The sequence below is a fragment of the Adiantum capillus-veneris genome, chromosome 14, assembly GCF_014529385.1.
Source record: "Adiantum capillus-veneris isolate H3 chromosome 14, ASM1452938v2, whole genome shotgun sequence".
NCBI classification, from domain to species: Eukaryota; Viridiplantae; Streptophyta; class Polypodiopsida; order Polypodiales; family Pteridaceae; genus Adiantum; species Adiantum capillus-veneris.
The window spans coordinates 31,958,496-32,030,584 of record NC_140944.1 but is presented as its reverse complement, the minus strand read 5'-3'; the positions used below and the strand labels follow the sequence as shown (position 1 = coordinate 32,030,584).

Here is a 72,089-nt window from a genome sequence, read left to right as displayed (position 1 = left end):
CCACGCATTACATACCATGCTTTACTACATACCTTCTTTCCATCAAAAGTAAACTCAAAGCATTCCTCTTCTTGATCTTTTCTATGAGCCATGCTCATACAATCCAATAAAAATGTGCATCGGCTAGTGTAGCTTTGTCCCCAAAATTCTTCCCTCTCTTGCATGATTTTGGATCTGTTTCCAATCTGCCAGCATCGCATCTCACAACAATCAATTGTTGCAACTTTGTGAATGTTTGTAGCATCACATTGTTTGTTGAAAGCATGATCATTACCTTTTTTTTCCTAGGACTAACTCTATGTACATAACTCCTTTTCTTACCTGTCCCATCTCTTATATCATAGTCACCGCCAATGGCATCTTGCTCTCTATCATTTTGAGTATGAAGAAGAAGACCTAGTTCTGTACTGGTGATACCTTCTTCAAAACTAGTTTCAGTGTTGTTATCTATGCCATCATCCTCATAGTCATCACTGGAAGCATATAAGCTATCAATGGAATCTCCCGTTTCTTCCATGAGGAAATCTTGAATACCCTCAATGGCAGAAGAAGATTCAGTGTCTTTGATCAAGGGCTCACCATTCTCAAATGTGAGCTGCCTAATAGGCCAGCTTACCAAATTCAAACTTGAAATAGCACTTTCATGTGGATGCATCGGCCCTTCCACAATGACACCCAAGCTACTCTCACCTAGTTCAGTACAGTTTATAGCCTCATATGGGTGGACCAACAATACCACTCCATTACCAAGTTTTGTAGATCTATTGTCAGCCCAAAGGATGAATCTTTTCTCTTTCCAACTCACTCTATCTATCAAGCCATCTTCTTGACCAACAAGAAAATCCTCATCTATTGTGTGAGATTTTCCTCTGTCTCATAACAATATTATGCAATGGCCATTTGATGATGCTTCCAACTGCTTGAGACATGGTTCTTGCATCCATTGTGATGAATGGAATCAAGAAGGTGTCATCAAAACTTTCTAGTACATGTATCACCACACATGTTGTGCCAATCAATGCAAAACCACAACGTTGAGATGCATCAGTGGAATGAATAACCCCACGAGCTTTCCTCATGGAACCATCAACAAGAAACACTGAATCACCTTGTTTTGGACCCTGCAATTTTTGAGAAAATCAAGAGATATCAATAAAATTGTATGTCTGAACATATAACTCAAAATTTAATGCATTCCCAAGATACACTCACAATTTTGGCAAAATCTTGCATCCCATTCAATTAAGAAAATCTACACTGGGTCAATCCATGGAGGATGGTAGGAGGCTCGAGCTCAAGTTTGAACCTGTATGTACATCCAAGTGCTAGAAATCTAAAGCTGACAAGAGTTTCAAGATAGGGACTATGTTACATTGTAGAGGCACCCACGGAATTTGATAGGAGGATGGAGCCTTTATGCACATCCAAGTGCTAGAAATATATAGCTCACAAGAGTTACAAGATGGATCTCGATTTATATTGAATCAACCCATTGGGGATGGTAGGAGGCTCGAGCTCAAGTTTGAGCCTAAATGTACATCTAAGTGCTAGAAATCTAAAGCTGAAAATAGGTCCAAGATGGTGCCCGAGTTACAATGCCGGAGCATAGATGGAGCCTAAATGTAGGTCTAAGCACTAGAAATCTATAGTTTAAAATAGTTACAAGATGGATCTCAAGCTATATTGAGTCAACCCACGCAGGACGGTAGGAGGCTCAAGCTCAAGTTTGATCGTAGATGTACATATAAGTGCTATAAATACCTAGATAAAAAGAGTTTCACAAAGCCAAAGTTTCATAGAGTCAAGCATGGAATTTTGTAGGTGGCTCGATCTCAAGTTTGAGCCTAAATGTACATCCAAGTGTTAGAAATCTATACTTGTCACACAGGTTGCAAGATGTAGCCCAAGTTACATGGAGGCACCCATGGAATTTGGTAGAAGGCTCAAACTCAAGTTTGAGCATAGATGCACATTCAAGTGTTAGAAATCTACAAGCAACAAGAGGTGTGAGAAAAAACCCAAGCTATGTTGAAGTAGCCTTGAATTTGGAAGGAGACTCAAATTGAAGTTTGAGCTACATTATATATTTAAAGAGTTGTAAGGTGGAGCCAAGGTAATGATAAGCTTTACATCAAACCTAAGTTTCCTTGAATGACCTACCAAAAGAGCCGGAGCTTACAAGAAGGTGAGGCATCAAATTAGTTGCATGAGTGGCTCAAACTTAAGTTCGAGCCTAGTTAGTCATATAGTTTTCTTTTAGGCTAGAACATTAGTTCGAGTATAGGTGGCCTTGGAGATTATTCTATGAAAATTAAGCCTTGATGGACATTCAAAATAGAATGAGGTTTTTTTCTCAATTGTTTATGTGTAAATTGATTCTTGGTGATTATAGTCCTGGTGTTTTACGTGTTGTAGCAGGACAATTTTACATGCAAAAAGGTGCAATGAAATCAGTTAAGCAAGAGGGTTGGTGGCGGCGGGTCCCTCACTCATTGATCCTAAGAGGTTTTAGCCAAGGGAAGTCAAAACTATGTCCAACTTGTGAGTATTATTTTCCCAAAACTCTCAAAAAACTAGTTCTAGACACCCCTAACTTTGTCGAATTTTTTGACCCCTTAAACGTCATTTTTTTGAAAACCGTTCATAAAACCTGTTGCATACCAACAAGTTTTCTAAACAGGGTTTGTTTAGAAAAGTGTAGAGCCGCTCTCAAGCTACAGGCTCATAAAAAAAGTTTTGCAATCGGACTCCCTATGTGAAAGTTATGCTGATTTTTGTGAAAAGTTTTTTTTTTCACTTCTTTTAACCATCATGAAAAGCATTAGTTTTGGTCCACGCATGTGAGTTTGCTAATGTAACCTTGGTAGGGTTGGTGGGAAAAGCTATTAGAGACTTTTTAATGCTTTTAAAACCTTCTATATTATAATAGGTTTGGATTTTTCTACAGACTGTGACGAATTCGACGACGGCGCGATAGGTGAAATTCTTTACTCCCGCATCTCCTTGCCCTCTGCGAATATGCTCGTGGCCCCACAAGGCTCTTTTTCACAACTCTAAATTAATTCTCTATCGCTCTCTCTCTCTCTCTCTCTCTCTCTTCTACATTAAAACAGGGTTTGGATTTTTGTGCAGACTGTGAAGAAACCGATGACAACGTAACATGCATGGTTCTTTACTTTCCCATCTCCCTCTCCTCTATGAATCTATTTGCAGTCCCAAAACTCTCTACTTTAACACTCTCTCTCTCTCTCTCTCTCTCTCTCTCTCTCTCTCTCTCTCTCTGTGCATGTATTTCTCTTTTTGATTGCAGGTGAAGATCTGATATATTAGTGGAGTTCAGTTTTGAAATTTGAATTTCAAATTCGAAAGGCTTATCTAGGTGCACTTCTTTGTCTCTGTCTCGTGTGTGTGTGTGTGTGTAATATCTTCTTCTAATCTTTCTATGTAATTACCCTCAGCTCCTCTTAATCACTCCCTAATCTCTCTGTGTAATCTCCCTTGCCTCCTCTTAATCACTCCCTCCCTTCCTCTTAATCTCTCCTAAACATGCATCTCAAAATTCAATCTTCAATATCATTCTATTAATTTCTAATCTCTATTTAATCTACTTCTAATGACTACATATACTCATTATTGTTTGCTACCGTCTCCTTGATACACCTTTTAAATTCTATCATTAAGTTAATCAAACTACAACCACGTCTAAAATCACCCTCTATAAATTGAAAGTAAGTGGCTATTCTCTAATTAGAGTACTTAAACAATAAGTACTTTAATTAACTTTTTTTAAAACTGTAATGAAGTAATTAATCTACTTAAAGAAAAAGATGGATAACAACACTTAATTGGTTGGGTACTGAGAGTGACATTTCCACTTGACATAGATTCTTTGATTTTGATATTTAGCTCATTTTTGGTGCCTTGTTTCCTTGTTGAGAAACTAGAACAATGAACTAATGTAGCTTAAATCTCACCTTCTAATGCTCTCAAAGCACTAGCATATTCCACTCTAGTGTGGCCTCATGAGCTTATTGTGGATATTTTAGCATGATAGTGTTGCCTCATGCAAGTGCCTGAGACTTAACCAGGGCCAGAGCATAATATATCCAGGGAAAGCGGCTCAAATTTAAGTTGGAACCTCTCCTACATATGCTATTGTAGCAAGTCCTGGCTTAATGGCATCCTTGTGGCTACTTAGGGAAAGAGGCTTGAGATTAAGTTCGAACCTTGCCTACATATGCTAATATAGCAAGTCTGCCTTCAACTTAAGTTTGAGCCTCAACTGTATATGCTACTTTAGCACTAGGGTGTACGGTTAGCCTCATGAAATCTATGTGGATACCAATGCTAGTAGGCTCAAACTTAAGTTCGATCCTCACTTGCATATAGTAGAGTAGCACCATCATGTAGGGCTTGTTGCTACCAAGGGCATACAAGAACACCTTTAGGCTCGATCTTAAGTTCGAGCCTCAAGTGCATATTCTTTAGAACTAGGATGTAAGGCTTGCCTCCTAACATCCTTGTAGCTACCGATGGAAAGAGCCTTGCTTGCAGTGTAGCCCTACTATGCAGCGACACAACCTCATGACATCCTTGTGGCTATAAAGGACATGGAAAAATATCTTTAGACTCAAGCTAAAGTTTGAGTATTTCATACTGTAGCGCTAAGGGGAAAGGTTAATCTTGTGAAATACTTATATCTACTAAGGTCATAGAATAGCATCCTTGTGGCAAACAATGAGAAAAAGCTTGCACTTAAGTGTATACCTTGCCTACAAATGTCAGTATAGCACTATGATGCATGTATAGCTTCATGACATCCATGTGGATACCAAAGGAAAAGAAAAACACTTTGAGGCTCGAGCTTAAGTTCGAGCCTCAATTGTATAAGCTATTGTAGCACTAGGGAGTATGTCTAGACTCATACTTTAGAGATACTAATTCCAAGAGGCTCAAACTTAAGTTTGATCCTCACTTGCATAGGCTAGTGTAGCACTAGAATGCAAGCCTAATTCCATCCTTGTGGCTACCATGGGTATAGAATAGCACCTTAATTTCAAGCCTCATTTTCATATGCTAGTGTAGCACTAGGATGCAAGGATTTCCTCATGACATCCTTGTGTCTACTAAGGGCAAGAGGCTTGAACTTAAGTTTGAGCCTTGCCTACATATGCTAGTATAGCACTAGCATGAAAGTCTAGCTTCATGACATCCTTGTGGATACCAAGGGAACAGAACAACACCTTTAGGTTCAAACTTAAGTTTAAGCCTCAATTGCATATGATATTGTAGCACCAGTGTGTAAGGCTAGCCGAGGGATATCCTTGTGGCTACTTAGGGAAAGAGGCTCGAACTTAAGTTCGAACCTCGCCTACATATGCTAGTATAGCAAGTATAACCTAATGACATCCTACTTAGGGAAAGCGGCTCAAATTTAAGTTCGAACCTTGCCTACATATGCTATTGTAGGCTACCTTAATGACATCCTTGTGGCTACTTAGGGAAAGAGGCTCAAACTTAAGTTTGAACCTTGCCTACTTATGCTAGTATAGCAAGTCTAACTTAATGACATCCTTGTGTCTACTTAGGGAAAGTGGCTCAAATTTAAGTTTGAACCTTGCCTACATATGCTATTGTAGCAAGTCTGGCTTAATGAAATCCTTGTGGATACTTAGGAAAAGAGGCTCGAGCTTAAGTTCGAACCTTGCCTACATATGCTAATATACCAAGTCTGCCTTGAACTTAAGTTTGAGTATCAATTGTATATGTTACTTTAGCACTAGGGTGTAAGGTTAGCCTCATGACATCTATGTGGCTACCAATGCCAGTAGGCTCAAACTTAAGTTCCATCCTCACTTGCATATACTAGAGTAGCACCAGCATGTAGGGCTTGTTGCTACCATGGGCATAAAAGAACACCTTTAGGCTCGATCTTAAGTTCGAGCCTCAAGTGCATATTCTTATACACTAGGATGCAGGGCTTGCCTCATGACATCCTTGTGGCTAGCCTTATTTGCATATGCTATTGTAGCACTAGGGTGTAAGGCTAGCCGATGGACATCCTTGTGGCTACCAGAGACAAGAGTCAAGAGGCTTGAGCTTAAGTTCGAGCCTCACCTAGATATGTTAGTATAGCACTATCACAAAAATCTAGATTCACTAAGTCCTTTTAGGATTCATGCAAGAATAGAAAAACACTTAGGATTGATAGCCTCATGGCATCCTTCTGGTTACCAATGACAAGAGGCTCAAACTTAAGTTTGATCCCCACTTGCATATTCAAGTGTAGCACTAGCATGGAAGGCTAGCTTGATGACATATTTGTGGCTATCAAGGGCATATAATAGAACCTTTAGGCTCGATCTTAAGTTCGAGTCTCAAGTACATCAGGGAATAAAAATTCACTTTTAGGCTCAAGCTTCCTCTCCATATGCTAATGTAGCACTAGGGTGCATGCCTAGCCTCATGACATCCTTCTAGCTAGAAAAATCATAGAGCTTCACTTTTAGGCTCAAATTTAATGTAGCACTAACTTGCAAGACTACTCTCATGACATCCCTGTGGCTAGCAAGGGTACAAAACATCTTTTTGGCTCAAACTTAAGTTCAAGCCTCATCTACACATGCTAGTGTTTTTTTTTAATGTACTATTTAACTTAAACATATGCTCCTTGTTTAGGTTCTAATATTGTTCTTTTTGGTTGTTTCAGGAATGGAGGCTTCCAATGTACCAAGTATACCAGAGCAGGGTGCACAAGTCTTCACACTCGATGTTCTTGGAATGTCCACTCACACCAAAACTACTGCTCCAAGAATAAAGGTTGACAAGACCTTTGAGTTAACAAAAGAAGAAGGAGTGAAGTGGTTTGTGGATACCTACGATACACATGCAAACTACAAAGGTGACATCCATCTATATGTTTCACAAGGTGATATGAAATATGGAGACATGGGGATTGTTGTGGGTGTCAAAGATGATGTGGATGCAACACCAATGCCATGCTTTGCATGTAATGTGCTACCTATTGGAAAGACCACAAAGGCAAACAAGTTTTGCTTATCATTGGGAACTTTTCATGTAGTAGACATGAATGGTAGCAAACTAGGAAAAGAAAATTCTATTGTAAAATTAGGATTGAAGATCTTCAGCTTCACTAATCAAGAAGACTCAGGTGTGGACTGTGTGGAAGAACTAGTGAAGGCAGTGAAACATGCAAAGCAAGTCTTGAGCTTACCAAAGAAGATTGTACCTACAAAGAAACCAATAGGGGCACTATCTAAGAAAGTTGTGGAGAAGACAGGGAAAGACATAGTTAGGAGTGCACTTGGAGCATCAAGAGGTGCCCGTGTAAGCGATTCAACACATGTAGAGAAGATCACTGCCACCATTAATTTAGAGGAGCAAGAAGGTTCACAAGGGCAAGATGCACAAGGACTCAGGAGAAAAAGAAAGGCAAAGGATGATTCTCCTCTTGAGGAAGATCAACAAAAACTAGCAAAGAGGAAGATGAAAAAGAGTGCAGAAGAAAAAGAGGTTTCTGAAGAGGAGTTAATGGACATGGAAACTCCATCCGAAGATGAAAAGGCACTGACCTCTTTAGAAATCAAGAAGGGATTCTATCCTTTTGGGATTAATGAATTCTTTAGCATTGATGTGACAAGGTGTTTTCCTGCTTCATCAAACTATGTGTACAGAAAATTAAATCTAGATTGGGTCAAGATTTTTACTTTAGACTTCATTCAAGAACCAAAGAAAGAGGAGATACTAGCAATTTTGATGCCTTGTGATCCTTCCAAAAAACATCCTCTTGACAAAGTTGCCAAAGAGGATGTTCGCAATGTTGATTACTGGATCATCTCTCGACAACACTTCATTAGTGCTGCAAAACGTTTGCAGGATGAAAACGTTGCAAAGGTTACCCCTCAATTGCGTCAACAATTCAAATATAGACAATCAAAGATGATTCTGAATTGCCCACCAAAGATCTCTCGTGAAATCTCCAAAGATGCGAATCTATCTTTTGCAATGTCAATGCAAAAGGAGCCATTCCTTGACCAACTTATGCAAGCATGAGCACAATGGAATGCAAATGGTTGTCCTTCTAAGCCACCACCTAGTGTCAACAAAACCAAGGAGGACTTTGAGGCTTGGAAGGTACTTGTTTGATTCTTTGAAAACATGGATGTGAGTCTTTTTAATCAATATCTATTTGTAAACTAGAGTCTATCATAGGCTCAAGCAAGACCTCCATGTGCTCATTCAGAACTTAAATTGAGGTTTTAACTTAAGATTTAGGTCACTTGCATATGAGGCTATATCACAAACAAGTGAGGCTCGAACTTAAGTTTGAACCCCACTTACATATACCCACATATTTTGGACTTTGCATAGATGTATGCGAGAATATAAAGAAACAATTCAATCTAGCTAGGCTTGAACTTATTAAATATGCGTCTCAATACCACAAGTTAGAGCCTTGTCAATATTGATGTTGGAATTTTCAATTTTGCAGACCTTTGTTGAGACAACAGAGCACACACTTCAAAAGGGATTTGTCAAGACCGACTTGCATTTGCTTCTATGTGATGAGAAGATATGGAAGAATTGGGTCAAGATCATGAGACAATATGCTCGAGGCTTGCTACCAAATACAAAGGGAGAAACAATTGACGAAGGTTCCAACAAAAATCCTAAATTTCTAACTATGAAGGGTCGTCGGATTCCCCAAGCACCTGGCACAACAACACTGGCACCTAAATTGTTCAGGTGCATTTTAGGCCTCGAGAATAAAGAAGTTCTTGAACTACAAAATGCAATCCTGGACAAAACCATCTTGCTAAAGAAGAGCAAGCATACCCCTCAAAGAATGGACATGGATGAGATGGCTTGGAAGCTAAAAACAAATCGAGTGTTGAAAGAAGCAATAATATCATTCTTCTTTGATTTGACAAGGGAAAATTTATCTTGGGAGCAAGTTTGTGAGAAGTACAAGCTAGGAGAGCATGAGTACAATCAAATGAGGAGCTATAGCTAGTACTATGTCAAGGACTCCCTCAACAAAGCAAGGAAGACTCCACCCTCAATTCCAAAAAATGTAAAAACTCTCCTCAATCATCTTTATAGAGCTAATATGGGCATAATATCTCAAGATGCATCTATTCCATGGATAATCAAGGGGGTGGGATTTGATATGGGGAAGATCAAAGACTTTTCCAATATAGAGCACACACCATTTCAATTGGTCGTCTTGGATCTTCATGGTACTAAAGAAAATATCTCTATAGATTTTTTTGCAAATTTGGCACTCAATCTAAACACATTGAATGCACAATACGAATATGTGCTAGTGTGTTTCATTGATTTCATCAATATCGACATGCTTGTTGAAGGGGTTTCTAGCCAGTCAACTAAGGTCCATATTGAATATGGAAATATCCAAGCAACAAGAGATGACTCATGGATAGATGGAACTGTGGACTCTGCAATGGTTGCTCTTTTTGTTAGCAAGGTTGATAGATTTGAGGCTATTCACAAAGCTCATACAAAAAGAGTCTTTTTCTCAGGCTCTTGTGGCAAGGATCATAAATTTATTGATAGAAACTTCATTGATGGCCTTATCACAGGGTTTTGTCCTGAGGAAAGCTATGTTTTGGAAATTTGTTGCGGTGGAGTTGTTTTGGAGCAAAGCTTGTCGAAGAAGAGAAGGGCAATTGCTCTATGTAAAGATGATTTTGAAGCAATGGAGTTCGAATCTCAATGCTCTAGTCTTTTGGAGAGAAATCCGTCCTTGCAGGAGTGGTGTGGTGCAAGTCAAGCATCACTTGCGAGACAAACAGTGGAGCTGGATGATAAAGAAAAAGAAGACCTTAACAGTCTTGACATCGATGAGCAACAAAGCAGTGGAGAGGATGTTGATGGAAATGAAGACAACAATAACGTAGACAACATGGATGATAGTAAAGTTCAAGAAGCTAGAAATTTTGATCATCAAGGGGGGGGAGACAATGTTGGAGAAATGAGTTCAGTTGTGGATGTTGAGTGTGCAAAAGAAAATGATGAAGATAATGAGGATGATGATGCATGCAATGAGGATGCACAAGAGGATGATAGAGCCCCTCAAAACATTGTAGTAGCTGATGAAAAAGGTGCGAATGCTTCTTAGAGTATTTTTGATACTAAGTTTAATGATGCATGCCATTATCATGTACCAATAGACTCCTACAGTATAAAAAGGCAGGATAGTGTATTGAATTGATCAATTGTGATACTTTAGGTCCTTCAAACACTATTTTCTTAATACTATCTTGTGTCTTTATCTAAAAGTATGTCATTTTAATTAGATTTAATTTTTGTTGTTTTAAAAAATGATGGGGGGGATCAAACTTGAGTTTGAGCCATCACAAAGCACATGTCTTTATTTAAAGTGTCAATTCACAAAGCATAGCTAAAATATAGATGTGTATTAAGAGTAAGAAATTTTGGTTTTGGTGAGACAATAATGAAGCATTACCAAACACTAATGAGGATCAAACTTAAGTTCAAGCCTAACAAGGAGAGATAGTGAAACACTTGTGTATGAACTTCAATCAAAAAAGTCCTAGCTGAGTTGTTCTAAGTGAGACTTGAACTTCCATATCCTAGTGTAGCACTTGCATATGTTACATGAAACTCATAATGTCTCTGTACCTAACAAGGCATTGAAATTTAGTTTGTAGGCTCGAACTTAAGTTTGAACCTTGCCTCCACATGTTAGTGTAGCACTACCATGTGAGGACGAGCTCATGAGCACTACCATGTTACACCAACTTCAAGAGAATTGTAGTAATATAATCTTCCAAATAGCAATACTTACGGATCATAAAGTAAAAAGGATCATACCTTGAAAAATTCATAGTTAAGAGGTTTTTTGAATAGACCCTAGATGTGCACAATATAATAATTTTATACATAGTGAATGCGTTGAGACTAGACATGGCTTGAGATTTAAGCCTTACACTTGAAACATAAGCTTAAGGTTAAGACTTAAGCCTTAGGCATGAACTTAAGTTTGAGCCTCACCTCCAAATGTGAAATAGGTAGCATGTTAGGTGAGCATCATGTGATCATATGTATGAGTTTCAAGGACAAAAGTCATTGTCATAGAATCCTACCTCAGTACTTCCAAGTGAAGCTCACAATTTCATATCCTATTGTAGCGATTACATATGTTAAGAAAGAGTCGTAATCTATAACAAGAAACTGAGATTTATTTTGTAGGATTGAACTTAAGTTCAAGCCTTGCCTTTGTATGTTAGTGTAGAACTACCATATGAGTCCAGTCTCATGAGCATTGTAGCAAATTTTTTTTACAAATAACAAAATACTTATAGATTATGAAGAAAATTGGATGATACCTTGAAAAAGACATAGATAAGGGGTTTTATAAATAGGTCTTCAGTGCACATACTATAAAAGGTTTTTACATAGTGAATGATGAAGACTAAAAAGGGCTTAGGACTTACATTTTAAACTTCAAACATAAGCATAAATTTTGAGACTTAAGTTTTAGGCTTGAACAAAAGCCTAAACTTTGAGACTTAAGCCTTAGGCTGGAGCTTAAGATTAAGCCTCACTTTCAAATGTGCTTTAGGTATCATTCTAGGTTAGCATTTTTATGTTAATGTGCTAAATGGAGCCTTTCTAGCATAAAACGTATGGGCTAGATGATGGAAATGAAATGGATTCTATGGTTATTGAAAATCCACTAGACTATTTTCTAAATAGGTAAAAATTTGTCTTTTTTCATCTTTCAGATGAAGACAACAAAATAGAAAACGGAGATAACATATCTCAAGCAACAAAAGTGCTACCCACCATTGTTGGAGAGACCGAGTTCCATAAAGATGATCTTGTAGAGCACAAAAGTGATCTTGTAGAACAAACCTCTCAAAAAAATTCAAATGACATGACTAAAGAGAGCGAGAACATGCTACCTACAATTGGAGAGACCCAAATTCAGGAAAGTGACATTAGGAATAGTGAAGAGGAGATGGTGGTGGTAGAGCATCAAAGTGATTTTGTTGTGCAAAATTCTCCAAAACCTTCACACGACACTAACAACATGCCTCAAAGAGATGAGGATGCAGAGGGTAGTGAGAAGAAGGTTGAAGCCAATGAAGAGCTCCAAGCGACTCTTGCAACCAAGGACATACAAGAAAAAACTGACAAAGGGACAAGGAAAGCGACACCAAATACAAACAAAGTCCAAAGCATTCAAGAAAGGGAGCAAGAGATGAAGTTGGTGAGAAAAACAAAGGTACTTATTTGTCCAATGTGATTAGTATAGATATGGCCCTTTTTGGAAGATAATACAAAATTCTATTATGTTGTCTTTGCAGGTGAAATTGACATTCAAAATCAAGGATCTAGTGTGCCACAAGTAGACATCAACGTTGAGGAGCTACGCCCTGATGCACGAAAACGTAGGCCACTTGGAAGCTTATATTCTTTTGAGAGAGATGGAGATAAACTAGTCTTTCAATCTTCCCACATCAATAGAGAAATGCAATCACTTTTAGGAGACATCATTATAGATGAGTATGGGAGTATGAGACATAAATAAATGTGTGCAATTTACAATTGTGTGCTGCAAATATATGGTCCCTTGTTTTGAGATTTATAAGTGCAAAAACTTAAATTGTTATCATTCTTTTGTATTGTATGCAGAAAATATTGCTCATGCAATCAGCATGAAGAAACATGCACTCATTCTTGATCTTAATGGAGTTTTACTCAGCAAAGAAGACAAGAGGCATCCATGTACAGATTGTGTCAAAATTGACCTTGGTCACACCACAATTGTTGTTCGCCCGGGTTGTTTTGAATTTTTGGATGAGATATGTACTTTCATGTTGGTATTTGGTCCACCATGCTACAAAAGAATGTTTGCACTTATGTGAACACTCTTGAAAAGCATGCACATAAAAAATATCATCTCTTTATGGTATATATGGGGACAAGAAAATTGCTACATCCATAATCTTTGAAAAGTGTATAAACCGGATAAGCCTAATGTTGAGGCTATGTTTAAGCCTTTGTTGAGGGTTTGGTATTAGTGCAGGAATTTATGCAGTACAAAGAATACATTGCTCATTGATGATAGTCCTTTCAAGGGATGTATTAACCCAAAAGATAAGTGCTTATATCCTGAAAGTTTTCAAGGGAGGCCTGACTATCTTCTTTGCAATGAGATTCTACCATACCTTTTAAATCTAAATAACACAGATGACATTCAATCTGTTATTTCACTCAATTGGCTAGGACAATCTCTAATCACAGAGGTTCATGACCTATTTACAAAGTTTCAAGACATTATGGAAGAATGGGGCATGTTCAATGTCCAAATTCTAAGGGAAGAACTTGACAACAATTTAGTTGAAGTGGAAAGCTCATCTTGTGCATCTTCACAGCTACCATTGTGCAATAACAAGTTAAGTTATGTTCAAGAAAGTAGGGGCAAGAAAGTAGTAAACTCCTTAAGCAAGGATCCAGCTATGTTGGCATCCAAGTTTGGTGTGCCACTATTATCTTCAAACCAGCTGAACTTGTTAAAATTGTCTCACAAAACAAAAAATTTGAGTGATCAACATGCTATTGCTTATGCTACTAGCTTGGGGTATGGACGTGGTCATTTCATTAGAGGAGTTGCAGCAAAAGCATACATATCAAAGATACAAAAGGCCTACTTTAGCTTATGGGTAGGACTCACTTTAGATTGATCAAAAAATATAAAAAATAAAATCAAATTTTTATCTAATCTAGCATATTTGTTATTGCAGGTGGAAGAAAAAAACCAGTAAGGGCTTGGCGTGCGCGTTGACTCAATCACCTGGAATGTTCACATACATCTAGAGTGGTGGAAATGTGTTAAGAAGATTTTGACCAAAACAATGTGTTGGGATCTAGTATTCCGGCCAAAACAATGTGTTGGGTCCAATTATTTGAACATGAACCAAATATGTACACTTTTATATTTCATCAACTAGATGTTATTCAACCTTGGAAAAGAAGTCTCTCTTTTATCTTTGTGGTTGGAGCTCTTTGTACAAGATTTCTTTTGTGTATTGAAGAAAAATATTTTCTTTTGTTGTCTTCTCAAGGTTTAAGTCTATATATATCATGGATAAAATAAATAATGTTGGTGCACAGTGTGTTAATTGAAAATAATATCTCTTCCATTGACCATCATGCCTTTTTTTTGGAACATGAGATTCTGAAGCATATAAATTTGATTTCAAATGTACAAAGCATTTACTATTGAGGTGGCACATGTCATTGAGGACTCATAGGCCTAGAAGGAAATTGATTTCACCACCCTCAGATACTATATGGAAACAAAGAAGAGTATTGATCCTTGAACTCAATGGTGTTTTACTTAAGACCATTGAAATGCAACATGGTGATGTATGCCCAGATTGGGGAAAACATATGCATCTCGTTGAAGAGAGTACAAATGTGTGGCATTTTATTCGCAAAAATGCATTATGCAATGGTTTGAGGTGTGGATTTGGAGCACTAATAGATTGCAAAGGACTCGTCCTATTCTTGAGTTATGCTTTCCACAACACCATAAAAAATTTAATGTCATAGAAGGACATGTAGCATGCCAAAAGACAGATCTTCTAATTGGATACCAATTTGTATACCACAAGAACTTGGATGTAGCATGGAGATTTTTTCATGATTTGGATGGAAATAATAGATTAATTTTTTACGAGGCCCTTTACAGTGTAATGTGGAATATGCCCGGAACCTACTTGATTTTTCCAAAAATTTGGAATCAATCAAAAGAAGAGCTTTAAAGTTTTTTGGAGAGAACAATCACTGCATGGTTACTTGGTTGGATCTATGCAAGGGACAAACGAGAGTATACTTGCAATATGTTGGTAAATGAAGCAGCTTGTGATAGAGAAACCTTGTACGTATTGGAGCAATACATGAGAAAACACAAAGTTTAATGATGTATTTATAGTCATTGAGCCTCTTGACATAGTATCATTTCCTGGATGAGTTGTAAAATACTTGGATCCATGTAAATATGTGAATTGGATTTTATTTTTTATCTTGGTGTTTCTAAACACCACACTATTTTGAGGTCCCTTCAATTCTAAAATTTGTTTTTGATTATTGTAGATTCTTTTTATGAGTATTGATATAGCCAATTCTTTAACGTTAATGTCTCAAATCCGAGCTACTAATTCAAAGAACTTTTTCTACATGAATAATGTTGTATAATGCAAATTGAGTTTAGTGCCATGCTTCCCTCATTCTTTTGATGTCATTGTAGTTGATGCATATAAGTATATAATATATAAATACACATATCCATATAGATATGTGTTAAGGGGTATATGAAACATAGAGTGTAACCGTGAATAGATGATAGCTCAAACTACACAAAAATACTAAGTTTTTTAACAGCGTTATAAGAAATGGGACTTGAATAATTCCCAAAATTCCTAAATAGGTCTTTAATGGAGGAGTTTATGCTCCTTACAAGACTTGACCTGCCTTAATCTAGGTTCTAATTAAGAAATCAAACTTCAGTAATGATGGTAATGTTTAGTCCGATGATAACAGTACCAAATAAAATCCTTTGCCTTAATTGGTTTGCCAAACTTGCCTTGATCTTCTTCGTTTTCCCTCTGCTGCTTCAAGGTCGAGAGAGAGTTTGATTTTCTCTTTAGCTATGGCTATGGGAGCTTAGCTTTGGATTCAAATGGCCTTATGATTTTTAATTAGATATGGCTTAGGAGTTTCTATTAGAGATGGCTTAGGATTATGGCTTAGGATTATCGGCTTGTATGAGTAAGAAGAAGAGAGGATTTGAATGGATCAAGAAAGTTTAGCTTAGGATTATTCGAATGGACATGGAGGCATGGAATAAGCGGATTCTAAAGCTTGGTTAAAGAAAGCTAGGATTATAATGCTAAAGAGTGCCAAGAATAACTCAAAAGAGCCGCTCCCTTCCTTCTTATATAGTAGCCCTTTTGGGAGTTTGCATGCTTAAGCACCCTTACTATTTTTGGCCATCCCATTAGCGATATCGTTAATGGGCACGGCCTCTTGGTGACGTGGCACTGCAAAGGTTGACCTGCACCAAAAAAATCGGGAGCGGCTCCAAATAGGAGCGCCTTGGCAAGCTAGATAGTTTTCGTTTCTTCGGCGACTGCATCTGCGCCCACTACTGCCCAACGCGAACTCCTTTACCTCCACCTCCATCCCTGCTCGCTGCCGCCCACCATTCCTTCTTGCCTCTTCACATTAGGTTAAGAAAAAGACCTTTTTTATTTTGGCTAGTGGGCGGCTACACTTTGTAGGTCATAGGCGGCCTTTTTAGTTGGCCCTTGGGCGGTTAGCTTAAGTGCAAGAATAGGTGAATGCATTTAGAAAAAAAAACTTCCATCCGGCAAAACAAGTCAAGCTTTTACTGTGCATACACCATTCGACTTACATGTCCGTCAAAGGAATTATATATAAAAAAATGCTTCCGTATCAGCCCACATTTGGCATAGATATTGGTCAATGCATTGCATTAAGCATGTATTCTGGCCAACTTGAAAATACATCGCTAGTGGAGATGGCCTTCAGTTGCCACCATACTTGGCACATATATTGACCAAGGCATTGCCATGATAAACTCATTGAGATGTTAATGAAGGCATCACATTTGGTAATTACATCACCCAAGGCATAGCATTCTGCTCTGACGGCTCCATTTCCGAGAATCTAGCTGAAGCTCAAAAATTACCAGATGAACTTGACTGATCAAGGCGACCAGAGCAGTATGGAATTGGCCCCCGATGATACTTAAACTGGCCATATCTTGTCAAAACCCCGATTGACGAACTGGAAAGATCAACATGCTCCTGGATTTGAGCACTTCAGGCCCATGCATTTATATCATCTTTGACCCTTTATCAGCAGCTACCCTATCTGGTACGGATTCGCTCTTGACTCAACTTCAAACTAAGATAACTTCCTATCTGCAGCTCCAATTGATGAGCCGTAAAGACAGGCTTGTAGAGCACTTCAAGTACTTCAACTTTGATCAATAAAATCCTAGCTATAACCACTTCAATCATACTCACTGTTAGCATTACCAAGAAATCTTTTGGCCCACTAGAGCCGCATCTGGCATAATTTTAAATAATTGTGGAAGTGTGAACCCTCTCTCTTTTTCTTTGATAAGCAACAAAACAATTATAGAGAATTTATTAGGATCATTTTACCTTTGAGTAAAACTTAAAATTTTCAAACATATCATTTTGATGGCGGTGTCGTCCAGCTCCGCTTTCATGATGGAAGAAAGAGAAAAGAAATGGAAGCTAAGCTTCTTTGAAGCCTACACATTAACTGAGCAGTGATCATGGCTTGTTAAGAGGCCAAGTTTAATGGTTAATGTATACCAAATGCGGCTTAAAAGGGCCAACAGATGTCTTAATGATTCTAAAAAGGAGTATGCTTGAAGTGAACACATATGGGAGATTATGATCTAGAACTGTAGTGCTTGAAGTGCTCTATTGGCTTGTCGATTGGAGCTACGGTGGAGAAGTTATTGCAGTTTGAAGTTTAAGTTGATTGCAGATCCGTACCGGAATATTGGGAAACTGCAGCTGAGGGGACATAATTGAAATGAATGGATGGGCCTGAAGTGCTCACATTGTGGAGCACATCAGTCTTTTCAGATTAGTGATTGGAGTTCCAGTTGCCAAGTTATTGGCCGTTAAAGATTTACTGGGGGCCGATTCCGTACCAATCTGGTCGGCTCGGTTGGTGTGCCATCTAGGAGTTTTTGACTTCAACCAAGTATTGGAATTTCATCTCTTGGAATGCAATGATTGCGGGATAAACCCAACAGAGGGAGTGCTTCAAACGAGAGTGCGGAAAGCCCTGCAAAATACTCGAAATAGCACATAGCAAGCCATAAATCAACAAACAGTATACCTGGCACATCCACGAACTCGTAGTCGAAGCTATACGCGAACATCGACAGACGTAGAGTGGAAGAGAGGGAAAGAGCACACGCAGGTGAACCTCCTAGAGTGGAGTGCTACGCCCGACACGGCGAGAGAGAAGAGGGGAGACAAGATAAGAATAGACACGAGAACTAGGTGCAATATCCCCCCGTGGAAGAGTGACCATTTTCCTCTTGCACGTATTTGTTATATAGATTTCTTGAATGGTCAAGTTGGTTACAAACTGGCCGGCCGGTCATAAATGGTCAAAGCTCATAAAAGAGCACTTGAATAATAAAATGTATAATGTATATATTTTCATTCGCATAGGCCTAGCTTGGTCTAGTCTTTTCCACCTGTCAGCTGCAATAAGTAATAAAATATCAATTCTATAACATACCTCTCCATTGGAAAGCAACTGTCCTGAGTTGCAAAGATAAAAATCTGCAAACATTACTTGTAAAAAAAAATGATTAGAACTTTGTATCAAATAGTAAAAGAAAAATCCATAAAATTAGACAACATTGCTTAATAATATGCCTGCCGTCATCCACATACTACCTATTCTAGTGTCCCATACCACTAGAATAAGCATCATATGTCATACCCTGATGAATCAAGATATCATTGGTCCCACTCATCAGCAATCTCATAATGTCAAGTCTCATCACATAAACACTACTAAATAATCACCAGATACCAAATTCCAATCTGAATCCAATTCTACAATATAAGTCCAAATATAAATCACTTTCATTATGTACCCGGGTAACAAAATCATACGAGTTGCAGTGGTGGCCAGCCATTGCAGCATGATTTTGTGATCGGTGTTGCCTCAACCGACGAGTCTACACCAATAAGACGTGCTGCCTAAATCGGTGAGTCTGCACTAATGCTGCCTAAATTGGCGAATCTGCATTTGACATTATTTAAAAATCATGAATCTGTAATGTTCAATGTGCTGCCAAAATCAACGGATCTACACCAAGATGAGTATCTACACACTGCCTAAATTGGCGAATCTGTGTGTTGGTGGCCAATGGACTAGGCTAGGCATAAAAAAGACAAAAAATGTACTACCTGTGTGACACCACATTGAAGTAAGGTTGAATAACAAAGTAATGACAAATTGTTATGCATTAGCAGAAGCACCTCGGCTCATGTGAGTAGCTGCATAGGTCAATGTGAAATGATCGCAGTAGCAATTTCATTTAATACAAGTATTGGCACAATGCTAGAGAATGTAGATAAGTTAAAAAAAGCCATACTGTCCTGTCAAAAAATAGATGATAATCGAGTTGATAAGTAAGCCATGTGCGTTGAATTTATGTAACTGTGTTGTTCTCTGTGGAATGGTATATGTGGAGGATTATGTGCTTTTTGTAAATCATTAGACTCTGGATGATATATAGCATCTGAAAATATGTATTAGTTTGTTCATGGGGAGAGAGGTACAAGTAGGAGACAACTGTAACTAGCAAACTAACACCAAAGTATAGTTAACAAATTCAAAATGTGCTAATTTGGTGTTAATAATTGGCCATAAAATAAAAGCATATTCAGCCTTATTAGTTTAAAGTTAGGATAGGGAGAGGATGACAACTGAGTAGGAAGAAAAAACTCTGCAATTTTAATTTTAATAGCTTAGATCCACTAGAGTCACAAAGAGACATAAAATATAGGAACAAAATCCGATTTGATTGTATAACGCAATTTAAGAGACAAATTTACACCGATTACTTACAATCATTTATTTTGATTAGCCTTGGATTGATTAAAAAGTGAGGGGGAATTATAAACAACACAAAATTAATACAGTCGTAGTTGCTCTATACTAGAAGCCTTCATTTACGACATGCATTTCTAGTTAGACATAAAATGATGTAAGAGAATGGAGGTTTCTTGTGCATTAAAAAAAATGCCTCGCAAAACCACATAATAAAACTTGTCGATTAAACTTGTAGTGGGTATGATGGGAGTCTACAGCTTGTATAAATTACTTAAAGCAGGCTAAATAATGCCTTGATAGTCAGATAACTCCGACGACATGAGGTATACCTTTGTCATTCAAAATTGGCAAAGTAAAGGTCTACTTAGCTTGAATAGAAGGATAAAGATGCATCAAGCAAGGAATGTCAGTTTGCATATTATCGAGACATTCAAACTGCTACAGCCGGAGGCATGGAGCTCCCTGCAAAATAGCAAAAGAACACGTTGCAGCCATAAAACCCACAAATCTGCATACCTGATGAGTCTCATAGCATATACTCCGAGCTGTACGCAATACGAGAGAGACAAAGAGCGGGAGAGGACAAGAGAGCACGTGCAGGCGCACCTCCTAGAGTGGAGTGCTACGCCAGCACGACGAGAGAGAAGAGAGGATAGGGGAGAAGAATACACAGACACTGGGTGCAATCTCCCCCCGTGCAAGAGTGACCATTTTCCTCTTGCACGTATTTGTTTTATAAATTTCTTAAATGGTCAAATTGGTTACAAACTGGCCGGCCGGTCATATTTCTGGAATGGCCAAATTGGTTACAAACTGGCCGGCCGGTCATAAATGGCCTAAGCTCATAAAAGAGCACTTGAATAATAAAATGTACATTGTATATATTTTCATTTGCATAGGCCTATCTCGGTCAAGTCTTTTCCACCTTTCACTATTGCAATAAATAATAAAATATCAATTCCATAGCATACCACTGTGTTGGAAAGCAACTGTCCTCAGTTGCGAAGATAAAAATCTGCAAACAATACTTGTCAAAAACAATGATTAGTATGTACTATGTTGTGTCAAAAACATCACATAAATAAAAGAAAAATTTATGAAACTAAAAAACATTAGCTTATGCCTGCCGTCATCCACATACTACCTATTCTAGTGTCCCATACCACTAGAATAAGCAATATATGTCATACCCTGATGAATCAAGATATCATTGGTCACACTCATCATTCAATATTCATTTCTCATCAATCTCAAATACTGTCATGAGAGAAAAGCATCGACATATACCAATTCCCAATCCAAATCCAAATCCAAAATATCTTTCATTTTCTATACCCGAGTAAAAAAATCATACCAGTTGCAGTGGTGGCCAGCCACTGCAGCATGATTTTGTGATCGGTGTTGCATCATCCGGCGAGTCTACACCAATAAAGTGTGCTACCTAAATCAGCGAATTTACACTAAGGCTGCCCAAATCGGTGGATCTGCATTGGATATTGTTTAAAAATCATAAATCTGAAGTTTATTAATGTGCTGCCTAAATCGATGGATCTGCACCAAGATGAGTAGCTATACACTACCTAGATCGGCGAATCTGTGTGTGCGTGACCAATGGACTAAATGAGACATAAAAATATAACATTTATCACATGTGTGAGACCAATGTGGAGCATGGTTGAGTAGGAGAGTACTTACAAATTGTTGTTCACTATCCGAGAGCACCTTAGCTCACATGAGTAGCTGCATAACTTATTGACAAACCATCTCAATAAAAATTCTTGCCAATACAATTAGAAGCCATGACCTTAGCAGTGTGTGACTATTCATCTTGGAACACAATGAAGAGAAATAAAATATGGAAAGAGGAACGATGTATGTGATGTACATCCCTAAAGGATATTTTGCATCAAAATATGTACGTACTTGTGTGTGTGATGAGCGTGAGGTTCTAGTAGTATTTTAACTCATGTGTTTAAAAATGTAGCTCTCATACTACTTGAAATCATGTTCTTGTAAACACCATTTACTATCCCATCATTTGTGTCTCAATACATGCTTGAAAATAGAAAGCAAATAGTTCAATTTATTTTCAAAATTGTTTAGAATGAGTGGACGAGTGAAAATACGGCCGCATAAGTAGAGTATATGAAAACATCATCCCTGCACCCTTCTAGGTAACTAAAGAGAGAAGTTTTGATGACTCGTTAGAACACTCGGCATATGTGCCATGTGAGAGTGTCAGAGTTCAAGAAAATAAGCACACAAAATTGCAATATTGTAGTGTGAGGAGAGATTTCATAGTAATGAACCGTACTATCTACTTAGAAAGGAAAAAGAAAATAAGACTATTCAACATTTTAGATATCTGACAGCCACAAATTTTTGCAAAAAAAAAACTGAGTACAACATGAATATAGCATAATGACTAGCAAAATTGTAACATAAAATTGTGGATAAAGTGCCAATATACAGGTGATAACTGAAAGAAAACATGGCCCATCTCTGAAATAAAGGTAGGGTAAGTTGATGATTAGAATTTGTTTATGCTACCACATCTAGAAGATGCCACAACAGAACGCTGAAGTTGACAATCAAAGATACAAGCACATATGCTTACGAAGGACACCATGACTTCCTTAATGTATTAACCGTCTGCAAAAAGCTTATGAGAGAAAATTGATACAATCCTTATGGATCCAATACAATGTCTAAGTACAAAATAAAAGGTAGTACAACAAAAGACTGAAAAAAAATCGTCATCAATGTCGGTGTCAATGCCTGAGGATGCTGTGCATTGGGCATCCTCTGAGAAAGTATTGCAATGGTTACTACAAAGCTTCATCAATGTCTACCACGATAGGTAGTCATTCTCGAAGGGGGAAGACAAATAGAGCGAAACTGAAATGAAATGTTATATTACTCAGCTTCAAAAGTCCAAATTTACATATGAAGCCATTAAAATGATACAATTCGTGTGAATTGAATCCAATGTCTGGATACAAAACAAAATGAGGTACAGAGGAAGATTAAAGTCGGCCTGGCTCTGATGTGTCGTTTGACTCGCAACCTCCTTCGCTTAATTGCTAGCTTCTTTGAAGGCGTGATGAGAGAGAGAGGGAGAGAGAGAGTCTATTGCAGCAGCGTTGAAGAGCTTCAATACTGGTCGCCTCTGTAGGTAGTCGGACTCTGAGGGGGAGAAGAAGATTACGAGGGATGTGGTGTAAACGAGGGGGAGAGAGAGAGAGAGAGAGAGAGAGAGAGAGAGAGAGAGAGAGAGAGAGAGAGAGAGAGAGAGAGAGAGAGAGAGAGAGAGAGAGTATTGATGTGCTCCTCTCTCTACAAGGCACGACAGGACCAATGGAAGGTTGAGGGGTACATGCACCTTGATTGGGTCTGGTTGGGACTCGGGTTTGACGCTATTGCTGGTGGCCATGCTAAGGCGGAAACACATGCAAGACTTGGAGGTTTAGAGGGAGGTGAAAGTTAAAGTTTAACTGCCAGTCTCCCAAAAGTGATGTGGGTGGCGTGGTGGGCACTACAGATGTCACTACTACTCTGTGGAGTGCATGACATGAGATAGGCAAAATTGGCTGCACACAGTTAGGTAGGGAGTTGATGGGCAGGAAAATTTGTGCGGCCTACATGGCAGCAACGCTCTAGACCACTCCAATTTAGGAGGGGAGGTGCGCCGTTGGGACTGAGAGAAACTAAGGGATGGATCCATACTTCCTCCATTACATGCTCTTGTTCAAGCCGTCTTCTCAATCTGCTGCACACAAAGTGCCACTGTGGAGTCCCATAATTTCAAACTTGTATGTAGAGACTTCTCTGGCATGAGCATCAAGTCATGGACAGACTACCAGCAACATGGATGGTTTATAGTCTATTACAAGATCAACACGGGCATTTTTTATTTTTTTTCAACAAGCGTCAACATGAATGTATGTCGTCAGAAACAGAAAAAGGGCTAGAAAGGCCAGGGCAAAACTAAAGTGCAGATACAGAGCTTGCGGATACATGCATTTTAGTTTTCAAGTCTTGAGGTTGGTTGGTAGCCGCCGCAAGGCAGCTGCTGACGCACTAGCCGGTGGTGAGTAATTTAGAATTGAAATAAAAATAAAGTGACGAAGTAGGTGTGGTTGCATGCAACTGAAAAAGTGTGGGCATCGGCAAACAACGAGAGAGAGAGAGTGCCTATTGATGAGGGAGGGAGAGAGTGACATATGATATGGCCAATGTGTGGTGGCTACGCTACACGCAGATAATTCTTGGCCACATGCTCCACATGATGAGTGTGTTCGAGTTTGAAAAAAAATAAAAATAAAATGGGCGCCAGTGTTTTGTTGTTTGGTTGGTGGTCGCTGCCCTGCATGCTCCTCATGACCACTGGCTATGACGACATCGAATGATAGCTAGTAGGGATGATCAAATAGTATGACATTGGCACTTTATGTTGACACAATGACGATGATGATGCACATAGAGAAAAGAAGTTGGTTGGGGCATGTTGCCGATTTTGAGTACATGTAGCAAAGCCATATTGATATCTTCTGTTGTCGAGAGCAGTAGAGTTAGTTGATGAATATATTTATTTATTTCTTCTCCACGTTTGAATTGTTGACCCTTTGTCGGGGTTGATTCCCCCTATGACTTGATGCCAAAGTTAGCTCGAGAGTTTTCAACCTAAGTGTTCATCAAACCACACTCTCGAGCTTCCTCAAGCCCTTGAACTCAATTCCCTTAATATCTCTTTGGACTACTATGATTCTACTAAAATCTCTCTTCTACCTTCTTCTTCAAGCCCTTGAACTCAATTCCCTTAAGATCTCTTTGGACTACTATGATTCTACTAAAATCTCTCTTCTACCTTCTTCTTCTATAAATCCCAGACAAAGCCTATATACATCCTCCTTTCTATATTGTATATCTTCACCTGATTAATTTATTATATAATTCTTAGAAATCATAACACGAAGTACTTTTAAAAATCAAATGCTTCATATGTTTGATTAACATAGATACTCTAATTTTCATACCGGCTCTAATAAAATAAAGTTAATAGTGAGCATGTATAATCACAGTTCGATCAATTAAAAGCATATTCAAGTGGAATAAAGAGATAATTTAAAAAAATGGTTTACTTACCTTTTGATTATTGAGATCCTCAATCTTTGGAGCGTAGCCTGGGCTCTAATAAAACTGCTATAGCCGGAGGCATGGAGTTCCCTGAAAAATAGCAAAATAACACATTGCAGCCATAAAACCCACAAATATGCATACCTTATGAGTCTCATAGCACATACTCCAAGCCGTACGCAATACGAGTGAGACAAAGAGCGGGAGAGGGAAAGAGAACACATGCAGGCGCATCTCCTAGAGTGGAGTGCTACTCCAGCACGGCAAGAGAGAAGAGAGGAGAGGGGAGAAGAATACACAGACACTGGGTGCAATCTCCCCCCGTGCAACAATGACCATTTTCCTCTTGCACGTATTTGTTTTATAGATTTCTTGAATGGTCAAATTGGTTACAAACTGGCCGGCCGGTCATAAATGGCCAAAGCTCATAAAAGAGCACTTGAATAATAAAATGTACATTGTATATATTTTCATTTTCATAGGCCTATCTCGGTCCAGTATTTTCCACCTGTCAACTGTTGCAATAAATAATAAAATGTCAATTCCATAACACAAACAACATGCGTGTGTGTGTGTGTGTGTGTGTGCGCGCGTGTATATCATCGGAATTGACGAGTGTATGTAGAAAGCCACAAAAGTAAAATAAAAAAATTTAATTTTAGAACAATTGCATTAAGATTCTAAGCTAATAAGAAGAGATGTCACCCTAGTAGTAACCTATTGTGAGCCGATAGATTGCATTGGTTGTAGGTTTGTGTGCACGAATCGTAGACTAGGTGGAGAGAGAGAGAGAGAGAGAGAGAGAGAGAGAGAGAGAGAGAAAGAAATGAAATGAAATGTTATATTAATAGTCTTCAAAATACCAAAATTTCCTATGAGAACAATTAGATACAATCCTTGGGGATCTACTCCAATGCTAGGGTACAAAAATAAAATGAAGTAAAGTGAAAGACTTGACGAATTAAAAGACAGCATCATCATCGGCAATGCCCAACAACGAGTGGGGAGGGAATTAGAGAGAGAGAAATGAAATGAAATGTTATACCACCCGTCTTCGAGAGGCCTACGGGAATAAATTGATACAATCGTTATACAATGTTTGAAATAAAATGAAGTAAACTAAAAAGACTAAATGAAAACCCTAAATTCGTTAGGCTAAAATCGTCATCGTCATCGTCGATTCTCGTGGATGCCCGTTGGCGGGCGTGCATCTGAGAAAGTATGTCAAGGGTCGCCAAAGATCTTCCTCAATGGCCGCCGCGGTAAGGAATCATATTGGTAGGACGAAGAGAGAGAGAGAGAGAGAGAGAGAGAGAGAGAGAGAGAGAGAGAGAGAGAGAGAGAGAGAGAGAGAGAGAGAGAGAGAGAGAGAGAGAGAGAGAGAGAGAGAGAGAGAGAGAGAGAGAGAGAGAGAGAGAGAGAGAGAGAGAGAGAGAAATGAAATTGAATGTTATATTAAATGCTGGAAAAAGGCTATGGGAATCTGGAATAATACTTTTGGAGCTAAGCCAATGTCTGGGTGCAATTTTTTTATTTTTTTATTTTTATAAATGAACATCAATGTTTGAAACTTTGGTGGCTGGCGTTGGCGCTGTCCGACAATTAAGTATTGTAGCGGCTGCAGAGGATCTTTGTCAATGCTCGCCTCTATACTTAGCTGTACTGGGGGAGATAGAGAGAAAGAGAGAGAGAGGGGTTGATGGTGCCTGCATAGGGCTGGTTGTTGGCCATGGCGATCTCACCCCAAGCAGAGGATGCGGTAGCCATCGGCAGGGAGCTACTGGAGGCAGGTGATGAGTAAGGTGATCTGCATGAGAGGTTGCAGCTTGTGACATCCACCAAGGAGTACAATGCCGATTGCAGTGAGTTGGCGGGTTGCTGCAACTTACGAACTGAAGAGGAAGAGGACGTACTGGCCAAACTCGAGACCAAGTCCACAGGATGTGCCAGTGATGAGGGCAACAGGCTCGTGATATTGATTGAGCTTGGCTTCATCGTTTTCAACCACAGAGGCTTTGTGAGGGTCTGAGAAGAGGCTACAAAAGGAGGCTCTACATATAGGTGCTCTGTTGGACATGGCGAGTGATGCTAGGTACCTTCCCACTCCCGCAAGCGTCTTGGTCAGGATGTCAACCATCTCTCGCGTGGGTGCACGTGGAGCTTCCTTGGGATGGAGGAGAGAGAGAGAGAGAGAGAGAGTTTTATAAGGGAGAGGATGAGAGAGAGAGAAATAGGGTTGGTCTACTGAGACCGGATAGAGAAAGAGAGATATAGGGAGATAAAAAGACAACGAACGCTCTTCTATGGGTGTCTGTGTATGGGGGCGGTTGATGAGAGTCAAGAGAGAAACACATAGATAATGTTAGCATGCGCAAAAAAAAAAGAAAAAGAAAGAGATATTGGATGGCCGATATCACAGAGAGGGAGAGGAGCATTGATCGACATGGATCAAAAGGAGAGGGTGTGTGTGAGGGACTGCCATTGGGCCAAAGAGAGAGAGAAAGACAACCGCTGCATGGAGTTGGAGGAGTCACGGAGTAAGAGAGAGATTTGGGTCACCACCCAAAAGAGAGAGAGAGAGAGAGAGAGAAAAGAGAGAGAGAGAGAGAGAGAGAGAGAGAGAGAGAGAGAGAGAGAGAGAGAGAGAGAGAGAGAGAGAGAGAGAGAGAGAGAGAGAGAGAGAGAGAGAGAGAGAGAGAGAGTGGTGTTAGTATACTCTACGAAAGGAGGAGACAGAGAGCCACTCGTTGCTGCTGCATGAGGTGGTAGGTGATATCCGACCGTTGGTTGTGAAAGCCATGCAAAAAGAGGAGGTTGTAAACTTGTGCATGCAAGTGGGTGAGAGGGAGATACGGCAAGAGAGAGTACTGAGAGAGAGAGAGTAAGAGGCGGAATATTATAGGTGTGGGTGCACCGCCATTTGGCCAGAGACAGAGAACGCTCAGTGCGGGCTGCAGGGATGCTCGGGAGATTGCGAGCAAGAGATGAGAAGTGGAGAGATCACCACGGTGCACAGTTTCGGCCCTAGTCTCGTCAAATTCCGTGCCGGCCATGGTACACGCTGCCATGTCATAGGGTTTGATTTCGTGCCACATCACCGAAGGCACCGTCGTTGCAAGCTTTATGTAAGTGAGACGGGTTTTTTTAGGGCATAAAAAAAGGGAGTTAAGCAATGTGAAGAGGGGAACGACGAGGGCAAGAAGCATCGAGGAGGGAGGAGTGAAGCTTGGAGGAGATCGAAGGCATAGAAGGGTGCTCTTCCTCTCTCTCTTCTCCTTGGAAAGAAAGCAAGGGAGTGACTCTCTATCTCTCTCTTGCTCTTGTCCTCCTCGGCAAGCAAGCAAGGGAGAGACTCTCTCGCTCTCTCTCTCTCTCGTCCTCGGCTAGTCGTTGGTTGGCAAGGGAAGAAGTGGAACGAAGGGAGTTGGCTTGGCGAAGAAGGCGGAGTTGACTTGGCAAAGAAGGCAGAGCAAGGCTTGGCGAGGAGATTGGCAAGCTAAGGTGAGCAAGAAAAGAAGGGGATCCGAGAGCTTGAAGGGGAGAAGAAGGAAGCATAAAGCACTCTTTCTCTCACTCTCGTCCACGGCTAGGAGAGCAAGCAAGGGAGACTCTTTCTCTCGCTCTAGGCCATAAACTAGAGAAGAGGGGAGTAAAGTTCTTGAGAAGGAGAGACCTCGGAGCTGTTGCATGAAGGCGTTGTTGAGAAACAAGCAAACTGAAACACCTCTATAGCAATGTCACCCAAGAGCGTTGGAAACCTGCTTAAGACCAAGAAAGGACCTTGCCACTTGATTTGAAATTTCTTTTGAAAAGTGCTATCAAGCTTACTATTGTAACGAAGCACCATGTCACCCTTCTTGATGTCCTTGTCCTTTACATTCTCATTTTCCTTTGCTTGATTCTTCTTCAAGACCTGCTCATAATGCTCAAATAGGAAGTAAAGCCTCTTTGCCAAAAACTAGATGGAAGGGAGAGAAACCAGTACCTGATTTGATGACAGTCCTATACGCCCATAGAGCACAAGGTAGCTCTAAATCCCAAGTCTTCACATTTTTTCTTGTCATCTTTGTAAGAATCCTTATGATCTCTCCATTAAACCTTTCATTCATGCCATTGCATTGGGGATAATATGGAGTAGTAAACCTGCGATGCACATGGAGCTTTTCACATAGATAATCCACCAACTCTCCCCTGAAACCTGGACCCTTGTCAGAAAGTAACTCCAATGGCATGCCAAATTTGCAGCAAATATCTTCATATATAAATAAGGAAACATCTTTACTCGTGATGTGCTTAACAGCTTTGGCTTCGGCCCACCTGGATAGATAGTCAACAGCAGTAAGTATGTAACATTTGCCTCTAGCTGTCATAGGTAGAGGACCTATTGCATCAATACCCCACTTCTCAAACACATTATAAGCCACAATGGTGCCTCTAATTTCTGATTTGAGAACCCTATTTTCCATGCTTTGACACTCTTTACAAGACTTGCACCAATGATGAACATCGCGTTGAACACTTGGCCACACATAACCCTCCTGCAAGACTTTATGCAAAGTGATCTTTGAAGCAAAGTGACCACCACAAGAACCCTCATGATTCTCCTCTTAAATTTTGTAAATTTACTCTTTCCAAGGCACTTTTCTCATCACAAGACCAGCCCTCTTCATATACAAGGCATCACCAAGTAGCACATACCTTTGGCACGACGTAGGAAGGCGTACTTTTTTGGCTTCTCCAACTCTGATGGAAGCATACCTATTTGTAGAAACTCTTCCTCCCTCTCTAAAGCCTCCATTACAAAATAAAGAGGAGAATCATCCCTTATCACATACAATTGCCCAATTGAAGCTTGCGCTGCACCATGTGCATCTTCATTTTGAGACTTGTCCACATGCCTTAAACTCCAAGCTTCAAAATGCTTAAGCAGATTCTTCACTTGAAAACACATATTTTTCACCCTTGTATTCTTACTTTTCCACACCCCAAGTACTTGCTTAACCACCAAAAGAGCATCACCTCTTACCCTCACACGACGGATGCCAAGCTCAAGGAAAAGGTTGAGACCTTTCTCCAAAGTAGCATACTCAGCTTCATTGTTGCTTTGTGCGGTAAGCTTCAAAATCCTTTTAGTTACCAAAGCACCTTGAGGATCATAAACTACCACACCTCGTGAAGCGTCACCATGCACTTTCCTGTAAGAGCCATCAAAAAACAATAGATAGGCATTGTCTATGTCAGGAGCTTCCATGTGTTGCTTCTTCACTACATCCTCCTTAAGAAGAAGAGGGCTTTCCTTATAGGTAAGCAAATTAGCCAATGTAGCCCTTGTACTCTCCTCAACAAGAAAAGAGAATTGGAATTCCTGTAGCTCCACAATCCACTTCATGAGCCTCTTTGACAAAGTAGGGCTATTCACCAATTGAGGTAGAAGAGTGTAGCTAGTGAGGAATGTGAATGGTTTAGGGAGAAGGTAGTGCCTAAACCTTCTACATGCATAAATCATGCTTACCATAATGAGCTCCACCTCAGTATAGCCTCTCTCACTACAACAAAAAAAGGTGTCATCGACGCAGATATCAACGCACTGCGTCTCTATGTGCGTCGATATCCGCGTCCTGTGAACCTGTCGCTATTTGCGACGCAGATATAGACGCACATAGCGACCACCATAACAAAAAAAAAAAATCTTGGGCAGAGGGTAGGTAGCCTGGCCTGTGCCGAGTTAAAAGATGGACACAGCCACAACCAGACTTCCTGCCCTCTGCCCAAGAAAGCGAGCAGCACCAAAATCAACCATGCTCTCGCGCGCAAAAATTTTGGCAGAGTTCCCTTTGTTTTTACATAAACTTTTCAAAAAAAACCATATCATATATACGCCTCCTACATGCTATCCATGTAGGATCTCACATGAGATTTAAGGCCAATGAAAGACAAGTACCGTACCAACTGAAAAGCATAACCATAACGAACCATAACCATAACTTAAAAGCATAACCATAACGAATCATAACCATAAATTAAAAGCATAACCATAATGCAGATAACCATAACCATAAACAAAATTTAACAATAACCATAAGCATAACCAGAAAGTTAAACATAACCATTAACAAAACCTGAACCATAACTATGTCTATACAAGAATAGGAGAAATAACCACGTATATACAATGACAATGACAATAATCATAACCATAAGGGAAACAATAACTATCTGAACAATAAGTGTCTGTACAAAAAAGAGACACAGAAGTGTGTCTGTGTCTCACAAAGCATATATATGAAATCCGGTCCATTAATGACTAGGCGTCGCAACCTGCACATAGGACAACTCACAAAACTAGTATGGATATTACTTCACATATACTTACTTAATTAAATCAACTCACACATATTAATGTCTCACCTCAAGCGATTAGCGAGACTGTAAGGCCTCCCAGTCTACAGGCTCTCCTGAAGCTTCAAGATCATTCAGCACTTCATAGATACCTCTGCGATATCCATCTGACTCCTCTTGGCGTAATGGAGCTCGATGCATTGCAAGATTCTGCGTTTATAAAAAAATCAAAGTAATAAGAATACATGATTCATCGCGTTTTAAAAAATGCCATAGTTAAGATTGGATTAGAAACTCACAAACTCATAGCGAAAGGTCGAAGCCTCTGCTGCCAAGATGAGATGTCCCCCCGGTCATCTGTCGTACCTGCGCGGCCTCACGCTGCTGTCTGAACTGCGTGTCCGATGTCCGCTCATCCTCCCTGATCTGCAGCCACATCTTGTGTGGGATGCCCGAAGGCTTTGGCGAGCTGGTCTTGAAAGCCTTCCGAGCTGCATCTCGTCGATGTTTCAAGGTGTCCCATGAAACACCCTTGATCCACCTCCTCGGAACAACGGAAGAACCCGGAGCAGAGGCTGGTACTCTCTCAGGAAGGTCTCCACTATGTAATTGACTTTGTTCCCATCCTAATCACCCCAAGACGTCAGAAGGCTGGTCGAAAACTGCAGCTCCGCAAGCTCGCAAATCCACTGTCGCATCTCAGTCCCGACTCTATCCATGTCAATAGAATCATCTGCCTGTACGGTATAGAGCTTGGAGGCACTAGGATCGTGTGCCCCCCAAGGTGTCCGAGGTGTGTCGAGAGGTGTGCCTGGGTAGGACGAGGGTGGTGAGCAAGGAGGGATCGAAGCATCTGTGGACCCTCCTCCACAGCAACCACCACCTCCACCTGACGATCGCTGAGATCAGCGAGTGCGCCTGTGCTGCAGAGATGAGGACGTACCCGTCTCTGTCCCACCCCTAGGTTTCAAAGCAGCCGTGATGGGAGAAGAAGGCATCGTACCCATAGGCGTCCTCCCCCCCGTAGGCGTCCCCCCTAGGCGTCTGGCTTGGAGGGGGGCATTTCATTGCCACCCGGGAGAAGTTGCTCCCGCAATAACCTGTTTAAGGCACATTAAATTAAAAAGCTCTCCGAGCACATCACCGTTGCAATCGGAAAATATCTTTTGTAAATTACGTACCTAAACAAAGCAGTGACGCTTGCATCTGACCACCCGTACACTGATTGAAGATTCAAAAACGCCAGACAAGTACGAAGCACAGATATTTTGGCACCTTCATAGATTGGTTGACGTGCCAACTTCCTCAACATGTCTTCAAGAGATAGGCGCACGGCTTCTGGTGCTGCTTCGTTCGCGTTCTCCTCGCTTATCTGGAAGAAGGCATCCAGCATCTCTTCCATGCGGTCGTCTTCTGTCTGTAAGCCCTTTTTTGCTTCCATCCGTGGCTCTATATTGGTCAAACCTTCACGCATAATCTTTTTTCTCTCTCTCAGATGTAGGTGCTATGTCGCAGAAATCAATGCTCGTTCCGTAGGAGTCGTATTGCAAATTCTTTACGGTTTCTCTAGCAAACTCTCCGTACTTGTGCACATGCTCATTACATATCCTACGCTTGTGCAGGATTTGATACTTGCAGAGCGTGCACGAGCATGCAATCTTTTCCTCCATGTTAGTTGATGACGTTGCCATCTACAATGATTATGAATGTTGTTTTAATAAATATATATATATACTCCTCACAATGTAAACTACCTCGCATTCTTTAGTCTTGCCCAATCTCCGTACACCTCGGTCCAAAGGTGTACGGAGATCAGGACCACCGGGTCAAAATCTCGTCTTTATTGGTCAAATCCTATATGGGTAGACACATACGTGCACTCCCAGGTGTACATGGCAATGCATGTAGCAGGAAAAACCCCTTTGCCTCTTTTAGTTCCATAGTTTCTTTTCTGTCTACGTACCCTATCTCTCGTTCTTTCTCTCTCGATCTTGCTCTCGCTATCTCTCTTTCTCTCTCTCTCTCTCTCTCTCTCTCTCTCTCTCTCTCTCTCTCTCTCTCTCTCTCTCTCTCTATCTATCTCTCTCGATCTCGCTCTCGCTAGCTATCTCTCTTTCTCTCTCTATTTATCTATTTTCCTATCTCTCTCTCTCTCTCTGTCTCGCTCTCCACTTCCCTCTCTCTCTCTCTCTCTCTCTCTCTCTATATATATATATATATATATATATATATATATATATATATATATATAACTCTCTTCCTCTATCTCTCTATTTCCTCTCTCTCTCTCTCTCTCTCTCTCTCTCTCTCTCTCTCTACTGATCGAACGAGCGACTGAGCTAGGGAGACCTAGACGCCCACGACTACGGGGGACTACCCAACATCGACAGAGGCTGCATCAGAGGATCTAGCTAGGTCACTTAGGCTCGACATGCACAACGCCCGGTCAGACTACTGACCATGGAGGAGATTGATGAGATCCGCAAGCGACAAACGCTGGATCTCCTATGATCTACCTATCCCAGCTAGCTGGTTTAGCCGTTTAGTCCACACCCAGCAGTTTAGGATTCCATAATATATTATTTTGTCATCTTCTTACTCTGACTTTGTATCAGATCCATCACATTGTAACTTTCTTGTCTCATGTCTCATAGGTCACTTTGGCCTTTCGAAGACGTTAATATAACATTTCATTTCATTTCTCTCTTTAATTTTTTTTCTTTCATTTTAATTTCCTAAGCATACATCAATTCTCTCTCTCTCTCTCTCTCTCTCTCTCTCTCTCTCTCTCTCTCTCTCTCTCTCTCTTTCCTACACACACACATACACATCTCTCTCTCTCTCTCTCTCTCCTACGCACACACACACCTCTCTCTCTCTCTCTCTCTTTCCTACACACACACACACACACACTGCTCTCTCTCTCTCTCTCTCTCTCTATTTACTACACACACACACACCTCTATCTCTCTTTCCTACACACACACACACATGCACACACACACACACACACACCTCTCTCTCTCTCTTTCCTACACACACACACACCGCTCTCTCTCTCTCTCTCTTTCCTACACACACACACACGATGTAGAGAGAGAGAGAGAGGGAGGGGTTGGGGGGGGCGGAGATGGACATAATACCTGCGCAGCAGGTTTTGGCCAAGATCTGAGCAGGCAAAAATGGCCCCTGCGTGCGGGTTTCTCTATTTTCACCAAATTTCTTTTGCGTCGATATACGCGTGGCAAATAAAGTCTTTCCACGCGTATATCGACGCACACTGCGACGCGTATATCGAGGCGTATAGCGACACATGCTAATTACGTCGATATACACGTGGAAAAGCATGGCCGTTGATATATACACGTTGATATCTTCATTTAGTGTTGTAGTGTCTCCACCTCTAGCTTCACCCTGCTAGCACAATAGATAGGCTTCATGTAGTGGGAATTGTTACCTCGTTGAAGATGCATAGCTCCAATAGAATCCTCACCTACTGATGGATTCACATAAAACTCCTTATCCCAATTAGGAGCTTGCATAGCAGGAAGAGAACCAAGAACCTCTTTGATACCTTGAAAAACCTCTTCACATTCATTTGTCCATTGTAGAGGATCCAACCTTGCTACTTGTTGTAGAGGATAAAGAAGTTGAGAGGACAAAGGAATAAACCTTGCCATATAATTCACCTTTTGAATAAAAGTAGAAAGTTGCTTTGTATCTTTAGGTGATGGGAGGAGCACCAAAGGCTTCACTTTGTCAGGATCCGCTTCAATCCCATTCTCCGAGATCATATGCCCCAAAAACTTCACTCTTGGTTGAGCAAGATGACATTTCTTTGGGTTGAGTCGACCTCCACTTTCATCATATTGCTTGAATTCCATCCCAAGCTTTGCACAATGATCCTTTCTAGAGCTATAAACACAAAAGTCATCAATAAGATCCTTCACAAACTTGCGAAGAAAGGGAAAGAACACCTTGTTGACGCGCTTTTGATACCACGCACAGCCATTCATAAAACCAAAAGGAAGCAAACAATAACAAAAGCATCCCCATGGTGTGATAAATGTGGTCTTCTTTCGATCTTCTAAAGCCAAGGTGAGCTGAAAATATCTAGAGAATCCATCACATACGCTATACCTCTCATGCCCTGCAATAGAATCAAGTATGTCATCTATGAAAGGAAGAGGGTATGTATCCCTCTTCATGGCTGCGTTTAGAAGCTTAAAATCAACACATATCCTCCACTTTCCATCCTTCTTGGGTGTGACAACAACAGGACTCACCCATTCTGCAGTGCTCACAGGACATATGAAACCTGCTTCAAGAAGCTTGTCTACCTCTTCCTTTAAAGCATTAAGTTGTACCTGTCCCATTCTTCTTAGCTTTTGGCATACGGGTTGAGCTCCTTCCTTGATTGGAATGTGGATTTCCTCTCCCGTAAAGCCTCTAATTTCCTCATAAGAAGTGATGAATAAATGGGGAAATTGTTGTATCATATGTAGGTACTCACCCTTCTCATGTCTAGTCAAGTCGGGAGACAACATACCTTGTATCAGCTCCTGTTTGACATTAGGTTGAACTTTGGGTTGCATCAGCTCTTCAATTTTCTCATAAGGACCAGAGATATCCTCATTCTCCATAAGGCCAAGAAATCTTTGTTTCTCATCATGCTCTTCTTCAAGAAACAAGGAGGAAACATCTAGATCACTATTGTTGCTATCTTCCACTTCTTTGCCATCATCCCCATTGTCTTCTTCTTCACTTGAGTACTCTTCTTCATCGATTTTCTCATCAAAATAAGAATCAAAAGATTGCTTGCTAGCCATGTCAAACCTCTTCTTATCACCCCTTCTATTGTAGAGAGTGATGGTACCATGTCCCCAATCCTGTATAGCTTTGGTTGCCTGTAACCATGGTCTTCCAAGGATGAGAGGGAAAGCACCAATACCTGTGGGCATAACATGGCAATTGACCAGCACTTTAACATCAAATACATCCACCTCCAAGTCCTTTACAACTCCCAAGCACCTCACCCTTGATTGGTTGGCAAGCTTTATGCGAAAACCTGAATTCTTCACCATGTTGAGTCCCAACTTTGATACACAAGCTTGAGTAATAACACATACCTGTGCACCTCCATCAATATAAGCCTCTCCAATGCAATTCCTCTTATGCCATGCATCCATAGTAGGGTATATATCAGGTAGCTCATTCAAAGATAGGACTCTCACTGATCTCCTTGTAGGCTCCTTCTTCATGGGGTTGACTACGTGCTTCCATTGCCTCTTTAACTTGGGACACATCTCCATGAGTTGCCCAAAGGTAACGTCATCCTTTCTACCCACAAAATCATCCCTTAAACTATAATTTGGTTGCCCTTCTCCCAAAGGAAAGTCGGATGCATTGTAATGTTTCCTGGGCTTTCTCTTCTTCTTCTCTTTACCTGTACTTGTTTCAACCTGTTTCCCTCTTTTATGGTTGGGACTTGCATTACTCATGTCATGATCTCTTGTAACCCTCTTACCTACAGGCATGACCATAGCTCCCAAATCATCCTCTTTCTTCTCCAAACGAATTATGCTTACCACTTTTGTTTTGCCCTTCTCTTTTGCTGTCAATCCACTTGGTCCTGCTTCCCCCTTAATCTCAATACCATAATCTTGAGCTCGAGAAGGAATTTTTGAAGGAAGAGGAAACATGTCACCACCCATTCTATTTGGCTTGTCACATTGAGGGCTTTTATGACCCCATTCACCACAATTGTAACATTGAAACATATCCCCTCTTCCAGCCATGCCTCTTCCTCTACCACCTGTATAACCCTCATTGCTTCTATAACCACGTCCATATCCATAGCTTTGACCTCTTCCACCTCCCATCATATGCACACTAAGATTCTTCATAAGACCTACAACCTCTTGCATCTCCTTGCGAAAAGCATTCACATCATGAGAAGCTTGTTGATCATAACTTGGCTCCCTGATGAGGACCCTTGGTTGCTCTACCGCTTTAACTTCAAGCTTTGGGTCGACATTGATTCCAAGTTGATGAAGATTCTCTGCTTTCCACTCTTTATTCTTTGTAATTTCAACTGCCTCCTCAAAGGTCCTTGGCTGCTTAAGCTCTACCTTCAAGCGTAGGTTACTCCTCAAGCTTGCAAGAAACCTGTCCTTCTTCAACATGGCTGGAGGAATTTCAGCCCCCAAAGATGTACACCACTTTGCCCATAACACATTGATTGCCTTGAAAAAGTCTTCTATGGTTTGGCCTTCACCTTGTACTAAGCCTTGAATAGACTGCCATACCTTTTGTGGGTCTTCCACTTGTTGAAAGTGTGTAAGAAAAGCATGCCTTACCATTTCATAAGTCATAACTTGAGGAGTTTGGGCTGATTGTAGCTCCTTTTCATAGCCTTCCAACCATTCCCTAGCACCCCCCTTCAAAGAGAAGTAGAAGATTCGTAACACCAACACTGGGTCTTGCTTGTCAGCAAGAAGGCAAGCAAACTCCATTCTCTCAATGAAAGCTTTGGAACTTTCATTTGATTTCCCACTAAACTCCAGAAAATTAAATTCCATGTCTTCAAAACCTGTAAACTGAAGGTAACTTGAAGCGATTCCTCGGTGGCAGGCACCAAAACACTGTTGGGAAACAAGCAAACTGAAACACCTCTATAGCGATGTCACCCAAGAGCTTTGAAAGAGAAATACAAGACACCAAAATATTTTCAAAATCCCTTTGAAACACCACAAGCCTAATCGGAGTAGACCCTTGGGAATTTACTAGCCGTCGCCCACCCAAGAGACTATGTCACATAGGAGCAAAACCCTGCCAAAGCATGGATTTACAGCACACACTGACCAATGCATATGAAGACAAGAGCCTCTCCTTTCACAATTAAACATCACAAACCCAAAAATTCAATATCAATTCCACAATTCATACATACATGCCCTCCAATTCTGTCCGCACACAATTTGCCACTAGGCTGCCATAGCCATAACCCTGCAGAGAACTAGTCGTAACCTAATGAGCACAACTCCAATTGGGGCACTTTAAAGCTTGAGAGAAAGCTTGAAAAATGACTGGAGAGAAATCTGTAGATGACCAAAATTGATTCCATACGCCGCCATGAGCAAAATTGACGCGAACAGAAAGCTGTCCCAACACGAGTACACGTAGAGAAGGCTAGTCGGGGCAAAAAACTGCATCCAAGAGCACCAAGGAGACACAGCGAGATAAAACCTGAAAATTTCTGATCTTTGGCTGAAATTGTTTTAGTTTGTACATGATTTTTGGTTATATACAAGGCTCACTTCAAAAAACTCACTCACGGGCACTTACGGTAGCCCGACAGCTGTCACTAGACTAGCGACCTGCAGTGCATGTACATGTGCTTGCTAAAGCAAGCTAAAAAACCCACAAAAAGAAATATCACACGCCCTTTTGACATCGGGCGTCATGTCCATATGTAGAAATTTACAAAAAACGGGGTGTCAGAAATGCGCCCAACAGCGTCATGAGCTCAAAAGAGAAAAGCACAAGTAGGCCAAGCAAATGTAGTTGCCAAGAAAGGGTTAGAAGTTAAAACTAGAGAACAAAAATTAAGCCAGTGCCAAACATAAAGAGCAGGAAGCTGCAACAAAGTTGGTAATAATTGAAGCATGATGATTGAAAGAGTGAATTAACATGAGGTTTGTTGAATCTTGAATGTAGATGAATCACCTAAAAATAGGAGGGAATTTCCATCACCGTCATCATCTAAAGATTGATTAAACATCTTGTTAAGCCCCGGTGTCGTTAACGGCCCAGTTAATTCTGTAAAATGTGAGCTTAAACTCCTAGTTAGCGGATGATCCAAATGACACTGCTGTTAACAGCCCCCCTTGGCTAAGAATAAAGTTATACTTAAAGTATTATTCAATTATTTGATGATTACGGTGATTGCAAGAGCTGTTAGTGTCTCTTCTTCTCTCTCTTGATACCTCTCACAGCCAGAGGCCCGATGCCTACCCGCGGCTCACATTTTGAACACATATCCTCCGACATTTTTGGTGAACCCGACATGGAACAAGCCGAGGTGGGAGATAAAGATGTGGAATTTAGAGAAGATGATGAAGATGATTGAAAAGTTTAGTGCAAATGATTTTGATGATAAATCAACAGCTCTAAAGTTTTTGAATATTCACCAATTGGGTCAAGGATATCTGCTTGAAATGGAGACTGTAAAGAAAAAAAATCAAATGGTGAAGCTTTAGATGCAGTATATGATGAGAGACGAGTTTTTGATGGATATGATCCAGAAGGTTACCTTGAGTGCTATGAGCTAGAAACCAAGTTAAGAGGCATACCTAAAGTGTTAATGGTAGATCTTTTGAGCAATTAGTGAGTTCAGATTTGAAGGAGCAGATTCAAGAGGTTTCCAAAGCTTGAAACGATGACTGGGAGTCTTTCAAATAAGCTATTGTACAGGTAAGTTATGAGCATTATGAAAGCTATAAAGAATAGAGTTCAAGTCTACCAAACTACACAGATATTCGAGGACAAGTACGATCAAAATTAGAAGCTGCAATTGATGAGTATATTATACAAGATGCTACCTTCATACAGGCTAATGATGAAGACATAGTTAAAGCTGTGTATGAAAAGTTGGGTTTTTCAGATGGTGTGCATGAAAGGGAAGTCTTTGAGGGAGAGGCTTTACAACTTCATGATACACAGGGGGATTCTTGCAAAGAATCTACAAATGCAGCCTCAAATATACATGATGAATCTTGTAGAGAACCTATGCATGCAGTACAGGAGGAAAAGAAATCTCGGAATCAAAATAATGAAGTGGCCAAAGCTCAAGAAGAAACTGTGCAGGTGAATGAGTGCAACCATATTCAAATAGACATGCAAGAAGATTCAGTTAGAACTAATACTTTTGCTATTGACTCAAAATAAAAGCAAATCTTTTATGGTACAAATTCTATCATAGAGTTGATTGATGGTACTGGTACAGATTCTACCATAGAGTTGATTGATGGTACTGGTATATATTCTACCAAAGAGTTGATTGGTGGAACTGGTACAGATTCTACCATAGAGTGGATTGACGATATTGGTATAGATTCTACCATAGAGCTGAATGATGATACAAATATTATAGGTCAAAGCAAGCCTGTTGCTATGGGAAGCAGCACGACCATGGATTTGGGTATACCAGGTTAGCCAAATTTAGATATATCAGATTTTGAGGGGGTGAAGACTCCTTTATTGACACGTTTTTGTGAAGCCAAGCTAGCAAAGTTTAAAATTGGTCTTGAATGTGATGATGATGAATTAGAGGGGGTGCAGACTCCTTTGACAAGTTTTTGTGAACTAGCGCTACCGATCTGGCACACTGATCGTGAATTTGATGATGATTCAGAAGGGGAGCAAACCTCTTTTCTATCAAGAATTTGTGACATAGGGCTCACACTAAGGTAGAGTGATCATGAACTTGATGGTGTTGATTCAAAGGGGGTGCATAGTGAAGTGAAATCTCTTGATGTTGAATATGATTGGTTTCATTGTGCCGATGATACAGAGAGGGTAGTGGAAGAAATTTTCAATGTACATGCTGATCTTTGTGCTATAGAAGTGCAAAGATATTTGGATGAGGGTGAAAGACATGAAGAGCATTTTATAACAAATGTGTTTAGTATGCATGTTATATGTGGAAATCTTAGTTTACAACAGCTTGAGATGTGCAAGATGAAGTAACCTTCTCAAGCGGTGGACCTAGACCTTATGTGCTTATTGGAAAAAGCTTTGGAAGGGTTCTCAAATACAGATGCTAAGGATACCAATCAATCTAGATTCATGCATGGGAAAGTTTGTTCAGATGCAGCTAATGATGATCTTATGCAGTTGTTGGATGATGCTCTACTTGATTTTAAGCCTCTACAATATAGAGAATTGTTTTCAGATGCATCTTGCGAGCCTAATGAAGAGATTTTTGCTAGAGACTTGATGTATTTAGATATGCATGATTGGGATTCCAATACTAGTGAGAGTGAAGGTGCAATGCCAATGATTTTACTTGTGATTGATGATCAACAACTGGATGAGACAGCTGCACAAGGAATATGGCAGTATCTAGTGCTACCTGATGCTATATGGGATCTGATGTTACCCTATGATGTAGGGGATTTTAAGCTAGTTTTTCACCCAGGAGGTGACAAAAATATGCATGGTCCTGGGCAATTAACCTATATGCCATATGATCCAGGCGGTTTGAATGAAGATTTGTGGGCTAATTTATGTTTATGCTCTACTAATTGGAAATTCTTGTATTTTCCCTATGATCCTGGAGGATGGTGCAAAATTTTCAAAGGAATTCTCATAGTGGGGCAAATGATTGGTTTCCCATTTGATCACAGGGGCTTCTAAAGTGCAAAGTTGCAGATTTGAAGAGTACTAGTTATCTGTTGTAGTAGGTTGCATGGTACAAGGTCTTGGTTTCTAGATTATGCTAGGTTAGAAGAGTTTTTGTTTATGTGTTCAATAAGATTACATGGATGGCTTCTAGTTGACTTCTTTGTACAATTGATGAAGTATCTTCACATCTTTTAAGTTGGTTCTGCTACCATAACTTGAAGCAAAGGACTTGACGGCCATTCTGTGTGCAGATAGAGTAGGGCATACATGAACTTGACAGGGTTCCCTAAAGCAAGCTTAATGGTCAAGACATGTGCATCATTAACTGGAGCACTTGAGTCTGGCGGGGCTCACTAAACAGGTTTTCCATAATTGAATTCTTTGAAGATACGGTAGATACAATTCAAAGATTTTTGATGGGCAGCTACCTAATGATTAAACTTGAACATTGATGATATGGTATAATCCTTATATTATTTTACATATGTTTACCAGTTACGTGAGTCAGATGATGGAAAAGAGCTTAAGGTACCTGTAGCAGATGTAGATTGAAGTGCAATTGGCACAGACCGGAGGCTGTGCAGGTTTAGACGGGGTGGATGTCGTGCAGCTCCGCTTACATGATGGGAAAAAGAGCAAAGAAATGCAAGCTAAGCTTCTTTGAAGCCTACACATTTATTCGGTAGTGATCATGGCTTGTTAACATGCCAAGTTTAATGATTAATGTATACTAGATGCGGCTTTAAAGGGCCAACAGATTTCTTAATGATGCTAAAAAGGAGTATGATTGAATTGAGCATAGATGGGAGATTATGATCTAGAACTATAGTGCTTGAAGTGCTCTACCGGCTTGTCTTTACGGCTCATCGTTTGGAGCTATGGTGAGGAAATTATGGCAGTTTGAAGTTTGAGTCGATTGCAAATCCGTACCGGATTGGGCAACTGTAGCTGAGGGGACATAATTTAAGTGAATGCATGGGCCTAAAGTACTCACTTTATGGAGTGCATCAATATTTTTAGATTAGTGATGGGATTTACGATTGCCAAGATATTGGCCATTAAGATTCACCAGGGGCCGGCTCTGTACCAATCCGGCCACTCTGTCGGTGTGCCATCTAGAAATTTTACAGCCTGAGTAGGGTTTGTATGTGTTCTATGCAGCTTGAGAGGTCTATAGGGATTTACGGCTTGATCAGATAATACGGCTTGAGGCCGGTGAGAGTTGTCGACACTCCTGAGCTGGATAATTTTGGCATTATCTGAGAAGCTGATACACGCAATTAACAATTGAGTGAAACGAGGCGCTATGGGAAATAAAATTCATGATGATATTGTTAGTCAAGGTCTGCAAGAGAAAGGAGTCGTGCTTGGTATTGCCTTGCTCGGGTGGAAATGCATGTCAAACGTGGTACCCTAACCAAGCCTATCCAAAATGGGGTGCCCTTTAAGGGGCCGCGCGCCCATTAGAAACTAAGGGGTGCCACTTCAATGGACACCCAAAGAAAATGAGGTTCAACGGCCACCTAATACAATTAAGCCATGGCCACCCTAATTTTAATGGGGTGTGAAGACAAAGGGAGAAAAAGGAGGAGACAAGCGAGCAGGGCGGGCGGCAGCAAAGAGGGAGGAGGACTTGCTCTCACTGGTTAGCTCGGGCACTGGATGAGGTTGCTGAAGAAGGGTTAAATCTGTAGCAAGCCCTCCCGCTGAAGTTTGGCCCTGATTTCAACAAAAATTGTGCAGGTTGGGTGTGGGATTGCCATGTCATCCACGCCGTTCCCACAACAACGGGGCCGTCATTCGATAAAAAGTGAATAGTGTAGTTTTTCCCAAGGGCAAGAAAAGAGAGTTGCGGGGAGTGGTAGCAAGCAAGGAGGCTCTTCTCTCCCTCTCGTAAGCAAGAGAGGCTTGTGATCTCTCTTTCTCTCTCTCTCTCTTGTTCTGGGCAAGGCAAAGAAGCGAGCAAGGAGAAAGGGCTTGATATATTTCTCTCAAGCCAAAGCAAGCTAGGAGGGGAAGCATAGGTAATTCGAAGGGAGAAGGCCTCAATTTTCTTGCTTTCTCTCGCTCTCAACCTTATTTGAAAGAGAAATCTGTCTCTTTATCTCTCTTTGACGGCACAACAGACAAGCAACTCTCTCTCTCGTTCTTGGACTAGTAAGGAAGAAAAGAAAGTGACAATCTCTATCTCTTGTGCTTGAGCAAGAAGGGGAGGAACGACAAGGCAGGAAGAAGAGATAGAGGGTGGAACAATAGCCACAGTCCAAGGAGGAGTTGGGGTAGAAGTCGTAGTAGCAGAAGCCAAAGCCAGAATCTAAGCAGAGGTGTAAGCAAAAGTCTAAAACTTACTGATGGTAATTGAAGCAGTGGGCAGAATTAAATTTTGTAGAATATACGGGGCAGTTGAAGTAGTTAAAGTGGCAGAAGAGATGATTACCATCACCGTCATTGGCTAGAGATTGATAAAACATTTTGTTAAGTACCGATGTCATTAATGGCCTGATTAATCTTGTAAACTCCTAGTTAATAGATGATTCAAGTGACGGTGCTGTTAACAGTCCGCCTTGACTATTATTAAATTTATTGATGATTGTGGTGATTTACAGAGCTATCCGTGTCTCTTACTCTCTCTCTCTCACACCTCTCATAGCTAGAGGCCTGCCGCCTGCCTGGCTCACGTTTCGAACACATATCCTCTGACAGTGGGGCTAGTGCTGACGCTAAAGAGCATGTTACGAGCTGCCGGCATTTTGAGGGAGTAGAAGAGTTCATAATAGAGTATGAGGAACTCCCAAATGAGGAGTTGGAGACAACCATATGCCAGCTACGGGAGGTCTTGAGACGTGTACGCCCAAACGAGGGCTATTCTCAAGACCCTTTAGTAGGAGCAGCACAAATTGAATCTCTTTCTATATAAAGTATGTATGTATGTACGTATATATATATTGTGCTCCTAAGTATATCAGTTTGTCTGACCAAAACATGATACACTCGTGATAATAGTAGGATCCCTCTTCCAAAGCTAGATACCACTCCTCAGCCCACCAATATAGACTACTCAGCGGCTAGCGGCGAGGTCACACATCATGACTAAAATACATGGTATTAGTTTGGTATTTGATTATAGAAGTATAGTTTTTCCATAAACATTGATCTAATTATATTTTTGTTAATTTATGCACGTAGTGTTCCTTCTTGACAAGTCTGACGGTGTACCTCAACAGCCTTGAGACCTTCTCCCATCTTGATAACGACACTGACACCCTCTCAATCGGGGTCCCATGCATCTGTCACTTCCTTGTCAAGACCCAATTTTGACCACAAAGGACTGTTTAGAACATGTGCCGGCTTGTATTGTGCAACCTGCAACACTGACGTGGATGGGCAGGTTGTGCCCATTGGAGGCGGCGTCCTTTTTCACCAGCGCATAGGGTAGTTGTTGGAGTTGTACATGCCTCAATTTTACATACTTTGGTCGTACATATCTATGTGCTAATTTAAATGTTTTATAGCTAGTACCTTGTTCTAATCTATCTTCTTGTAATGCAGAGATCATCTAGATATTAACCAAAAGTTTGTGATTGCTCAGCTACAGCGCGAGTTTGGAGAGGGATGGGACCAAAAAAAATGCGGTCAGTGAATGGCCAAGCTATTACGACATATGTGGACAATGCATGGTTAGTAATTACTTGCACACACACACACACACACACACACACACACACACACACACACACACACACACAGAGAGAGAGAGAGAGAGAGAGATGAAATGATGTATTAAACGTCCTCAAAATGCAAAAATGACATTTAAGATCAAACTGATACAATCTTAATGGATCCAATACAATGTATAGTTACAGAAAAAAACAATGTTGGGGTACAAAGAACACAATGCCAAGGCATGTAAGGCCTGATATCTGCAAAAATGCTAGCTGCTTAGGGTTGAAAAATAAAAATATTAGGCTATTCTTAGGGTTGAAACTGATTGTTGACCGATCTTCTGCAATAATGAGTCTGCCATGAGGTTCTAAGATGGGAGCGGTTCAATGATGTTGTGGTACTTGACAAGACGATGATTTCGATGACGACAACGATGACCATGATGATGTGGACGCCGACGATTGTGTCGACAATGATGATGATGTGAAGGCTGAGAACTAAAAATGCTAGGTGTTCTCTTGTGGATCTACAATTTGTGGCGGTACTGAGACGAGGATCTACAACTGCCAATGCATGGAAAGCTGAAATGCAAAAAGGCTAGCTGATCTGTGCTGAGTCTGCAAAGCACTGGCTACTTTGGGCTGAATCCAATAATGCTAGGATGATCTTGGTGCTGATGGTCGACATGGCAAGGATTTGCAAACAGGAAGGATGCGATAAAGTGAGGTTCAGTGATGATCTGAAAATGTTGGTTTGATGGGCTGAAAACGCTGGTCTTCTAATGTTGAAAACGTTGGAGAGGGGGAATGGGAGATCGGGCACAAAAACAAAGGCCTCTCTATAGCTCAGGGTATCCACAACACCCCATTCCTTCAAAAACACCTGTAAAAACACACTTTACACTAGTAAAACACCGCTCATTTCTCAATGCTTACACACTCCACAAGACCACCACACAATGCACACCAATTTCCATAGGATGTCTCCACCCTTGCACACGCACACAACTGCTCAATCTCACTCTCTTACACAAAACACCTTCGGTCCAGGGGGCACACACATCCACACTTCCGGCACCATGGGGAAACACAAGAACAAGAGAAAGAGAAGGGGGGAATAGGAAACAACAACACAATTGGGCAATAGTGGCTTGATTACACTTCAAAAGGCACGTTCAAGGCTCACATTGCCATCACAATGGCCATTTTCAAGAAAAATTACAAAGGGGGTTGATAGGCACACTCCTTTGTGAAGAAGCTCCACCTTGAAGGCTTAAAAAGAGACAAAAAAAGCCCCTAATTTGATTAAAATCTGACTTTTATAGTAGGGGGTCTTCAACTTTAGAATTTTCTCTCCAATTGGTCCACTTGTCCCCTCAATTTGTCAACTTTGTAAGGGGGGAGCCACCTTGCTTCATCTGCACTCTTTGCTTGTATGGGGGGGTGCTAGCTTGAGAGAAGGGTGCACTAGCGATGTCGCCAGTGCCCGTAGGCATCTTCTAGTTTGACTCAACTTGACTCTCATTGACTGGCTCTCTTGAACACACCTTGAAGCTCCTCTTTTGGTGTTCGCTCCCTCTGATCACCCGGCCCATCCCTTTATGCTCATGACCTCCCCTTGGGATCTCTCTCTCTCTCTCTCTCTCTCTCTCTAGAACCCTCCCCCTTACCACTAGTGATATCACTAGTGGTGGGGCTTGCCTTGCTTCCAAAAGGGCTTAGGGACAACTTTTCGTGTGATCGAACACTAGGACCTCCCTACCACGTCATCATTTCCACGGGGTTGTCAAACAATACAATGTTGCCACCATGCTGCTATCAACTCTGTCGCGCCGCCACTAGCTGACCGGATATTCTAGGCACCACGCGAGCACCGCCCAACATAGCGCCAAGGCCGCCGCCCACTAGAGTTCACCATCGCTCAAGAGCCCTTCTCCCAGCTCGATACTACATTTGACGGCCCCATCTTGGACTTATACCATATATTCATCATGGCCAACTACGCATACAGGACTTTCTATAAGCCACGTGGCAGTAGGAGGTGACACACCCCCTTGAGTTCCTCTAGTCTCCTTAAAATATAAAGGAAAAAAAGCCTTTCTATGCTAGCTTTGGACACTCTCCATTTGGTGTCCACTAGTCGGGCGACCGAACCACAAACTCATACTAAAAGACCAGGATCTCGACTTTGAATTTCCTTGCCTTGGCCCCTTTTTGGCTTTGACGGTTCTGCCAACCTATGTAAGAAATGCATGGTGGCACAACCTCCAAAGCGGTCAACCCGGCCCACAACTGACCCCCGATTTTTTTTGGATGGCCATAACTTGCTTTCTAGAGCTCTGATTCGCGATTTGAAAGGACATGCATGCTCCATAATTCAAGAACCCTCTTTCAAAAAAATGCCTCTGACTATGATAAAATTACCCTTCAAAACTCAATTTTCTCTTGACAAAATTACAAAATTATATCACTACAAATCTTACACACATACTTTATAGAGAGGGAAAAAAAGAGTCTACTTCTTCATTCAACTTGAATGTATAATCAAAGAAAAAGTTGTGAGCCTTTGATTAGAGCATTGTTGTTAGTTAACAAGAAAAATCAATCATTTGTTCTTATAAGTAAGACGAAAGCTTGTTTATGAGAGCTTAAGCATGAATTAACTTAGAATGAAAAGTCACACCCAATTTTTAAAGCTGTGTAATAGCATGAATATTCCATGAAAAAATCTCCTTCGTGTATGTATATTAGATTCTTCTCCTTGCTTTGAGGATTTTTGAAGTAGCTTGGTGACCTAGTCGGCCCTCTTGTTCTTCTCCTTCATTTGAAGTACCACAAATTGTGTTACTCGGAAAATGAGAGAATGGAACCAGACAAGGGAGATTCAAGCTATGGAAGGCTTGAGGGTTAAGAGAGAGGAGAGGGAGAGTGTAATGAGAAGAAGAAGAAAAAGTTATGACAAGCTTGGTTATGGTTTTGGCCATAGTTTCTTTTGGAGAGGAGGTGTGTGTACGAGTTGTAAGAAGGAGATGTGTGTTGCAAGAGGTTTGGCTATGGCTTCCCCAAGATTTCTCTACAACTTATTAATTAGTTTATTTTAAATATGGAGGAGAGAAGTGTAAAATGAGAAGAGAAACCATTTTTTAATGCACATTTTCTTTAAGTGTCGTCACTTATTTTGATAGCTTATCTACCTTATCAATAAGCTCTTTTCACTTATCTTGATAACATATCTTCCTTTTTAAAACTTTTCAACCAGTTACATATTTACCTTATCATTATCTTATCTTTTTACTTCTTCTTGAGATGAAAATCTAATTTCTCATACATTGCTTATGTCCATGTTACCACGGTGTAAACCTAAAGTGTCTTGTGAGTAAACTTTGATTCTTTGATTTAGCCCAAATTCACCTGAAGTATCCTCAAAATATTTATTATATGTTTTCTCCTTAAGTCGGTGGCTTAGATGCGTTGGTCAAGGGTAAGGGCTAGGAGGAGTACCTCACATATTAGGTATTCTTTGGCTTTGAAACAGTATAATGCTTGTCTCGATGCTCTCTTAGAAGAGGTAGGTTATTACATGAATTAGTCGCGTGATAGCGAGGCTATGTCTGACTGCTACATACAAAAATCATCATTTGTAGTGCATGCATCATGTGCATATAACAAATTATGATATATCGTGCTTGTCAATGCATTGAGATGGAACAAACACAAGACGAGATACTAGCCTCAATTTCTATGGAGTAGAAGATCACAACTATGGGTAGCTCATGCAACAATGTGAATAGGAGAATCATCAATAAAATCATTGAAAACAAATAACATCTTACATCATTTTAAAGAAGCGTGCGACTCTAGTGCATGTGGAGATCACATCGAATGGAATCCACCTTGACCATATAATGATATCATTGACACAGTGTCAGGATTTTTTTGGAGCAAGGGATTGCGCATATGTACATATACATGCATGGTGCATCAAATAAATAATTGCCCATTTTTCAGAGCCAGGTGGTTACGTGGGGCCCACATGTGTACAGGTAGGACAGGGTGTACATAGTGCATCGATTTTCACTATTACCAGTACCACTGTGTTTTTTCTACAATAAGGAGGATTTGGTAGCATGTAAAACTTCTCGAGGAAGCTATCCGCGGGCCGACGACATGAGGTAAGCAGGTGCGTCAGATGGCATCGAGTGGCGTCAGGAGGTCGAACGGGGTCAATACTTGCATGCGGAGAAGTATGGACACGACGTGGGTGTTTTCTTGTGATACTTATGCAGAAAGGTCATCATGAGGACCACTTTTTGGGGCCACTTCATGTGGTTGCGGGATGCATTATTTGGAAAAACTGAGTGCCAGGTGTGCGGATGATGCAAAAAGGTGACAACTATGCACTGCGAGGTCAGTTTTTAGTTTGTTCGGGGTCCGTTTGGGGTCATCTAAAAGGCCAAGGGTGCCCAAATAATAAAGCTAAGTGTGGGAACTGAAAAATTAGAGAGAAGACCAGAAAAAACATGGAGAAGAGGGGAGGAACAGCCGCAGGTGTGTGAGTGTTCATGTGTGAGTGTTGAGTGGGCAAGTGGGAAATCGCTCTCTTCTCACTCCGTCTGTGTGTTTCCTGTCTCGGCCAGGCTGGTTGTTTAAGCCGAGTGGTGCCCCATAATGTGTGTGTGTATCATCCCAAGAGTGTGTGTTGGGTCATTATAGAGGCGTTGTGTGTGTTTCTATCCCGCTCACATTCTTTTGGCACCCCCACGGAGGATCTTCTTCGAGTACCTTCTGCTTCGAGCTTCAAGCTTCGAGATTCGGGGCTACAGGTTACAGGATACAAGTTACAGGTTATAGGCTACAGGTTACAGGTTATAGGTTACAGGTTACAGGGATAGGTACAGGTGATTCACATAGGGACATGTAGCTGGAGGACAGTGATATACTAGCAGTGATGTCACTTGCAGTTGTTGTGGGTATGCATCACTTGGCGCCTATTTGAGCGCATTGTCTTCTAGATTGTACGTTAGTTGTGGAAACTGCCATTGTACGCATTTGTGGATCCATACTTGGTTGTATTTGGCAGTCCCAGCCATTTCTGAGACTTGGTCTGGAAGATAGTCATTTTTGAGACTTGACTATACGCGATTTGCATTAGCCTTCGTGTGAGGGTCGATAGCGTGAGGTTTTTATTGAGCTGGGGGATTCTCAAATGTGGAGATCCTTTCGGTGATACAGGTAGCTGGAGCACCCTTTTTGTGACCTCGCCATAGGCTATGTACTAGTGAGTCCTACTTGATGCTCGGGTTGTATTGTTGACAGTTTATGCATACATATACAGTCTATATTTTTGGGTTCCTACTGCTCTATTTCTGGGGAAACTCTGCCAAAAGTTTTCCAAGTTATGATGGCTGGTTTTTTGGTCTTTTGAGCCATTTATGCTGTTATGCTGCTGAAATTATGGCAAAATCAGAGGTTAAGTCAGGTGTGCCTTCTTGGGAGCTTCATGGTTGGCTTTAATGGATGATCAAAATGGCCCTCAATTCACTCCATTTCATTTAACTCAAAGAATCCAGATAAATGTTCACGTGTCTAGGAAGATTTTTTTCCAGCAGCGCATAGTCTTTATGTTCAGGCCAAGAAGATTACGAGAGATCTTGGAATGTCCTTTGCCTGTTGTAATTCCGATAATCAACTATGAAAACTCATTTGATGTGCATGTGTTTGTCCTTATCTAAAGTTGAGCTCCATTGAAGTTTTTGGGGATTGGGTAGTCAAAAGTTTTGGGTTTTTGCACGTGTGTTCAAAGGGGTTCTCAAAGCATTGTAACTTGGGTAGCCATGGCTTTCTCTTATCCGGAGTTTCATGGAAGAAGTGATGAAGATGTGGAAGATTTTTTGGAAAAGATGGAGGTTGCCTGCATTAGCAACCAGATTCATGACCCTGCGCAGATGTTACGTCTTCTCCAAATTTTTTTGAAGAGTGATGCACGAGTCCAAAACATTTGAAGAGGAGTTGCGTGCAGCGGATACACCTGTAAGATTGAGTTGGGACAATCTAAGGCATGGGTTGGAAGTGGAGTTTGTGAAGATAGAAGATCCTGACAAATTGTGGCAAGAAGTACAAGGTTTGGTGCAAAAGGAAGGTAAGCCAGTAGATGCGTACATACGTAAGTTCTCATTGGCATGGGAGCGGATGTGTAAGGCCTTACCACCACAGGTACCCCCGCCTGACATGATGAAGAAGGACAGGTTCTTGGCTGGTCTTTGGGAGAGTATACGTTGGAGAGTGGACCTAAAAAAGCCTAGGACATATGAAGATGCACTAGAGGTAGCAAGGAACAAAGAGTGGAAGTTGAGGAAAATGAGCCAGTTAGGGGTGGAATCTTTGCCCATGAGGTCTGAATTTCAGCCTATAGAGTCTTTACAAGGTTGCATGTCAGGGGTTCATCATGAACCAGTGGTTCTTGTTACTACTCAGGTTATGCCAGCAGTGGTCACTACATCGGTGCAAGATGATGGGCTAAGGCAAGACATGAGGCAAGTGGTAGATTTGATGAAGAATCTCAGCCTAAACATGATAGGTCAAGTGGGAAATAATCGAGGTCGAGGGAGGTTTGCAAATCAGCCAGAAGGTGAAGAAAGGCCTAGGAATGGTGTTGGACAAAGCAATGGTAGGTTTTGGAGGCAGACGCCCACATGTTATAATTGTGGAGAGTTGGGTCACATCAGCCCGCAATGTGATAAGCCACCAAGGATGGGGGGAGACGTGTATCCATTGCCAAGACAGGTGCTAACTAGGTCAAATGATTATGGCATCAAAATTAAGGGAGACGAAGGAACCAGTGGACTGACCCAGGAGGAAAAGGGAAAGACAAAAGTGCTAAGTGTAGTCACCTTGGAGAAGGCATCAAAGCTAGAGGATACATTAGTGATGCCTATTGGGAAGAGGACCACAGAGGATAAGGAAGGAAGAAGTGCCCCAGGTCCTAGTAAGAAGAAAGGAAAGAGCCATGAAGGCGAGGATGTTAAGGCCAAGAGGAAAAGGAGAGCTCGTCGAAAGTTTCATGTTTCAGATTTTCCACTAGGGGATGGGAAATTAAGCTATGACTTGAAGGAGGATCTGATGAGCAGGAAGGCAGATGTTACTTTTGAGCAGCTTATAGAGATGGTGCCTAAGCTAAAGCGACAATGGAGAAAGAGCCAGAGAGAGGTTCAGTAAAGGTGTTGGCAATGGATGAGCTACCAGACATTTGTCCAATAGTAGATGTGTGGCATAAAAGGAAAAATTTGGGACAAGGTTATGTGGATGGCGGAGCCCAAATATGTGTCATAACACACTCATGCGTTGAGAAGATGGGTCTCATAGTGACTGGGGTGTCAGGTTTTCGGATCAGATTGGAAAACCATCAAAAAGTAAAATGCTTGGGTGTTGTAAAGAGCTTAGAAGTGGAGGCATATGATGCAAAGGCTGTGGTGATGCCAGTAGGGTTGGGCCATATCCTATTATACTGGGCAGACCATGGTTACGTGCAGTGGGAGCTGTTCAAGATTGGCGACATGGTACGATTAGCCTCTATGAAAAGACAGGTACCAAGAAGCTTTATAATATGGACACAAGGAAACGATTAGAGAAGATTTATGAAGATGAGGATGGGTCTAGTGATGAAGACTCTTCCACGATGACAGATGAGGATAGCGATAGCACTACCAGCAGTGATGAGGATGCTGATGTTGCATTTCTTTTGATGGATAAAGAAATCCAGGAGTCTGGTTTAATCGCATTTGCAAATGAAGTTGAGGATGAAAGTGAAGGGCCTTATGAAGTGATTGAAGGGCTGATGCAAACCAAGGTTGAGTTGTCAAAGAAGCAGGAATTGATGACACAAATGATCAGTGGAGACCTCTCAGCTATGGAGAAGGATAATATTTGCACATGCTGCCTAGTTTTCCTGATTTGTTCATTACTTCATATGAAGAGATCAGAGGGTTCAAGAGCGAAGAGATGCATATAGAGCTGAAAGAAGGTGCTAAGCCAGTGCGGCAAAGGCTAAAAAGGATGGATCAAGAGCAAATGGAAGCCTTGCGAGAAGAGGTGGACAAGTTGTTGAAGGCAGGGTTCATAGTCCCTGTGGAGACCACAGAATGGGTGAGTCCAATTGTAGTCAGTCCAAAGAAGGATGGGAAGTGGAGAATTTGTGTATATTGTAAACCCTTAAACGCAGCCACTAAGAAGAACCCATATCCTCTTCCATTCATCGATCAGATCTTGGATTCAGTGGCAGGTTATGAGAGGTATAGTGTCTGTGATGGTTTTTCAGGCTATTTTCAATTGAAGATTGCTCTTTAAGGCCGCACAAAGACCACTTTTATTACGCCATGTGGCTGCTATTGCTACACAATATTGCCATTTGGGTTGTCAAATGGACCATCTTTCTATCAAGAGAGAGAAAATTGGGTATTGGAACCATTCATTGGTAGTTGTGTTAAAGCTTTCATGGATGACTTCTGTGTCTACATCAGTAGGGCTGAACACCATGAGAAGCTGCATATGGTATTGGCTTGATATGATGAATGTGGAGGACAACTAAATCCAAAGAAATGTCATCTAGCACAGCCAAGGGTGAAGTTTTTGGGCCACATGGTGTCAAAAAATGGTATTGAGGCTGATCCAGACAAGGTTAAGTCTATTATTCTTCTTCCATCACCTACGAGTACGAAGCAATTGGCAACCTTTATACACAAAGTGAAGTACATGGCATGGTTTATTCCATTGTCTTCGCAGCTTCTTTATCCATTACAGCAAGTGGCAAAGCATGATCCATTGCAATGGGATGACAAGTGTGAAGAAGTGTTTCAAGAGGTGAAAGAGGTGTTAGGGGGGTTGTCAGCCATGCAGGCTCTTGATTGGGAGAAAGTGTTTTATGTAAATCCATCACTAAGGGATGATGCCATTGGAGCCATGCTATTGCAAAAGGGGAAGGGCATCCATTATATGAGGCCAGTGTATTGTGCAAGCCGAGTGAAGTTGGTAGCGGAGAGAAAGTTCTCGGAAGTAGAGCTAGTGAGGGCCAGTGTAATATTTGCTTGTCGACGATTTCGTCATTACTTGCTACCACGACCTTTTGTTTTCTTGACGAGTTATGCCTTTTTGCCACAGTTAATTAATGGTACTAACATGTCAAATGTGGTAAAGAAATGGGTAATTGAGCTGCAAGAATTCGAGTTCTCTTTTCTAGTGGAAGATAGTACAAGGGCTACCCTAGCTGATTTGTTGACCTACAAGGACAATCCCCTTATTGTTAAGGAAGAGGTGGTGAGACAGGTAGTTGAAGAAGTGCCACAGATCAGCAATGCACATGTGTTGTTCTTTGATGGTTCATACAGAAAGAGCCATGATGCGGCTTCAGAGGGTATAGCACTTTATGATCCAGAGGGGAAGCTAGTATGCAAGAGAGGGTTCAAATTGAATGCTCATAGTAACAATGAGGCTGAATATGCTACTTTGGAAGCCGGATTACACATTTTTTTGAAGCATGGGGTTCGAAGGTTGAGCATAAAAGGTGATGCCTTGTTAGTGGTGAAGCAAGTGCTGGGTGTGTGGAAGAGCAAGAACACCTCATTGAAGGAAATGTGCTTCAGAATAAAAGGCCTGTTAAAAAAGTTCGAATCATGGAGCATCAGACACATTGAACGTGCTCTAAATGGAGAGGCACATGAAGCAGCTCAAGGCATGATTGGGGAGCTATTTGTGTTGAGGACCACTTTACCTCTTTATCATGGCCGGGAAAGTTTGGCTCAAGAAGAGGAGTTTTTGCTAACAGGAATTATTTCAAAGGAGATTCAGAAGTCTAAGAAGTATGGCTTTGTGCGTAGAGCATACAGGTACAAATTGATTGGTGATGTCTTATACATGAAAGGGGCTGATCTCGTGTTGAGACGTGTACCTTGGCGGGAGGAGCTTTACAGAGTGTTGGAAGAGAATCATGAAGGCGCATGTGGTGGCCATTTTTTTCTAAAGATCACCTTGCATAAGATTTTGCAAGAGGGGTATGTATGGCCTAGTTTGCACAAGGATGTTCACCATTGGTGTAGGTCTTGCAATAGGTGTCAAGCATTTGGGAAGAGAGTGTTGAAGCCAGAGCTACGAAAAACCATTATGGCGTTTGATGTGTTTGAAAAGTGGGGGATTGATGCAATAGGCCCGTTACCTATCACAAGCAGGGGCAAAAGCTATATCTTGAGGGCAGTGGACTATCTCTCTAGATGAGCAGAGGGTATAGCAGTGAAACAGATCACTCCAAAGGATGTGGCAAAATTTGTGTATGATGAAATATGTTGCAAGTTTGGGGTGCCATTAGAGCTACTTTCAGATAAGGGGCTAGGATTTAGAGCTAAACTGCTAGACTTCTTATGCACAAAGATGAAGATTAGGCACCAACATACCACTCCTTATTACCCGCAGTGTAATGGCTTAAATGAAAGATTCAATGGTGAGTTGGTACAAATTCTTTCTAAAGTGACAGAGCACCAAGGAAAGAATTGGGATTTGGAATTGCCTAGTGCAGTATGGGCTTACCGTACTTCGGTGAAGACAGGTACAGGGTTTACTCCATTTCATTTGGTGTATGGAAAGGAAGCACTATTGCCTATGGAGGTAGAGTTGCCTGCGGTCAAGATGTTAGAGAAGTTGCTTGGGCCGCCTAGTGATGCATTCAAAGAGAGGCTCTTGCAGTTACAAGAGGTTCAGTTGGATAGGATGAGCGCATTGGAGCATTATGGGCAGATGCACGATAAGGCTTTGGCAAAGATAAATGAAAAGGTCAAAAGTAAGGGTATGAAGAAACATGACTTGGTTTTGCGCTACAACAGTAAGCAGGACAACACCTTCCAAAAGAAGTTTCAAATTAAGTGGGAAGGCCCTTTCAAGGTAGTGGAGTGTTTTCCAAATGGCACATATCAGCTGGCTAACCTGGATGGTGTTCTACATAAGTCAAGGGTAAATGGATTGCGTCTTAAATTGTATCATGCTAGATTGATGATGGTGGAGCAAGATGAGCTGTTTGTGGATCAAGCAGTGTTGGTAAGGGATGAGGAGACCTGTGATGCGGCGACTCTCATATCTCTCTTTGTTGCTGCTGATCATGAATGATCTAGCAGGCTAGGGGATGGGCAAATTATGTCAGGAGTTTTTTGGAGCAAGGGATTGCGCATATGTACATATACATGCATGGTGCATCAAATAAAGAATTGCCCATTTTTCAGAGCCAGGTGGTTACGTGGGGCCCACATGTGTACAGGTAGGACAGGGTGTACATAGTGCATCGATTTTCACTATTACCAGTACCACTGTATTTTTTCTACAATAAGAAGGATTTGGTAGCGCGTAAAACTTCTCGAGGAAGCTATCCGCGGGCCGACGACATGAGGTAAGAAGGTGCGTCAGATGGAATCCAGTGGCGTCAGGAGGTCGAACGGGGTTAATACTTGCACGCGGAGAAGTATGGACACGACGTGGGTGTTTTCTTGTGATACTTATGCAGAAAGGTCATCATGAGGACCACTTTTTGGGGCCACTTCACGTGGTTGCGGGATGCATTATTTGGAAAGAGTGAGTGCCAGGTGTGCGGATGATGCAAAAAGGTGACAACTATGCACTGCGAGGTCAGCTTTTAGCCTGTTCGGGGTCCGTTTGGGGTCATCTAAAAGTCCAAGGGTGCCCAAATAATGAAGCTAAGTGTGAGAACTGAAAAAACAGAGAGAAGACCAGAAAAAACGTGGAGTAGAGAGGAGGAACAGCCGTAGGTGTGTTTTTGGGATTTTCGGAGCCTGTTTTGGCCGTAAACTGCTCATCCGAGGTCGAATTTGAGCACTTTGACATTGTAGACCGGGGTTGTGGTCCATTCCGGACGTGATGGCGCTGTCCATTTTGCCAAATTCCTCACTCTTTTTCTGCTATTTTTCTATGTAATCTTCTCCAGTGAGTGAAGCCTCTGCTTAACTTTGTGGTTGTATCTGGTGTATTTCCTCAATATTGTGTAAACTATTTGTCCCATTGGTGTTGGGCTGAGCTTCATTGAGTCTAAACAATAGCAATTTGCCTTCTTTGAGCCGAATTGAGAGTGTGTGTGTGAGTGTGTATGTGTGAGTGTTGAGTGGGCAAGTGGGAAATCTCTCTCTTCTCACTTCATCTGCGTGTTTCCTGGTAGATCAGGCTGGTTGTGTAAGCCGAGTGGTGCCCCATAATGTGTGTGTGTATCATCCCAAGAGTGTGTATCGGGTCATTATAGAGGCGTTGTGTGTGTTTCTATCCCACTCACAACGGTATCTTGTGTTATAGCAAAAGCGTAAATAATGACTGTGTGGAATGAATTTCACCTTACTAGCATGCCATGTGTGCAAATAAAAAAAATAGAGTCATAAGCCCTTGGTTACAATGATGGCCCAATATTTTGAGCCGATAGCGTAAGTTCCTTGCACCATTTAAAACTAAAGTTAAGACATTCAAGCATAAGTTGACCTTGTCATACAAGAATGCCAATTTTCCAAACCTGTGCCATTGCCCTTGACCGATGTCAATGAGCAATACCTTTGCATGGGGTAAAAGCCTTGCTTCTTGTTATCGTCCAAAAAACACAGTGCTAAGAATTAATTTACTTTGTAGATGCTTTCTTTTTTCTCCTTTGTTGCATGAGAATCCAATTTTCTCTTGTTATGGTCTTTGGAATCCATTTATTATGCCCATCAAGTGTCTGATAGGTGAGAATTGATTCAATTGATATAATAGGTGTTCTAGATCGGGCAACAGCCATAGCTCTCACAACAGAAAGAGTGTGCAGATATGGAGCAGAGAGTGTGCACAAATGCCGAATAGAGTGGGCAGAAATGGAGAAAAGAGACTGTGCAGAAATGAACTATAGAGTGCAACAATGGAGACAAGAGTTTCCACATAATAGATGTTGAAAGTGACGTTTCCAAGTAAAAAGAGGGATATGCAAACATTGGCCCTATTTAAAAGTGACGTAGGGAAAAAAAGGAGGTAAAAAGGAGATTTTTCGTGTCAATTAGCATTTTCATTGTAAGGAAGAGACATCGTATTGTTGGTTGTGAGCACTCTCTATCCCTATGAAGTAAAGGCCGAAATTGACCTCGACTTTCCTGTTATGTCAGGCGTATGTCCTTTAAGTGCATTCAGTGAGATCACATTTTGGAGAGACTCTGCCCCCAGCTTGTGAGAAGAGCCTAATTCTCCTTGGCTCTATTTATGTAAAGAAAATCTTTGCAGCCAATGTAGTCGAGGATAAAAGATTCTCTATAGGACTCATATTAACAACATCTTGTGCTTGACAATGTACACCACATTTGGCATGCATTTCCACACAAGGTTTTGCCAAGCATGCTTGGGTAGGTCACTAATAATATATATACCTTTCACGTGGGGCCAACAGAGGGATATTTTCAGTTTAATGAATTATCACATTTTCAGGTAGAGAGAGTGGTGATTAAGAAATTTTCCAATCTATACTATATTACCTTTGTTCAAGGGATATTCTGAAAATCCTCGAAAGGGATTTTCATAATATCCCTTGAACGAAGGTCATATAGTAGTTTTACATAGAGTGAATGCCCCAAATATCATAAGAAGCTTATACACTCATGCACAAAATCTCATAGCATCTATTATGCAAAGATATAACGATCCAATTGAGCTCGATCACCCTTGTGTAGCATCCCTTTCTTATTCTGGATTTGTCAAGGGTCTCCTATATCTCATGTTGTATTGTCGTCGGCTCCTTTTTATCAAACCATACGTGCTTTGATATCCCCTCTCTGCAAACATCCCTCGTTGCAAATCTACGGTGTAGTACACCGCAACATAGTCTCAAGTCATTTAGCTAGATGCCTTTGAGAATGAAGTTAGGTTCTTGTGGCAAATCGGTATTAGTTAGAGGATACCAAAATTGAGATTTCCAAATTAAGACATTATTACCTTTGTCATGGAATTTTTAATGATGTCCATTTGAAAAAATAAGATTATAACCTATACGCGCAAAACTAGAGTGCTTCGTTAGCTGCGTTCGCATTGAATTGAGATCGAACAAAATACTGGAAACTGAGTGTGTGTGTGTTTGTGTGTGTGTGTGTGTGTGTGTGTGTGTGTGTGAGAGAGAGAGAGAGAGAGAGAGAGAGAGAGAGAGAGAGAGAGAGAGAGATTTTTCATGAAAGCGTGTTAGTTTTTTCTACCTGAGAGTGTTTGGGATACTGATCGTTGTGGTTCACAGGTGTACCTCCGCATAAATTGGATACCGATCATAGTGCTTCTTAGGGGTACCTCGCCAAAAAAACCACAAGGAGTGTTAGAGTTTTTTCAAGCTCAATGTTCATGATCATACAAGATGTCAATGTTATTAATTATTTGTTGTTCCATTTTTATGTTTCAAAAAGAAATAAAACATGCAAGTCTCCTTGCATGGGGGAGTTTGCACAGGCTTCCCCAATTTTTAATACGAGGGAACGTGCCATTCCCACGGCAGCGTACAATTTTCACTGTGTTCATTAACTGCATTCTCAGTGTCAGAAATCAAAAAATGATAATGCTTACTCACCACATGATTGAATGTCTATCACCAATGCACTTCCTTGCATCAATGACGTTGGACATCTCCTGCACTTAACCCGTTGCAAAAGACGACATCCCAGGGAGGATGCGCTACAAGACTGTTTTGTGCTATTGTGAGGACACCACATTTGGTATACAAATTGATAGAATACTACCAAGCATGACATTGTATCCCAACAAGCCCTAACTAGAAATCTCATTGTAAATTCTAATACCCATGTGAAAGTCTTCAAGTTGTAAGCATAGGTGAAAATAGCCTACAACTTTCTGGCAATTCTCCTGTTGTGTGCATCCTGCCTATCGGTGCATTCCAATGCTTTGCATCCGCTGAAAATAGCCTAGAGCTTTTTGGCACTGCTCTTGTTGCGCACATCCCGCAATCAATGCATTCAAAGAGGTGGCATTTCGGGCAAGAAGCTCCTCAAGCACTTTTTGTACTTTCTCGACCACACGACATCTAGCATACATATCGACCAAGGCATTGCCAAGCCCAACAACAGACAATTCACACCCCAGATTCACACAAACACCTCATAAACACCATGGAGCTGATGAGTGGTATAATTATACAAAAACAAGGGCAATCCGTGTTGAATGGCATGCACAGAATCACGATACCTTTGGGGCAAACTTGTAAAAGCCAACTGGAAATCACAATAATGCACATTAAGAACTTCTAGCAAAGCTACAGGCATGCACTATGTAAATCTCAAGTAGTTGAAAGTGTATCGTAGAAGATCAATAGCTGAGAATAGCTTCATGAATTTTTCCACTAAGAAGGACTACATGTTTTTCACAAGCCATGATAGCCACATGATATGTGTGACACATAGCAATCACCAACATCCACGCACATAGAAGAGCCATTAATCATACCAAATAATTGCTGCTTCAAGTCCTCAGCCATGGTATCATTGTTGCAAACAATTATGTAGCCACCCAATGTTTCGTGTCTAGGAAGTGTTTCAGCTGGAGGAAGAGACTTGAATCGTTTATCTGCACTGCCAACAATCTGTGATGTTGATATGTTACCTGCTCCAAGATTCTAACCCAAATCTCCATATCTCAAATCCCCATCCGAAAACTTCAGGTTGAAACCTTCCCCCTTCAGCATGTCTTCAGCTCTACCCTAGTTGGATCGTCCCTTTGCTTGCTTAATGTTCTTCTCATGAGGGGCCACAACCTTCACATCAGATCTAGACCTATCAAACTTCAGCCTCCTCTGATTCCGCAAAAACAAGCTTGGTAGCTGCTACTTTCTAGCTTTGATCCTCCTGCATCTCAGTGGGAGAGCGCCGATTATTGTCATTTAGACTCCAGAAAGAATACATATTCTCCATCAATCCTGCAGAAGGAAAATAATCGCACAAATGATTTGGAGTCGAGACCATGGGAATAGCAGCAAACCAGGTAACTTTTAGCGCTTAGGAAAATCACAGATCAATGATTACCAATTTGGCTCACAGAAAGTGTGAATTACACAGCACAAAAGTGGAAACAGATCCGCAAGACAAAATCAATTAGAGGACCCCTAATTTGAAACGACGCTACCAGCTACAAACAATTGGCGATAAAGAAAGCGAGAGGAGCTATTAAAAAAATGTTACGAAATCGCTGCCATGTGGAGGCTTGAGAGCTCGAGAATCCAGACGAAGGAAAATAATCGCACAAATGATTTGGAGTCAAGACACTGGAAATAGCAGCAGATCAGGTAAAATTTAGCGCTTAGGGAAATCACAGATCAATGATTACCAATTTGGCTCACAGAAAGTGTGAATTACACAACGCAAAAGTGGAAACAGATCCGCAAGACAAAATCAATTAGAGGACCCCTAATTTGAAACGACGCTACCAGCTACAAACAATTGGCGATTAAGAAAGGAAAATAATCGCACAAATGATTTGGAATCAAGACACTGGGAATAGCAGCAGATCAGGTACAATTTAGCGCTTAGGGAAATCACAGATCAATGATTACCAATTTGGCTCACAGAAAGTGTGAATTACACAACACAAAAGTGGAAACAGATCTGCAAGACAAAATCAATTAGAGGACCCCTAATTTGAAACGCCGCTAGCAGCTACAAACAATTGGCGATTAAGAAAGCAGGAGGAGCTGTTAAAAATAACGGAGTAGCTGTTACGAAATCGCTGCCATGTGGAAGCTTGAGAGCTCGAGAATCCAGACGAGGCTGCTACTCTAACGAAGTAAAGAAATGTGGATGATATTTTTCAACCACGCACAAAAAGAAATGTGGATGATAATTTGATGCGCTTTTCACGATCGTGAAGAGATTGCAGCTCTTTCCCGATTCCAGGCTGACGATGTCCCCAGCTCGCCAGCTGCAGCAGGTCGACATGGAAATGATGACGCGTCAAAGGATGGACGACCACCTCAATCGCCCACAGCTAATCTCTTCGAGGATCACTGGCTCTCGCTCAAGCCAGAAATTGATTTTCTTGCTCTCATGCAATCACCTAAAACTGCGGCTGTTCTTGTAGAGGTCAGGTATATTGGTCGACCTGTGCAAAACGACGACATTAATGGCGATGCCGCCGCCGACACGGCCGCTAGAGATGATCCAGCCTCCTCGTGGAAGGGAAAGGCAGCAGTAATCATGCAAGGGCTAGTAGGATGCTTACCAGCGCCGCCGGTTCCTGGAGGTCTAATTGATCCTACTAATCGCATCCTAGTACAGCAGCGTCCGCCGACAAGGTCGACCTTGCACAGCCAGCTGCATTGCTCCGTGATGATGTTCAGAGACATATAATTAGCTCTTCCATATGTGATCTAAGGAAAGGCGGGGGCGCGTCGTCCTCTTTAGGAAGGTGCTCACGCGTAGCCGGAAATATACCGGCAAGGAGTTCTATTTGAGCTGTGGGGAAGACCAACTCCCAAAAACCAATACATTGACATTGATCGATGAAAATGACCCAAACATGACGTCCATCAAGTTCAAGTTTAGCTATTGGGAGTCGAGTGGGGGCTATATCTTCAATGGGACATCATAGGCAATCTACTCCAAAAGGAGGAACTTGAAAGAGGGAGACACAATTATTGGCATCCTCCCCCAATTAGGGCTTTGATCTAGAGTGGTTCTGTAGAAGAACACATGGAAGCCAATAGAGGTCATTCGGACAAAGATATCGCCATCGTGGTCGACAACCTCGATACTAGCTCTCGAGGTAGATCTACATCAATGGGACAGAAATGTAGAGAAGCAAATTTTGCAGAAGGTGTTATATTACAAGGAATGATAGAGAGTGTTTCAGTTGAAAACTCATGTGATGCAAGATGCAAAACAAAGCCAGAACCACCATAGCTAGTTTCGATCACCTGGTAGCTAGCTTCTATTCTTTTATTCTTGCGATAGTTTGACCATTGATAACTTTGTATAAGCTTTGGGATCAATTTTTGATACGAAGTACAAGTACATATTTACCTAGTTGTTATAAACCTTAGGGAATGTGCCTTTCAGAGTTTTCTCTGTCAGTGTTGAAGGGTTATTATATGCTTTTTCTCTAGTGTTTGTCATGAACATTAACTTCTAACCTTCTAAAAGTTATTTTCATCTTAAGTCGACCAATTAAGTTTGAAAACAATAAAAGAGAGCAAGTGAAGTTGATTCAAGTGCTTATAGACTAGCTTACTAGATAAGCTTGAGACCAAAGGAGAGATCTATAAAAGAGAGAGATAACACTACAAGAGGACTTTGTAACTAGGGACGTCTGAAAAATTTACGGGTGTTGCCTAATAATTTGCGTCAAAAATTAATACAATCGTCGCTAGGTGCATTGTTTAGAGCATCGCTAAAAACTGTTAGTCGTCCTATAAGGGATAGCATCGCTTAAGCGATGCTAAAAACTTCAATAAAAACTCCCCAAATTTACTCGCGGGAGTCCTTTTCACTCTTGTGGCAACCTAGCTTACAAGAGCCCACCGACGCCATCACCTCAGAGTGACCAATGTTGTCCATGAGACCATATCCCTATTGGGGAGCTTAGCAAAGAGTCTAGGTGGTTTACCAAGTGTCTGTATTTTATGTACATGATGAGAAAATTGTTCCTAACAAGATCTCTATCTAGTAAACTTGATGTTTTGATGTTGTCATGTACCTTCTTCCCTTCTCTAGAGCTCCTATGCTTCTAGAAGCTCTCAACAGTGCTACCACAATCTTTCCAACTACATCTACTTGTGATTACATCATGGAACAAGTCCTCTATTCCATTTATTCAAAGACTTGAAGGGCTTTGTCACCAAAACCATTACCATTGTATCCTGTAGTCAATGTAGTGCAAGAAATAACCCGCTTTCAAGCAGCAACTAACTGTGACATCGTCTAGAATGAAACCCTCAGCTTGCATCTTGTTGAAACACTAGTGCTTATTGATAACGGTAGTTCTCAACATCCCTGGCAAATAAGAAGTTCCATAAGACAATGTCTCCACTTTGGATTCCATCAAATACTTGACGCGCTTCTTTAATGAAGACATATTTGGCATAAGCATCCAACTATAGTGCTGCCAGTAACAGTATCTAGCTCAAGGTGAGCCCTTTTAGGGATCTTGGTGAGGATATGCTTAATTTTTTTCCACATCTCCAATATGGCTATACTCTTGGGCCATAGTGATATATGTAGCCACATTTGGTGACATGTCCTAAAGCTCCATTTCTTCAAAGAAAATAACGGCATCCCCAACATACCCATGATTGACATAACCAGTAATCAACATATTCCAAATATTGACATTTCCCCCGGGAAGAGTCTGAAAGACTGCTCGTACCTTTAGCGGGGCCCCTGTCTTTGCATACATTTCTCTTATAGAACTATACATGTTGCAACTCTTGTCGACTTCAATTTGATTTTCATAGTCATCCACCTTACTGTCATAACCTTTCAGCCTCCATGAAATCTGTTTTACTATTGACCACAAACTATCAAATCCTTCTTGTAGCTTGCCCTTGCATTGAGCTCCACTTGGATCAAAAGTCATGAAAAGCATCATTGCAAACTTACACCTCATAATGTGTACTCTTGCATCCAATAAGTAAAACATTGTAGCTAATTGAAAGCACCCAAAGTCATATCCGTAGTCTACTTGCTCAACACAACAAGGGATAACTTCATTCCAAGAGGAGACAACTCGCTCTGAAAGCAAGGAAAAAACATCACATGCTCTTTTTGATAAATCATAGCATGGATAAAAATGGATCAAACCACTTCCCTCATACAGAGGAAAAGACATAACATCATGGACTTCCAATCCATGCTTTTTCACCATGGCAATCGAATCCTTGCAACCATCCCAATTGTAGAAACCAATGCCATCTCTCTCCAGGAGGTGTTTTTTTTCAATTCTACCACATATCTCTCTAGCTTTGTAAGATCCATTAGTATCACCACAAGCTTGACCCTGTTGGGTATATCCAGCAATAACTACGTTCGTGACACAAAATCCCTCATGCATCTGCTTATTTTGTAGTAGTTTGCACTTACTTGTTAGAATGTCTTTTGCTTTCACCGTAGGTTTGTGTTGGATTCTACAATCTAATTCAACTTGCACCCTCTCTTCTTGTTCTGAATTGAGATCCCAACATTCTTTGACAACATTTTCTTTAAAATCATGCCAGTTATACCTGTTTTCTCTCTAAAACTCCTGGATGTGTTCACTTATTTCACAAACTACCAATTTATCAAATAAATCAACCATCTTCCCTTTTGGAACACTGGGTAGATTCATCTCTTTTTCATAACAATTTACATATCCTTTTGGGTCGTAACCATCAAATACGTTCACCTTGTCATATACCGATTGCAAAACCATGCCCACTATTGTTTCAATCCGTTTGTCTTCTTCAATTGCATTTACGCATTCTGTCATCTCTCTGAGTGCCAAGTACATCTTCTCTAGAGTGTTATTTATATTTGCAAACTCTCACCCCAACTTGTTTCACATCGAGTTCACCAGGAATGTCAAGAAGTTATGCGCGCTAGCTGGGAAGATGCCAAGTCCTTGGCTATGAGAGTTGTTGTTGAGGAATCTTGAGCAAGGGAGTAAGCTAGTTTTGCTAACTTTTGTGAGTGAGAAATAGAGTAATCATAACTCTACAAGCCGTAGATATTGTGAACCAAAGAGAGAGATACTCACAACTCAAAACTTGCATGTGAGGATCACATAATCTGATTCCCCTTTGCCATTCATCAATCTTTGTACTTCCTTGCTAAGTTCTGGAGCCATAGCTTTTTCTTCCCAATCGCTGCTCCAATGGTGCTTGCTTCTCTCGTAAACATGCATCTCCCCAAATTCCCTCTCTTTTTCCTCGAAAAATCTTCATAACTATCACCCTGATCTGTCACCACACAAACTGATCACCCCAATGGAACCTACACACTCGACATCTTTGTCCCCCCCCCCCCCCCCCCCCCCCCCCCCCCAAATTGGCATCCACCACCACCATTTTGTATCTGTCCTCCAACACACAAAGCATGTTCACATACAGATTCCCTTCTAGGAGATACTGCCTATGACAGACTTAGAAAAGACGAGAAGTGTGTAACCTTGCCGTTTTATGTACGTGTTGATCATCATGTAAACGTCAGAGCATCCTAGCAATGGTGCATCAAAGACCACAACCTTGTAGAAAAATATTTACATCTCAGTGGCCATAGACAAACATGCCTTAACACAATATACAAAGCAACTACTATATGCTTATGAGTAAAAACACCCAAATGGTTGTCTAGCTGATATTTACATCATGGACGTGCCACAGGATGACAACATGAACCAAGAGGTGGATTTGACTAAGAAGGACTAATCAAGGAAATGCATCCTCAATGGCACACAAAGTTTTGTTGCAAGTGTTTGAGCAGCAGGGATAGGATCTATTTCAATTTCCTTGGAGCTCACAAATCTGCAAGAAAACACACAATGATACAATAAGTGCTAGTTGAGATTATTGTGTACATTAAAAAAGAGTAGTTGACTGGAGTATTGTGGTATACCTTACTAGCTCTCCAAGCTTGAAAATAACATCCCTGACTTTCTTGTCCTTACATATACATATACTCACCGACAGAATGAACCACAATGTAAATTAGGGGAAGGGAAAGTGAGACAAAGTCATACACACAAACTATAGAAAGAATACAACCATAACTTCATGGACTACTGCAACGTACCTTTGGTTTTACCACGGTTGAGACTGTGATGATATCTAAAGAGGTGCCACTTGACCTATGGTACTACTAGCCTCTACTTAGGTCTACTAGTATCCACTTGATTATGTGTGCTAATATACTTGTGTACGCATTTATAGATGAGTGAATAGGGGGAAAGCTAAGTATCATATTTCTCTTTGTAATGTAGATACCATACGAGAGACCACCTTGTGGGGAGCATCCATCTAGCTCTTCTTTTGGTTGGTTCACATCTAGGTGGGCTCCTATCCGGGGTAAACATCGCCTCCGGTGAACCCGAGTCTTGGCTCCTATCCAGGGTAAACATTGCCTCCAGTGAACCCGAGTCTTGAGACGGTGAGAACAAGCAAAGAAATAAAGATTATTTCTTGCTAGTTAACCCTAAACCATGAGTGACATAGTTTTATTTTTGTTATTTGCAGGGATGGCCATTCTACAACTACTCTACTCAGGTTCCTCCATCGGTCATAGATCCAGACCTATAGCGGGCTCTCTCTTTACGAGACCAGTACCTCGTTTGATGGAGAGATTGTTGGTCGCTACACTCCACAACAGATTGTGACCTATGGTATTTCTTCGGAATCCACACCATGGGGGAGTTAGGGAGAGACTCCTTACATCTAGAGCCTCGCACCGATGGCACCTTAGTCGATGACCCTTTCTTATCGTCCTAATCCTCTTCCATCAAAGGGTGCCACTCCCAAGTCATCACACCGTCCTACGCCACTCCACTCCTTTCCTACTCCTACGTTAGGTAATCGCATTCTCTCCAAGCCTTCCAAGGCCGCATATGCTTTGGTCAGTTTAGTCTTTGATGCTCTCTTCAAAGAAAACATTGGCCCACTGAAGACTACCCCAATAAAAGTGTATGCATCTGTGTAGTCCAGAGTCTCCTGACCATAAGTGAATGTAGGTGTTATCTCCTGATCTCCCTATCCATTGCGGAGTGGTGTTAAACACCATAACCTTGGTTTTACCAAGGTTTACAGGCAATCCAATATTCTCCGCAAAGTTATGCAATGCATCCAAATGTCATTGCATACCCTTCGGTGAGTCAGAGATCATCAAAATATCATCATCATATAACAACAATGGAATCCATGTCCCTTCTAGTTGGGCACCTTTGTCAGCCTCTATGTCATTGTAATCAGAAACCTCATCTATATACATACCGAAAAGAGTAGGAGACAATGGAGAACCTTGTTTCACTTCAATAGTGGATTGAACTAAATTACATATCCCTTTGGGGTGTGTACATGTCCCACCTCTAATCTGTATATAGCCATGATTCCCCAAATCAACTCAATGGGTACCATCTTCTATAGTCTGCACATCAATCTGGCACTCAACACCATGTCAAATGCTTTGCGGAAATCCACAAAGATACAATAAATATGTCTCCCATTTGCCCTACCCTCCTCAATGATGTCTCTAAATGTCAAAATATGGTCAAGAGGGGAGAATCATCTTGTAAAACCGGCATGTCTTACTATTTGTATAATCTCACTCTTTGCCTATTTGCTCAATTTCTACTCAAGGATAGATACAAATGATTGTGCCAGTGTGTGTCCAATCATAATAGTACTGTAGTTTCCTTGCTCCGTAGGATCAATGCGTGCCTGAGGATGCCCGTCATGGGCATTTTTTGAGAAAGTACTGCATCGGTCACTGAAGAGCTTCTTCAATGTACACCTCTGTAAATAGTTGTATTGGGAATCTCCTATTTGTGCTAGAATAGTCTTGATCTTGTTATGGATCCTCCGTTGTTGTTGTGGTCACCCTCGTAGATGTGGTCTTCTAGCACTCTCAAGCTCAATGGCTCTGTCAACTAATATACCTCTGGTATAAGTGCAGTCAGAAGTCTGCTATGAAGCAGGGTGATCTAGTTGCTAATTCCTTGCTCTAAAGAAGTCATTAATCTCCCTTTGTTAAAGTCTCTCATTGTCTGATCTCCTCAAGAGGCTCTCCATCTGTCTGCGTACCTCTAGCAGAAACAACATGAGGTAACTCTCATCCTAACATCTCTTGACTCTAACCAATGCATATGGTCCAAAGCCCTCTCTAAATAGATAGTGAAAGTAGCGGACAATGACAAATGTGATGCTAAGGGGTGGTCACTATGTATAAATTTTGTATATCACGTGCGTTCACATAAGCTAAAAACAACCAAAGCATAAAAATTTGATGCATAATATGCAGGGCAAGAACTTGAACGAGTACGACTAGATAAAGTTAAATCCAATTTATTGTTACGCAAAGTATGTACTAGCCATTTTGGCATACCTCTAGCTTGCTCATTCTCATCCCTTTCCACATCAAGTACATCCTGTACATTTGCATAAGTAATATGTTGATTTGTGGTATTTTTTGAAACCCCCATAGGCTGTACAATTCTCTTATTGAAATTTAAATTCAAGTTTCCACCATTGAAAAGAAGCAACAAGATGTTATAAATGGTATGTGAGGTTACAATACTGTCTCTAGTACGTGACATCAAGGGTTGCACAAAATCTTCCACAAACACAACATCCCGTGAAGCCAAGATACACTTTGTTTGCAAATGGTACACCTCAACCTTTGCTTTCAATACTGTAAAAAAACAAAATGCGTTCAATAGCCTTATCATCCAATTTTTCTCTCTATGTTTGTGGCACCAAAACATAAGCCAAACAACCAAAAATGCGCATGTGATCAATAGATGTCTCTTTGTCATGCCATGCTTCATAAGGAGTCATAGACTACAAAGCTTTCATAGGACACATGTTAAGTACATAAGTGGCACACACGATGGCCTCAAGCCAAAACAAACGTGGCAAAGCTTGCCTTTTGACCATACATAGTGCCATTTTTGTAAGTGACCTACAACAACACCATTTTTAGAGGTGTACATGGTAATGTACCTTTGTGTTTTATCCCACGACTATGCAAATATGCATTAAACTCATGGGACATATGCTCCCCCCATCAAACTGAATGGAGGGTTCCCATAGTACATTTAGAGATATTTTCAGCCATAGAAATTTCTTGAAGGACATAGACACTTTGGATTTAGATTTAAGTGGATACACTCATGCATGCCTAGAGTAATCATCAATGCAAGTCACGAAGTAAAGGTACAAAGCCTTATCATCCAATTTTCCATGCTACGTTTGTGGCACCAAAGCATAATCCAAACAACCAAAAATGCGCATGTGATCAATAGATGTCTCTTTGTCATGCCATGCTTCATAAGGAGTCATAGACCATAAACTCTTTCAGAGGACACATGTTAAGTACATAAGTGGCACACATGATGGCAAAACAAACATGGAAAAGCTTGACTTTTGACCATACATAGTGCCATTTTTGTAAGTGACCTACAACAACACCATTTTCAGAGGTGTTTATGGTAATGTACATTTGTGTTTCATCCCACGACTAGCCAAATATGCATTAAACTCATGGGACATATGCTCCCCCCATTGAACTGAATGGAGGGTACCCATAGTACATTTAGAGATATTTTTGGCCATAGAAATTGTTTGAAGGACATAGACACTTTGGATTTAGATTTAAGTGAATACATTCATGCATGCCTAGAGTAATCATCAATGAAAGTCACAAAGTAAAGGTAAAAATATCACTATGCACAAGATGCAATCTTTCACAAACATGCTTCATAGGCTGCTTCAAGAAGCAGCAAAGAAACAACCATATCAAATTTTTGCAAACATAGCAAACTTGCAAAATTCAGATGCCCAAAACGTGCATGCCAAAGTGTAGCATCAAAATAGCCTTTTAATCCACAACTACATCTTAAAATTCTATTCACACTTGTCTTACAAAGTGAGCTTATATAGCCCATGAGATAAAATGCTAGATACAACAAATTCATCACTAAAATAAATATCATATACTATACATCTATCATCCAAACATTTCACAAAAAGACCAAGTCTAGTAAGCACAAATATAGACCAAAGATTATTTTTTATCCCAAGTACATACAGTGAATCAAAAAGCGTAAAAGAAATGCCATTTAAAGTAGTCATCATAATCTTTCCAGCTCCCTTGACCAAGGATAAGAGGCATTGTTGGCACAAGTGATTGTATTCTCATGAGGGACATCCTCGAGAGAGGTAAATAAATCAGGATGAGAGGTTATATGCTTTGTAGCACCACTATCAAAGTACCACACATGTGAATCTGCAACAACTGACATACATGCATCATGGACGTCAGGATCATAAGTGCGTTCTGCACTAAATTCCCACTTTGCATCTACATCAGCATCACAATCTCCTTTCACAAAAGATTCTACAATTGTTGCACTTTATTCTTAGCCCCTTCAATTTTGAACACTGTTGGATCAAGTGATCATTAGATTTACAATAATAGCAATGCATCTTCTTTTCGTCCTTTTCATCAAAATTACCAGGTAAGGTGCTGCCATTGGAAGCATTAGGAATAGGTGATTTATTACTCATAGAAGAACCATGAGAAGTCGCAATAGGATGGAGTGTGCTTGATCCTCATGAGAGCTCAAAAAGCACTAAAAAAGGTGTGTGTGTGTGTGTGTGTGTGTGTGAGAGAGTGATTGAGTTGCAAGAGTGTGGTGATGGGATCCCACAAACGGTAGGTCAAGAAAACAAGCTTGGACTATGATGTATGGCTGCCCAAGGATAAGAGGATAGGTAAACATCTCCTGCACAAAGAAGTTTTTCTAATCTTTGACATGATCAATGGTCACTTTCACATTTGTACAAGCCCCATACACATCTCTTGATGATTTATTTGTAGCTCTAATCATCCACCCATGGTCTGTATCTGTCAACCAGTTGCACTTCATGTAAAGACTCTTGAACATAAGATTGATTTTGGAGCCATGATCTATCAATGCAACATATGGCTCCTCAAGATCACCCACCTTGACTGAAGTTATAGTTGTAGCTCTTTCCCAATGACTTTTGAACTAGTGGATTTTATAGGGGGCTTCATCTTCATCATCATCATCCACAAATCTAGC

At 41.0% G+C, this 72,089-nt stretch overlaps 1 protein-coding gene and 1 pseudogene across 1 annotated transcript; both read right to left on the bottom strand.

Moving 5' to 3' along the window:
• Positions 1-60,400: 60,400 nt before the first annotated feature.
• On the bottom strand, positions 60,401-61,237 carry LOC147442182 (uncharacterized; annotated as a pseudogene).
• A 3,304-nt stretch (positions 61,238-64,541) lies between these two features.
• LOC147442181 (pentatricopeptide repeat-containing protein At2g36730-like) lies at positions 64,542-65,351 on the bottom strand. Its single transcript, XM_086529339.1, has one exon. It carries the CDS (start codon positions 65,349-65,351, stop codon positions 64,542-64,544), a length of 810 nt encoding a protein of 269 aa, XP_086385465.1.
• Positions 65,352-72,089: the final 6,738 nt, after the last annotated feature.

Excerpts from the sequence above, each read along its gene's own strand:
- LOC147442181 (XM_086529339.1), bottom strand. The coding sequence starts at position 65,351 with ATGCATGAGGGATTTTGTGTCACGAACGTAGTTATTGCTGGATATACC.